Source organism: Rhodamnia argentea, chromosome 11 (genome assembly GCF_020921035.1).
Source record: "Rhodamnia argentea isolate NSW1041297 chromosome 11, ASM2092103v1, whole genome shotgun sequence".
Lineage (NCBI taxonomy): Eukaryota > Viridiplantae > Streptophyta > Magnoliopsida > Myrtales > Myrtaceae > Rhodamnia > Rhodamnia argentea.
Window position 1 is genome coordinate 4944438 of NC_063160.1, and position 71213 is coordinate 5015650.

At 38.5% G+C, this 71213-nt stretch overlaps 5 protein-coding genes across 11 annotated transcripts; 3 read left to right on the forward strand and 2 right to left on the reverse strand.

The window, feature by feature from the left end:
* The first annotated feature begins 696 nt into the window (after positions 1-696).
* On the forward strand, positions 697-1813 carry LOC115739341 (protein BRICK 1). The gene is made up of 2 exons (XM_030672371.2): positions 697-963; positions 1447-1813. Exons 1-2 carry the CDS (start codon positions 831-833, stop codon positions 1569-1571), a joined length of 258 nt encoding a protein of 85 aa, XP_030528231.1. The 5' UTR covers positions 697-830; the 3' UTR covers positions 1572-1813.
* Positions 1814-3704: 1891 nt separating this feature from the next.
* On the reverse strand, positions 3705-10830 carry LOC115739336 (nodulation receptor kinase-like). Its single transcript, XM_030672368.2, has 15 exons — positions 10491-10830; positions 9396-9912; positions 8123-8586; positions 7880-8030; positions 7633-7704; positions 7460-7528; positions 7280-7351; positions 7096-7167; positions 6827-6999; positions 6373-6599; positions 6116-6242; positions 5976-6044; positions 5160-5349; positions 4783-4915; positions 3705-4377 (listed from the first exon to the last, which is right to left on the reverse strand). The coding sequence occupies exons 1-15, from the start codon at positions 10582-10584 to the stop codon at positions 4030-4032; spliced, it is 2778 nt and encodes a 925-aa protein (XP_030528228.1). The 5' UTR covers positions 10585-10830; the 3' UTR covers positions 3705-4029.
* Positions 10831-20719: 9889 nt separating this feature from the next.
* Positions 20720-27939, forward strand: LOC115739435 (uncharacterized protein At4g37920). 5 transcript variants are annotated; one of them, XR_007196962.1, is made up of 7 exons: positions 20720-20975; positions 21089-21369; positions 21473-21638; positions 21827-22071; positions 22797-22984; positions 23207-23288; positions 27332-27939. XR_007196962.1 is itself a non-coding variant. In XM_030672528.2 (7 exons), exons 1-6 carry the CDS (start codon positions 20807-20809, stop codon positions 23285-23287), a joined length of 1263 nt encoding a protein of 420 aa, XP_030528388.1. In that variant the 5' UTR covers positions 20720-20806; the 3' UTR covers position 23288; positions 27332-27939. The 5 variants fall into 5 exon arrangements, 3 of the variants coding, with proteins under 3 accessions (XP_030528388.1, XP_030528390.1, XP_030528389.1); XR_007196963.1 differs by having other exon boundaries at positions 27341-27939; XM_030672528.2 differs by having other exon boundaries at positions 23074-23288.
* Positions 27940-35072: 7133 nt separating this feature from the next.
* Positions 35073-42811, forward strand: LOC115739367 (glycine-rich domain-containing protein 1). Of its 3 annotated transcripts, none has more exons than XM_030672405.2 (9): positions 35073-35195; positions 35800-35975; positions 36824-36941; positions 37042-37296; positions 37652-38110; positions 38643-39181; positions 40214-40412; positions 41589-41744; positions 41823-42811. In XM_030672405.2, the coding sequence occupies exons 2-9, from the start codon at positions 35806-35808 to the stop codon at positions 42399-42401; spliced, it is 2475 nt and encodes an 824-aa protein (XP_030528265.1). In that variant the 5' UTR covers positions 35073-35195; positions 35800-35805; the 3' UTR covers positions 42402-42811. The 3 variants fall into 3 exon arrangements, with proteins under 3 accessions (XP_030528265.1, XP_030528264.1, XP_048128109.1); XM_030672404.2 differs by having other exon boundaries at positions 35079-35176; XM_048272152.1 differs by lacking the exon at positions 35073-35195 and having other exon boundaries at positions 41823-42424; positions 42515-42811.
* A 1614-nt stretch (positions 42812-44425) lies between these two features.
* On the reverse strand, positions 44426-48336 carry LOC115739375. Its single transcript, XM_048272153.1, has 7 exons — positions 48225-48336; positions 47501-47744; positions 46684-47019; positions 46558-46592; positions 46127-46189; positions 44959-45091; positions 44426-44794 (listed from the first exon to the last, which is right to left on the reverse strand). Exons 2-7 carry the CDS (start codon positions 47613-47615, stop codon positions 44778-44780), a joined length of 699 nt encoding a protein of 232 aa, XP_048128110.1. The 5' UTR covers positions 47616-47744; positions 48225-48336; the 3' UTR covers positions 44426-44777.
* Positions 48337-71213: the final 22877 nt, after the last annotated feature.

The following is a 71213-nucleotide window of genomic DNA, read 5'->3' on the forward strand; positions in this document are numbered from 1 at the left end:
TGTGTCTTAAATAGGTTACCCAACTATTTTAAGTGAGTCATAATAAACAAGTCATTTTGTTAATCTTATTTAAATTCTTTTTTTTTTTTTTTTTTTTTTTTTTGGGCCAAATCCAACGAGGGCCGGGAAGGCGACCTCCACGACCATCATCAACGACCGGGGAGGGCTTCACGACCCTCTTCGGATTTCCAAGAAAAAAAGGAAAAGAAAATGAAAAAAAATCAAATTTTTTATTTTCTTGTTCTATCTTGTTTAATTTTTTAAATTTATAAGAAATAAGTTTTCCTATATTAGATTAAATATAGAAATGTTTTAGTAATATAGGTAGAGATAAGCAAAATGAGACCAGAACTCGCTTGAAACCCAATTTATGACCCGACTTATACCGATTTGACATATCTAGCGAGAACATCTGTATTGGAAAAGGGGTTGGAGAATAGAAATCAGTAGCGCGATTAACATTTCGGATGAGTGAACAAATGGGGTGTGACACTAGAATACCATAATGGAGTTTTTTTTTTTTTTTTTTTGGGTCAGATCCATAATGGAGTTTATTCCATGAACAATTTTGCCAAAAGTGACTTTTTGGTTTTTATTGTTTAATTTTTGGGTATTGTTCTAGTCAAGAAAAAAAAAATATAAAACTGAATAAACTTTTTTTCAACTGTCTTTTCTGCTAAAGCCCGAATCAGCTTCGTGAGTCGTAAAACCGAAGGGAAAAACATCCTTCAGTCGTGAAACCGAAGAAACTTCACTCAATCTCAGTCGATCTCTCCCGTCCTCCGAATCTCCAGTCTCTCCTCCGACATCCGATTGCGCTTGCTGAAGCAATGGCGAGAGCGGGAGGCATAACGAACGCGGTGAACGTGGGCATCGCAGTGCAGGCGGACTGGGAGAACCGCGAGTTCATCTCCCACATCTCCCTCAACGTCCGTCGCCTCTTTGATTTCCTCGTCCAATTCGGTGCGATTCGAGTTCTCAATCTCAATCGCGATGTCTTTCCTTGCTTAAATTTCGCACCTTTTGTTTTTTGTTTTTTTTTTCCTGGGTTCATATTGGTTCTAGATTCGGCCCTGTTTGTAAAGATCTGATCTGGGAGGATGATTGATTTTCGCTCGATACTCGGCTTCATGGTCTGGGGGTGAATTAAGAGACCGGGATAATGTTTAAACAGATTTAGATTGGTTGCGCTTTGATGAGATTGATTCTATGAGCTGACACCAAAGGAATGCAGTAACTTTTCTGCTTTGTTGATGTCTAAATTGTTGTTAATTGGAGCTCATGATAGAGGTGCGTTGATTTGGGTTCGCCTTCTTTCCTTGTCATTTAACAAGAAAGAATGGGGTTGGCTGATTATGTGGATGTGTTTTTTTTTTTTTTTTTCAAGATATTAAGCCGTTGGAATTTGTATATTTTCCTCTAATGTGGTTATACATCCACCAACAGAAGCTACGACCAAGAGTAAGTTGGCGTCGTTGAATGAGAAGCTCGATCTCTTGGAGCGTCGTCTTGAGCTGCTCGAAGTCCAAGTGGGTACTGCATCAGCGAATCCAGCCCTTTTTAACACTTGAAACGCGTATCTGTTGGCGTCTTGTAAGCTCTCTATTATCTGCAAATTCATGGGTCTTGTGTCCCATTCTGAAGAGTAGTGGACCCGGCTTGGTGCTTTTAGGTTGATATACGAGTTGATGGGTGTAAAAAGTTCTTACTGGGGATTGTAGCTTATTGGTAGGAAGCAATCTTGGAGGACTACTGGAAAAAAAGTTGTAATATTCTGGCTTATTAAACAGCTCTCTGATATGTTACTTTGTGAGTCTAGCTTCTCTCTGTCTGAACAGTATTCATCATTTTTTTCCTTCATAGCAATTCACTTGTAGGCAATCGTGTGTTTCCAAAAGTGTCTCGTGCAATATCCCTTGTGTTCTCTGATTTTTTTCTCCCTTTTTTTGTCAAGGAATTCTATTATATCTGAATATCAGTCACTGTATTAGATCAGTTCTTGAAATTTAGACTACGAAACTGATTACTCTCTAAGTGGTCATTTCTCTCGAATAATGCATGATCAGTTTTGGCTTCTACCAATAGGTGACAGAACAGACTTAATGTAAAGTTCTCACTGCCAAAAAGTGCTTACTAGCCTTTAATTATAGCCTTTTGTGATGGAATTACGCTGAACCATCTCATACTCATACGAGGTTGTCAATTAATTGCCATGATGAAATCTTAAGAGACTTGCAAGCAGAATGATGATACTCTTAAACAGGTATGATTTTCGAACATCTCGAGTTGAAAGCTTTTTAGGGTTTGGTACAACATCGTTCAAAGGAGCAACTACTGTCTCCAAAGTGCAAATTAAATGAGGAATCTGTGTGATTTTTTTTCTATATCCTGGGCAATGGATAAATCACTTCTGCAAGCAATCTCAGAACTGTTGTTTTGTCTCCCTTGGGTTTAAGTGATGCCATAACAGTTGTACTCTCCCCAAACTTAATCCCCCATCCCCCCCCCCTCTCCTTCTTCCCCTTCCCCCGTCTTCATGCACGGACTACATTGACACTTCTAATTTTTTTCTTTTGAATTTCAGCTCTCATTTGTTTCTTGTAATTGCAACTTTTGATCACTTTCCAGAATTTGCTGTTGTCTTCTACCTTGACCTTCAGATCAAGGAATTTGCAAGCAGTTTTTGGATGTTAGATTGTCTGTTGTATCTATTGTATCTACTTCAGAATTTGGAGCTCTACCTTCATGATTCAGCCATAAGCTGGCTATAACCATGTTGGACTTGATGGCGAAGTGCATTTTAAACTGTATTGGCTTGCACATCTGTGCTATCCAAAATTGATATGTTTTCCATTCAAGATTTGCAATGGTTCTCTCTATATCTTCTGCTGATTGGTTAACATGTACCATTGGATTTGGTACATTAGTTTATAGTAGAGTGCCAGAAAATGCAACAATCTAATGCAGATCCGATCGTGTGAACCATGGTCAATGGGCTGCCATGGCTTCTTTCTGGAAATGGTCAATATGTTTGTGGTACTGTTGCCAATGGTTTGTGAATCCCTGGCCAATTTTTCTCTGTTAGTGAGGGGAAGGGGAGACAAAAATGTACTAGCTACGTGTAGGTTCATTTGACAGTTAACATGACACGCAATGATGAGCACATACTGAATGAAAAGTTGCTCTCCACGTAAATTACAGTTTTCAATTGTAGGATAGTCGACTCTAGTACACTGAATTTTGCAAAATCTGGAGAGTTGTTTCTGCAGTTCCATTGCTGTTAAAAATGGCTGGATTTTCATTGACTGCTTAGATTCAATTCGGCATTTGAAAGAACCCTTGGAACTTGACGACAATGTGCTGGTAATTTATGAGTCGTTATGGTTTGTAAATAGCAGCATCAACCAGTTGAATTTGTCAAACATTTGAATTTTATTGCAGATTGTAGGAGAAAAGGTTTCAGAATCACATCCTGGTATAGTATGTGACTAATGTAGGACATCCAGATAAGGAATATGATGCATTAGATCTTTATCTCTCTTATTACGATGAAGAGTGTAATTACTGATCTCCCGAAAATTTTTACTGATAGGTCTAAAAGACTAAGCATCGGTCTTCTTTCCTTAACAATCACTTGAAATTTAAGTTGGAACCCATCGAATCGCATGAACTCAAGCGAACATGAATCGCTTGCGCGATGGCAGATCTATTATCATCATTAAAGACAAAGGCTTACAATACATTCGTCCAAGATAGGTCGTTTCAGTTATGTTCAGTCATCTTATTGGCGGATAATGGGGAATTGTGTCTGAAGTACGATTACAGGAAAAATTCTTCATTGCTATACCAAAATACTGACAAGGAATGGAGTTGATCCATTACAAAGTACTTGACGTGAACTTTCTTAGACTTTAAGAGGGTTGGTTGGATATTTTCCCCTGCACATGAACATGGAGAGACATACCCTTCAGTTTTCATCTGCTCCTCTTCTACATTGTTGCGAATAAATTCTAAGCAGTTACAAAATTTCTATCTAGGTTCTGGAGGAGCCAAGGGTTGTGAACCAAGAGGCGACGGTTCCGCCGCTTGCTCCTGGGTGGGGGACAGAACAGCCTTTTTCTCAATGATGATTGAGAACCGGTTGGATCCACCGAAGCTGTCGATGGACTTCAAATATTCGGAGGCATTGTTCTCTATGATCAGAGCGTCCTCGAGCTCCCGCACGATGTCAGCCATGCTCGGCCGGTAAGCTGAGAAGGGCTCTATGCAGGCCAGCGCCACTTCCACCACTCGCCACATTGCCTCTGCGTGGTACATTCCCTTTATGTTGGGATCTACAATTTCATCAATCTTTTGTTCCCTTATGTAGGGTTTGGCCTGCATGACAATGTGGATTTCTTAGCATGTTCTTATTGAGGTACAAGCAACATTGATATAGAGTCGGGAGATATTAATATTTAAACCGACGATGTAAAATGTGTTTGGAAGTAATAAGATTAATTTGACGATATTGTGGCCATTGGATTCATAGTAAAGACGCGTCGGATCCCATTAGAACTTCAACATTTAAACCTTAACCAACAGAATAATCAAGTTGAACATTAGTTCTACTTTTGTCGGCTCCACTATTTTAGTTGATTCGTTGTTCCACAAATAAAAGATTTGGTGCAACTACTGCGCATACTTTGAGGTGATAGCAGAGGTAAAAGAGATTTTTCAAGCTAAAAAGTAGATGAAGTATTTCAGTTTCTAGCAACTAAGATTGTAGGTGAAAAGGCATACCCATTCAACCAAGCTCCATTCGTTGCGCGGCCTGTGTATGTTTAGAGGCTCTCGACCGCTTATGATTTCGAGTAGAACCACCCCAAAGCTGAAGACATCACTTTTTGCTGATAAATGCTGGGTAGAGTAGTACCTGAATCATCCAAGCAACAACATGCTTGATACTGTCTATCAATTTCTGTATAGACATTACCCCTTGATGCCTAAAATGCATAAACGATGCGCTACTTATCCGTGCTTGACACTTCTTGTTCAGACCGTCAAGATCACACTAGGACATTCCACAAAGATATTCGACCATGACTAGTCCTAACTCTTCTTGTTCATGGAAAACTAATGTACCCTAACCAAACAATGAAATGACAGACAGAGCTTACTCTGGATCTAGGTATCCCGCTGTCCCCCTCACTTCAAGAGAAGCACCGCTATCCCCTTCTTGCGGCGCGTACTTGGAGAAGCCGAAATCTGCTACCTTGGCATTCATGCTTTGATCCAGGAGTATGTTGCTCGATTTGACATCCCTGTGGATGACGCAACGCCCAGAGAAATTGTGGAGATGCGTCAGACCTGAGATGGGAAAAGAAACAAGGGAAAAACTGTTTTAGGCGATGGCTGTGAACAGATTCACAAATAAAGTACCTTAACATGTTCGTTTTCTAGGAAACTCTTCCATTTTTTAAGCATTCAGTTTTACAGACTGAACTGCAACTGTCAAGATGAGTGATGCAAAGAAGGTCCTGCATCATGAAGATATACCTTGCTTAATCCTACGAGTCTTTTGTAGTGTCCACATAGCCTTAGGATTATTTAAGTGTCTGTAGAACCTTAATCATAGTTATTCCTTCTGTAGCTTCTTAAGTACATAGACATTGCAGCAATGGTATCAAATATTGACTGTGTTTCCGGCAATACCTAGATTGCCTTTGGAAGCTGAAGATGAGATTGTCTGAACATTTGGTGGCAACCAAGCTGTAGAATTGGTATAAACCTTAATTTTTCCCTAGGGAGATCTTTTTTAAGTTAGAACTGCTGTATCCTTTGCAACGTCTAAGCAGATCTAGGACCAATCGCAAGTATAAAAGCTTGTTATGCTAGAAGTATAAGCTCATGTTCTTTATTCTGATGACCAAACACAAGACCAACACAAGAGAAGAAAGATCTTAACAAGAAGACAGTCCTCCCGATTTTCTCACCCCTTGCAGATCCAAGAGCAATAGAAAGTCGGGTTGGCCAATCCAAAATCTTTCTCTTCGAGGCCTCACCTGTCCAAAAGACCCGACTAGTTAGTTATGCATATGAGTCAACAGTTCGAAAGAGTTTCGAAGAGAATTACCATAAAGGCGATCTTGCAGAGAGCCATTGGACATGAAAGGATAGACGAGCATTTGCTGGTCGCTCTCGCAACAAAAACCGAGCAGAGGGACCAGATTTTCATGTCTAATCGCTGAAAGAAGGTTTAGCTGCAATAAAAAAATTTTAGTGGAGTTCGATTTGTATGCAAACAATGTCAAAATGGTAATCATGATTCCAATATACAGGAGGCTGCGATCAGTCCTACAGTGTTTGGATGGACAAAGCACCGACAATTACCTCATTTTCGAACTCGCGAGTTCCTTGAGTTGAGGTGGCTGATCTAACCTTTACTGCGACTTCTTGACCATCTGGCAGAGTACCACCGTACACAGATCCGAAGCCTCCTTCGCCTATAAGAGTCTTATATTTCTGGGTAGTGGCCTCTATGCACTGCAAAGTAAATGTCTGAATGGATATGGATTTCAACACAAAATCTTCTTTGCTTGGTATTGATGACACAGCATCTGCAATTTCATTTAAACCTTGTTCAGAAACCAATCAACTTGACATGAAGAACTGATCCAAAAACACTGAATTGACATGTTTGTCGAGCCCAACACGTTAGTTAATCAACTAGTCCAGAACGTCTAATCCACATGACTGCTAGATTGAATGAATCAATTTCTTTCCTCCTTCCAAAACTAAGTATTCAAATGCATGAGTACAAGGGGAAATCAGAAAGGCAACTCACTTTTCTTTACTGTATATCCCTTGATATCATATCTCTTGAACGCACACTTTCTTCTGTAAAGGCAAAAAATGAGGATCCCCAAAGCTATAGTAAGGACAGATCCACATGCAACTGTGATGATGACAAGTCCCTTTTTCGAATTAGGCGATTCCAGGTCTGTGCATCGTCCATGACTGTACAAACATGCCAACAATAGGAACCGTTTCATCCTTTTGTCTGCAATATCAATACTTTCAAGTGCCGGTTCTTAAAGTGAAGAATAGCCATACTCTGTGGTGAGATTCGAGTTTTTGAAGCTAGCTGGAGGAGCATTGGTAAAATGTGGATTGCAGCCAAAATATCTGGAAGAACAGAGTTGCCAGGTAATGTGTTGAGTGCAATATGATCTCCATAAGACAGAATATTATCAAACAAGAAACAGATCGCAAATGGAAAATGAACAAAAGGACTCACAATGTTGTCAAATATGGCAGCGAAAACAGGGATCCTGGAATTGGACTCAGAAGGTCATTTCCACGTACGTCTCTGATGGATAATTTTCACCGACAAGTTAACGACGGGCACACAAATGTTCACGAGTAAATCACTTATTGAGGAAGAGGAAAACAATGTTAAGCCTAAGAGAGAACTTACAGTGATCTCAACAAGGAGGATGTCGGAAATGATGGAATTTTTCCAGAAAAAAGATTGTAGCTAAGATTCCTACAATGAATCAGAACTGCAAATGTTATACTCCTGGACAAAGATGTCAAAGCAATCATGGCAAAACACAAGAAGCAGAAAGAATTGAGGGACTTGATACTTACACTTCAGTCAAGTACACTAGCTTGGCAATGCCTGAAGGAATAAAGCCAGTGAGCTTGCTCGAAGAAAGATCCCTGAAATCACCACATATTACAGTTTGAGAGTAAGTGAAAGGAGAGGTTACAAACAGAAATATATGAGGCGACTAATTGCGAACAACTTGGAATATTTAAGGCAACTAAATAATATCAAACAGATCTTCAAGCATGTTAGGGAGACATCTTTTGATGATGCCAAAAGCAGACCTACATCTTGGTGACAACCGAGGAGCCGTTACTGTAGTCACAAACCAGGCCTTGCCAATAAATCGGAAGGCATGGGTCGCCCCACCAAGTCGCCAACACCTCGCTCTTGCTATTACTCTGCAAAAGCTCGTGCCTCATATCCAACATCGCATCCACTGAAGAGACCAAGCCAAACCAATGAATAGAAATATCATTGTTAGAGTCATATATAACCTAGAGTAGAGTACTGACTCTGCTTTTTACTTACCATCTCCTTGCAGACTTTCTTGGACCCATGAGTGCACTTGAAGTATCTCATAGGCATTGCAAATGGGTCCAAAGACAACAGACTCATTCGAGACCTTAGCCAATGTCAAGTTTAAAGACCCACTTGCCGTCGCATTCAGGGCAACTTCCCGGTAGATAGACCCTTGACCCTGTATGTCAAACCCACTCCATGTCTTCTCGCTGTTGACGTATATGTCGAACACTCTTTCCCCAACCCCAATGCTGCTGTTGAGCTCCAGAAAGTAGAGGAAGATTGTGTAGTTGTATTGTATTATGTCAAGGCCACCGCTGAAAAGAACCATCCTGTCTGAACTGGTCACTGCTGTCTGAAGGACTTTGATGGGTGCTCTTGTATGGTTGTGGAATTCTGTGGTGGCATTGATGATTCCACCAATGGGTTCTGCTTCTGGTTTCCAGATTCTGTCACTTGGGTCATCAGGATACCTGAAATTCGAACAGAAGAAGAAAAGTGGTGCATTTGAACACCGGCCCACACGAGAAAGATTTAAAAAAGACAAAAAAAAATGTGAATTGGGATTTGCTATGAACAAAAGCTGATTACTGAAAAATATTCTCCACCCTCGACTAAATTACAGTTGCTCAGACTTGGGAAATAAATATTTATCCACCGGTAGACTATTTCTCACATCATCACCAGGAATATCTTACTAGATGCTAACGTAGTTTGTCATGTAAAAGGTCTCGATTGATGACCATGACATGGAGAAATCTTGTTGACCATAGTATATAGTGAGGTAATCAAACATAGACGCTCCTAATTTCACTCCTACTATGGTGTTGTCTGCTCTCAATCCAGGAAAGTGATCATTTTGGACTAGTAATTGTGATGACACTTTCGCAGACCATCATATTTTACTTGCTAGAGTGTTTATAACGTCGCGCAACATTTGCCAAGTGACAGATTCGGTGTCATGTGTACCAAAAAGTAGGAATTCCTACCAAATTTTGTACCTTGAGATTGGGCATACTAGCAAACTGACGTTAAAGCCGGTATAAGGACTGCGTTAAACAAATTAAAAGTTCGGGGGTCACTATATACATTGAGCCAAAGTTCAATGACCATTTGTGTCATTATCTCTGTTCAAAATTAGTGTCTTCACATGCAAATTTCGCTAACATGCTCTCATGCCCCTTAACTTTAGTCTACAATAAATTTCAATAAGACCCTCGTTCTTGGATAAATCAATGGAGATCTACTTCATGCCGAATTTGAATGAATGAATAAAAAATACCTGATGTCTCCTCCTGTACCCCCCAAGTTCACCCTCCTAATCACCTTGAGGACAGTACCTGAATCTCCATTCAGGTAATCTGAATCATTGTTCAAAGGCCTCAGCTCAAGCTGTGAAATGTATGGATCACCTTCCTCCTTCAACAAGCAGAAGTCCACGTAGCCTTTCTGCACTCGGAAAATCCCCTCCACCGCCAACTTGCTCACCAAGCTCACAAGAGCGATCGGGGTGACCCCGATTAGGACGCCGAACAGAGACGGCGCCAATGAGTCGCCATAGGAGAAATCAGCCCTTACAAGGTAATCCTGGCCAGGCACGAGCGTCCTCAAGTGGTAGCACACCTTCCCTGGGACTACTATGTCGAAGGTTCGGATGTAATTTCCCTTGCTGTTCTTCACTGGCCTAAGTATTTCCTGGCATGTTTGCCTGTCCGGGAAAAATTCATCGTCGGTTGTCCAAACAATCCCATTCGAGTCCGTCAAGTTTGATTTCTCGCAGCATCTTAAGCTCACGAAACCTGCATCAAGTGTGCAAGCATTCTCACACACTTCATTTTGTGCAAATTTTCCAAAACTGAACTACACGAATTGTGGACATTTCTGTTCGGTTAAAGTTGTTTGGAATTGGAAATTAAACAAGCAGATCTATGTCCGATTGAAATTATTTGTATCGTCCTTGTTTTCTAAGTAATATCTTGCAGCAAGTGACTTCAACTCTTTACAGGTTGGAGCCGGTTGGCACCGGTTGGAGCCAATAATCAGATCCCTAATGGTAACTGATTAAATTAAACCAAAATTTGAGCAGACAAATTTCTTCACAGAAACTTCCCTGCGATCCGCCAGTTTACGGTACGATCGACCTCGATTTGCGCACTTGTAATGTAGTATTAACTTAATGATATTTCACATGACATTTGACTGCAATCAACATTGTCTGAACTGAACCACATAAACAAGAGTCCATTTATTCTAGAACAGAAACATTGGCATTCCCCATGTGGATGAATACTTTTTGTTGCAGTGATTACTCATAAAATCGAAAATTGTACAAGAAAATAAACATAACAAAGATGAAGGGAAACTTAGGTTAACTCGCCTTTTTGGGCAGAACTTGATTGAACAATTGCAAGGAAGCAAAAGGCAACAAAATTGACCAAACCCAGAGGCCAAATGGTCAACCTCTCCATCATCCTTTTATGCTAAGCATGATCCACCACTCTATTGGAACATCCGAAGATCAGCTCACTTTTCACAACTTTTGCATATCAAGCTCCACATGATCCACCAACTCCACCAGGATCCAAATTCATGCACTTGCCCTTAGTAGTTCCTAAAGAGATAGGTCCAATTCACAAACTTTTCAGAATTCCAGAACCGAAAGGGAGAAAAAAACAGATCGATCGGGTCACCAGAAAGATTGTTCAGACATGGTCAGTGACCTCTAAATGGCGCAGCCGCCTCACCGGACGAAAATGGCACCGACTATTGCCGGAGTATGGAGAGAGGAAGAGCTTCGGTGAAAAGGGTTTGACATCAAAATGTGGGAATTGCAGGAGCGGAGGGAGGAAGACGAGAGAGAGAGAATTATAATAATCAGATTGAACCAAATTAATTATCGTATACTAAGGTTTAAATAATCGTGTTAATTTAAGTGACCAATCTTTGTGTGTTGTTGGAGTAGAAGGAGGGGAGTAATGTGGATATTTTAAAGGGTTGGGAGGGAAATGATAGAGCGGACCAACCTCTCGTCTTCGTCCCTCTCTTTGTCTGTTACCTTGGATGCAACATCATGGAAAGATACCAGAATTTTCTTTCTTTCTTTCTTGTTGAAGAATTTTGTAGTAGTTAAGACCGTGTCAGATGTTTGGAGTCTTTCCTATGAAACGCCTGACCTTGACCTTCAACTTTCAAGCCTTTGTTAGTATTCTATACCCATGATGCTCTCTCTATTCCTTTTGGCACGTTAGGGTTTGGAAAATGGTGCCTCCTGAAAAAAAAAATACAGATACAATAATTACTATATTTCTCGTATATCAATCAACTCTATATTTTGAATTTCACATGTTTTTTATGAGAATTTTGTATGAATTTGTTAGGGGTGTTCATCGGATTTCACATATATAAAGTTGTCAAAAGCTGAAATAAGCTCAAAATACACCATTTTAATTAAAGTTATGTCAACAAAAGAATTTAGTATTTTTGTCTTATTAGAGCAATACAAGAACCCTATTTCTATCTTCACTTTTTTTTTTTATACTGATTCATCACGCGGCTCTCTTTCCTAAATGTAAGAGAAAATAATAATTAAATCTTATGCCACATTATAAATTTTGGTTTCGTCACTTAATTAAGGCAATGTGTTATAAAGTTGTACGGTACATCAGGTGCACAACAGAAGTCAAGCGAAGTATTCTCTTTTTCGTGAGGTGCTATTAGATGCATCATATGCTTGTGCATGCAAAACCTCGATTAAAAAAAATGTTGAAGCATTGATAAAATGAACTTTTGACTGGCTTTAGTGTCCTAACAAAGCTCTCGTCTACTCCGCCGTGAAGGGGCAGCGTTTTCACCTTGAGAACATTGTCAGTTCAACCACCCTCTCTCTCTCTCTCTCTCTCTCTCTCTCTCTCTCTCTCTCTCTCTCTCTCTCTCTCATATCATGACCTTTCGCACCCCCCTATTTAAGACCAATTTTGTTATTACACTTATTAACGTGTAATTTCTATGTATAGTGGGTTATTTTAGTAATTATGTTTTATATGTATCCTTATTGTAATTAGTCGCTTCTATAAATATAATTATACAACCCTAGTTGGGGTTGAGCTACCATAAACACTTCGTCTTTATTTTCTCTCTAACTCTAAATATCAGCATGGTATCAATGCGGGAAGTCCTAAGATCAAATCTTTGCAAACCCTTATTTATCTTCCCAATGAAATATTTTGACAAAAGACCGGACTAAGCATGAAGAGGAGTAAATGAATAATTAAAATATTAAACCACGCATTCATCTAACGACTTAAACTTTTAGAACAGTTGATAATGATCCCACAAAATCTCATATGGCATTAGAGCGGGATCTCATATGGTATTAGAGCAGGTAGCTCGGTGATCTACACGTTCGCTACGTTCCTACCGCAAATCCGGTGGCGGACTTTTTCACCAAAGTGTTACCTAGTCTGCGTCATGTGCTATTGAGATCCAATCCCTAAGTTGTTACACCTATTTCGGATTGACGGGGAGTATTAACATGAATGTTCTATGTATAGTGGGGTATTTTTGTAATAATGCTTTATCCGTACCTTTACTATAATTAGTACTTCTATAAATACATATTCTATAACCCTAGTTGAGGCTGAACCAACATAGACACTTTGTCGTTATTTTTTCTCCGACTCTAAATATCAACACTACCTAGTATATAACTCATTAGCTTAATTTCTTGAATAAATCAATTTAATCAACCGCTCAATATTTGAAGATAAATTTGTCACGTCCAAACAGGTAGCCAAGATGAGGTGATTTATCTTTTCAAGTGAAAATTATAACTAACCCCTTCTCTTAAATTTGACTCTACACGCAAATGAACTAGCAATTTTAACAACGGGAATCAAAGAGTTTAGGGGAAAAAATTGTGAGAGATACAGATATAGGTTCGGCTTTAGGGTGTCTACTCTCTCCTCCAACCCTAGCTGTCCAAACAAGCTTAAAGGCACAAGTTCAGTCGAGCCCAAATGTCCTCTTGTTGCAAGTGTACAACCTGCTGCTAGGCAAAACCCAACTCCTTCTAAAATAATCTCGTTAGACTAAGGTTCCAATTATTTCGCAAAAAAATGAATGATTTGAAAAATATCTTTTAAAAAATACTCGCTCCTATCACTTGAAGTAATTAAGCCATGAAAAATATGTTTATTATCGATGATAATTTATATCTAAATAATTTCATGGACGATGAAAATATTTTGCGTTCATTTATTTTATAAGTGATTCAAGTGATTTTTTTTGCAGTTCAAGTCATTTGTTTTTCATGAGACAAGCACACCCTAAGTAATAATTGGACCCTCCAATAGCTAGTCTTACATCTTTTGCACACACAACACGGTAGAGTCGCTCTCCTCAGCTCAAACTATAAGCCACACATCTAAGTATTTACAGATAATACCTCGCACACTTTTATCTCTCACGTAGAAAAATATCTTCACTCTAAACACACCTCTCGTGTGTTTACAAATGAGTTTGACGCTTTCGCTAACTCTTAGGGTCGACGCTCGATTGATTACAATGCAGCAGCGAAGAGATAGATCTCCTATTTCAAGCACTCATCGACTCACACTGTTATGCTCATCATTTGTTCTTCTTATCGGCCTCCAAATGCGAACCTTAAGGTTGAATAGCATAGTTGTTATGCCCATGCGTCTATTGGTAAAAATGTCGTGGAAATTCCATTCGAAAAACACGTGTGGTCTACAATGTGATCAGTCAGACAAATCTTTTGTATATGGTAGGTTTTGAACATATCTATACATTTAAGGTGTGCTTGTTTGAGTGAAAGCGCTTTCCGGATATTCGTTTTCTCAACTTTCATCTGTTTAATTCGCCAAAATGACAAGTCAACCGAAAATATTTTCCGATCAACGAAAATATTCATTCATAAAATCAGGAAAGTGGATTCTCTCATCCGAGGAGGAGAAAATACTTTCCAAAATTGCTCCTCTTGAGCTTTTTTATTTTAATAGTTTAATACTTAATTGTATATGCTTTTCTTTTTTCCTTTTTCTTTTATTTTCTTTCCCTCGACTGGTTGTCGGGCCTCGGCTACGACCCCGACCGACCATAGGCGCAGGCAAGAGATGTTCGACCTCCCTCACTAGCCCACACCTGTAGCGAGGTCGAGCTCGCCTGTCTCAAGCGAGGGCGAGCCTTGCCATGGTCCGGCGACCGGCGATGTAGAAGAAAAATAGAAAGTTAATAAAAAAATAATTAGAAATTCTATTTTTTTTCTTTTTGAAAAATTTTCAAATAAGGTCCTAAAGTACCATCATTTTCTCAAATAGGAGATTAAAGTGGATCTTGTTTCAAAAAAAGGTTAAAGTCCTATCATTGTTTCAAAGAATGACCCGATCAAGGGTATTTTATCATTTTTATATTTTATGATTTTTTTTCTTTTCTTTTTTCCTTTTTCGTTCCATTTGTTTCACCGGTGGCCATCTTAGGTGATGGCCGGCGATGGTTGGCCACTAGCAAAGGCTAATCAAGGTTGCCCTTGGTTGTCAAGGGTCGACCTCGCCTTTGGGGGTCAAGGCCGCACAAAGCCATCATGAGCCTCACCCAAGCGACGGCCGGCCACATCTAGACGAGGTGAGGCCGGCCCTCGCCAAATATGGGCGAGGGTCACCTTGTCCGCTGCTAGCAAGGTTTCCGGTTTTCTGCGAGCCCTCGTCGTTCCCAACAAAGAAAAACAAAAATAACAAAAATGAAAAGAAAAAAAAGGAAAAAATTTTAAAAAAAGCAAATAATGAAAATTTGAAACAAGGTTCACTTCGAGCCCTTATTTAAGAAAATGATGGCATTTCAGGCCCTTGTTATGAATTTTTTTCATTTTTTTAACTGAGATAAAGTTATGAAATTGAAATCATTTTCCAAAAGAGATCTAAATGCTAGAAAACATTTTCGGTCGCATATCATCAAACAAAAGGAAAATTAACCATTTTTGGGGAAAAGGATTTCCTAGAAAGTATTTTTCTTAGCATGAAGTTTTTCGTGAAACAAACGCAACCCTAGTGAAATTCATTAAATACTCAAATAAGTTTGGTTATCATCAAAGTCATACTAAAGATGATTTTCAACCAAATTTAAGGACGTGGGTATTTCGGGAATTTTAATAGGACATCTTGTTTGCCCTAGCTGGCTCGAGTGTTTTAGTATGTAGTAGAGATGATGGACAAAATGGAAAAGATTGCAAAATATGAGAGCTATTGGGTCAACCGATACTTATACTTTGGGGCTCCTTGTAATCTTCGTTCTATAGTAGACAAATGGATGGCGCTATTTTCACCTCCTCATGATTAAATTCACTCATTTTCCACCAAAAAGAAAGTCGTATAAAGAGCGAAACCCTCATTTTGTGTTGCTGAGACATGCGCCTAAGGAGAAATCACCCTCAATCATTCTATTACAATTTAAAGCAGTAGTCCTAAATTTATTTTAGTTTTGTTGTTTGTAGGCACTATGTTTTCATTTTACTATTAGAGTTTACTTTTGTAGGAATTAGTTTTGTCAAATGGAAGAATTTAAAAAAATAATAATTTTTTCGACATTGCCAAGCAAATAAATAGAACAATTATCATGTACTAAATAGAAAAAATTTTATATACGCTTTTTTATCAAAGAATCACTTGCTTATAAACTTTCACTTTTGTTGTGCATATCACCATAAAACATTTTCTTATCAATTGTCTTTTGTGTGTGTGTGTCTATATATATACTGGGATGATATGATGAAACAAAACTGAAACTTTGCACTCTTCAATATAAAACTTTAAAAGACACAACTTAATTAAATCAAAATATTGCAAAAAAAGAAATTTCTTAAAAGAAATGCCAGTGAGATATCATAATTTTGGATGGACAAAAATTAACATCATCCGATAAATGTTTACAAAAAAATAGCAATATTCGTCATTATGAATCACTTTTTCACATCGATTTTTGTTATTGTATTTCTTGATATTTCTATAATGTCCTACATGCTTTGTGTAAAAATATTTCGACACTAATAACGAAAAGAGACAAATTCTTTGATGTAGTAATTAAGGGACTTTATATATATATATATATATATATATATATATATATCCTTGAAAATTTCTCTTTTTGAAAAAAATTATTTCTATAGAAGTAAAATCTGAAAATGAAAAACAAAAAACATATTGTCTGTTTGTGTGTGGATACCCACGATATAAAAAAGTAAAGCAGGTGAAATAGAAATAAATAAATAAAAGAAGGAATGGGGCCATCACTACAAATTGCAATTAAGTAATTAGGGTCATTTTTTTAATTAAAGAATGGGGTGGATTAGTCATATAGGGGATGGAAATAGCGTCGCCTCCGACAAATTTATGGAGCATTAAAATTAGGTAAATAATAAAAGATTCCCTCTTCTGCAAACCCAATAAGGAAAAGTTAGAAAGCTGATGATTGGGTAGATATTTTTGCTTTGTTCATTCACAATCATTGATGTTTGGACTTTTTTAGATGGACATTTTATATTATGAAATTTTATTCATACGAGCGATATGAATATGGACTTTTTTGTTTGGGCGAAGAAAAGTTTAATGCTGATGATTTATTGTAAATACATTTTTCTTAAGCTAAACGATATTTCTCGATGTAGACATGAAAGAGATGGAGTGCACCGATTAAAGCCGCCCTTGCTTCATTTCCTCAATTTTGGATTGTCATACGCATGACATGGACGCGCACGACCAAATTATAATCAATCTAAGATAAGAGGCTCAAATTATAACCAAATTATCGAATATTCCTCGCTTGCAAAAGAGTGGTTGGAATATTCGAGGGGTCAACGAATTCTTAAATTCAAAATAGGCTCGACCAAACAAAAAATTGAAAATAGGAATATATATATGACCCCACAAATGTATTGTCAATACATGCAAGCATATTTTATATTTGAAAGGAAAATCACGTATATGCCCTTATTCTTGTGTGGAAAGAGGACCATTCATTTCTAATGCATATCTCCATATAATATCATAGGATAAACTGATTTAGCTAATGTATCCGATTGAAAGTTCGAAATTTTCTCTGCTCTAGCTCATGTATCCCGAACTATAGGATCAACTAAATTTGGCACGAAACCTATGAGCTCTTTGATTTCCCGAAAATGAGTCATTTTAAAAAAAAAAAAATTCAAGAGTGTGGCGCATTTAAATTATTTTCCTGATGAGGATACTATGCATTAAAAATGGGAAAATTTGTCAAAAAAGTCTTAAACCTTTCACATTTTTGCCAATTCGGTCCTAAATCTTGTAAGTTTGCAATTTAGTTCAAAACCTTCTCACTTTGTGCCAATTCAATCCTATTCACCGGAAATCACCGAAGTGGATACCGGTCGTCCTATGTGGCACCTCCATCACCGATGTGGATTATTTTTAATAATTTTTATAAGAAAAAATATAAACTTTTTGTTTTTATTTTTCCGTTTTTTCCTTTGTTGGCTTCAAGGCTGGTGACCCCGGTCGAATTAGAGCCGGCAGGGGTCATCGACCCCCGAGCAAGGAGTGGCAGGGGTTGCCGACCACTAGGCGAGAGCCGACGGGGACCCGTAACCCCCGTAGGACCCAAGGCAAGGGCTGCGAATCCCTTGTGGCCGGAGCCAAAAGGTCGTGACCCACGCCCTCGCCTACCCTCGCCGTGGCCGGATCTGGTCCGGTATGGGTCACCATGGCTATATCCGGTCTAGTAGGGGTCACCATGGCCGGATCCGGCCATGGCGAGGGCCGCGACACCCTTACCGTGGCTAGTGAGGGCGAGGGATCCGCGGCCCTCACCCAGGGTCCCGTGGGTGTTATTGGCCCATGGCGAGAGTTGCCCGCCCCTCCAAGGGCCAATGACACCCATCCGTCCTTTACCAGGGGTCGGCGACCCTTGCCGACCCTAATCAAAGGAGGTCGCGGACCTTAAAGTTGGCAAACCCAAAAAAAAAATAATATTAAAAAAATTTGCCGGCGATACCATGTAGGACAACCGGTATCCATGTCAATGATTTTCCAGTAAATAGGACTAAATCAGCATGAAGTGCAAAGGTTTAGGACTAAATCGATAAACTTAAAATGTTTATGACTAAATTAAATAAATGTGAAAGGTTTAGGACATTTTTGACAATTTTCCCATTAAAAATGACCAAAATTTTAGAATCATTTAAATTGTGTCCTTTACAAGTGAGAAAAGGTATAACAATGGCTTTATCAAATCTACTAATTTTCGTAAAGTGATCAATATCTAGAGGTGATCGGTTTTAGATTAAGTAGGTTCTAAATCTGAAACCCGGAACCTACCCTATTAGAACCGAGTCCTAGTATTTGGAACATGGAATCTACACTATTTTCCAATATGATTCCAGGGATTATTAGAGAACCTGTTTTTCTTTTGTTCCTTTTTTTAGATTTATTGTTTATAGTAAGATAATATGAGCAACAAAACAGTTCAAGTAAAAGATGAATGATAGCGAGCGAACAAAGATAAGTTAGGAACGAGCAAGGGTTGTGAGATTCAAATGAGGAGTGCTAACCCCGAGAGAGAGAGAGAGAGAGAGAGAGAGAGAGAGAGAGTAGGATTTTTAGACTTTATGAAACCGATTCCAAATTTGGTCTAGTTCCCAAGTGATTCTTGACTCGTAATTGGGGATAGGACAGGTTCCAACGAAATCTGGAATTGGATCGGTTCTCAAGGCAGTCTGGTCTTAATCGCACATAGAGCCGATCTGGCTACATAGCCCTATCGTTATCTCATTATTTAGCTTTGCTCCCCGCAACTATTTTGTTTCATATAGCTCTAGGAGCATCAAACTGTCTAGTTATACATAAAATATCATGCATCATTAAATCTGTTGATTTTTGTCGAAGATATAATCTTGCCTCATTAATGATGGCGTCACATTATTTTTGTTCAATTTCCTTAATTTTCTTTTTTACTTCATTCATTAAATTTCCATTCGTTCATACATCTTTAGCTTCATCCTAGCTAATTTATTAGTTGGCGGCTAGATTCCCCCATCTCCCCTCGAGTTGCCGTAGTTTTCTGATGTTTGCGAGAAATCTCTTTGACATTGTCATTTGGTTTCTGCTGATATGAATGCATAAAGACTTTCTTTTGGCCAAAGAAAAGAATCCCAACCTTTTGATTTCTTATCCATGTTGTTTTTAAATTTTTTTCCCCTATTATTGACAGCAAAATGGTCTGAATAGGCATTTTATTCAAATAATACATTCATCTATACTACCTAAAAAAAAAAAGGGGGACCTCCTATTTTCAATATCATTGATTATTTATTGTATACATAGGATCTATCTTTGATCCGCCGGTGGTGTATGAAATCAAGCACCATCGGATCTTATTCTGGACAGTAAGTATCGATTTACTTAATCATAGTCTACCCATTCATTTCATAAATATTTTACTGGACCTATTTAAAAAATTTTCTGAAAACATGTTTTTATGAAACCACATTGAACTTTTTTATTTTCTTTAATTATTTTCACTTAGACTTTTGCATGGAAGATCATGTTTTTTTTCCCCTTTCCATTTTATAAATGAATCTTGGGCACATGAATGGACAAAGGCTACTTAGGCAGCACCAATACTTTCCGAAGGCCTCAATGTCATGTCGTGTCGTGTCGTGTCGTATTCGACAATTTTCGACATGCGACCAACACGTGATCAACGCTCCGGACATGCAAGCCTAGCATCCCGATACACAATTTCGACACGCACGGAGATCAATTTTAAGCATTTTCAATAAATATAAATTTATTAAAAAAATATATAATTAAGTCATATACCCAATCACCCCAAAATTAATAAACCAAACAAACCCAAAAAAAATCTAATTGTAAATCCCTAACAAAAGAAGAATAGGAAGAAACTCAATGCTTATATTTTTATACATACATGATAATTTGTCGTGCATGTATATATAAAAATATACATTTAATATAAAATGTGTCCCAACGTATCAGAAATCTCAATTTTTTTTAGAAATAATGAGTCGACGTGTCGTATCTCTTATCGCGTATCGTGTGTCGCATGTCGTTGTTGGTGTTTGTGCTACTTAGAAGGCTACTTGAATGAACAAGTCATTTTTTATGAGATAAGAGTAGCAGGAATGCCATAATTTTTTTTTTTTTACTCATTTAAGTACCACGTGTGAGTAAAATGGATCATTTGAGCGCAATTTCCAGCATATCATCCTACGTGGGTTCTTTATTTAATTTTCCATTTAATTTTTATTCTTTTTTTTTCGTTTCTTTTTTTTTTTTTTCCCGTTTCGACGAGTAGCAGGCGACCCTCGTGCCATCTCTAATTATGGCACTCTTGTTGTTCTTATACCAATTTGAGTTTATTGAAAATGGATCGTTGATAAAAAGATGAGGTCTTGTGGGCAACACAATGGGCCGTTACGGTCGGGCTAGGTTCAGCAATTAAGTCACGGTGGAAGCAAGAGTCCGAACCCGATTTCCTTTACCGGATCCTCTCCACTCAAACCCGCTCCGGACACTGACGTTGCGAAAGAAAACATCGTTTCTTCTTCTTCTTCTTCCTCCTCCTCCTCCTCTCTTTCCCGCTGTCTCTATTCTCAGTTCACAGTCCCCACTCTGCACTTTGAACCGAAAAATGAGCGGTCTTGTCGGACTCATCCAATCCACAATCTCCGCCTCTGCAATCAACTCCGCCGTACATCTTCCCTTCCCTAGTAGTCCGTTAATTTCCTCTTCACCTTCTTCTCTCCTCTGCACTCTTCCCTCTCATCTCAACCCGCTCCACGGCCGCAAGCCCATCTCAAGTTAGTACCACAGTCCATTCTCAAGGGCGGCTTCTTTTTTGCGCATTTCTTTCTGGGCACTCTTGTTTTTGCGTCGATCTGCATCGGGTGAGTGAAAAGATGCTCTCTTGCAGGTCCTCGAGCGAGCAATTCTGCGACGGCACGAGTGGAAGAAGACCGGGTGGACGTGGAAGTCGCGGAGGGTTACACGGTCACCCAGTTCTGCGACAGGATCATCGACGTGTTCTTGAACGAGAAGCCCCGAGTGAAGGAGTGGAGGAAGTTCTTGGTGTTCCGAGAGGAGTGGAATAAGTACAGGGACGGCTTCCACAGTCGCTGCCGCTCACGGGCTGATAGCGAGGACGACTTGAATTTGAAGCAAAGGTATATCGCTCTTTCGAGGAAGGTCAAGAAGGTATAAAACCTTTCGATGCTCTTCTTTTTGTGGTTGAAGTGGTTCTTGTTTGAGGTTTGATTGGGGTAGTTTTGATCGTTTGATGTATGATTGACTGTTGTAGATTGATGAGGAGATGGAGAGGCACAGTGAGTTGCTTAGGGAGGTTCAGGACAGCCCGACGGATATCGGCACAGTGGTTGCACGGCGGCGCAAGGGCTTCACAGGAGAGTTCTTCAGTTATCTCACTACACTTTCAGAAACGTATGATAGCTTGGAAGATCGGGATGGTAATCAATACGAATTTGCCGCTATTTTAACTTGCATTTTGCTATTTAAGAAGATAGGGTCTGAAATAACTGGTTTAGGAACTTGATTTCTCATGGTCATACCTCTGTTTTGATGTGAATGTAGCTAATGAAAACCTTGAAACTCCTCTCACTAGCATATGGCAAAATGTCTCGTTTTGCTTGCGCAGCATTGGCAAGGCTGGGCGCTAGATGCTTGTCTGCAGTCAGTGCTTATGACAACACTTTGGAGACTGTGGAAAATTTAGACAGTGCTCAATCCAAATTCGATGAGATACTCAATTCTCCTTCGATAGAGGTGGCATGTGAAAAGATTAAAAGCCTTGCCAAGGCAAAGGAGCTCGACTCCTCATTAATCCTGTTGATAAATAGTGCATGGGCTTCAGCGAAGGAATCCAAAACCTTGAAAGACGAGGTATTGGAGGCAACTGTCTCGTTTGAACCATCTCTACGCGTATCATTCAGCCCATATATTTTACTTGCATCATCTGTAGATTTCTGGGTTCAAGGCTGATAAAAGTGTGCCTGCCTCTTATTGTTTGAATGCTGATAATATATATTACAAACAGAAATATCCACTTTAATTAAACTTTTATCAGCAACAGATGCATCAATACTTGTAGAGGATATATGGGTAGATGAATGCGTGGTTAAGCGGAGAGCCTAGGAAAGCAACAGCAGTTTACGTATAGGATATTCACTGGAAATCCATGATCGACTCATTTAGCAGTGTTTCTTCATCCCATTAAAAAGTTAACTATCATTTTATACTTTGATTTATAAGCTTCTTATGGCTCTATGCCCACCATTAAAAAGTTAACTATCATTTTATACTTTGATTAATAAGCTTCCTATGGCTCTATGCCTATCAGGGCATCCTAGTCACAAGTTTCATATAGGTTTGAAGGGGTTCTTTTTTCACAATTTCATAATTATGATTTTAGACACAAGTGCCATTATGTTGGATTAGATGTTGATGTAGAATGACATCGTTTTGTTGATAGGAAATTTCACTCTACGTCTTTGACTGGGGCCAATATGTCGTAAATCGATGAATTACCTTACTTGTCTATCGCTGTACTTTTTATGCCTTGTGTTCTTTCAGTATCACCTTTGCTTATTTTCTCTACATAAACGCAGGTCAAAGATATCATGTGTCGAATATATAAAGCCACAAAAAGCAGTCTAAGGAGTATTGCTCCTAAAGAGATAAAATTACTCAAGTATCTGCTGAATATTACAGACCCTGAAGAGCGGTTTTCAGCACTGGCAACAGCTTTTTCTCCAGGTGATGAAAGAGAAGCCAAGGACCCAAGTGCTTTATACACGTAAGCAAGCAGGTCCTTCAAATGAGAGTATCATCTACAAGCTTGTTTGTTACGATTTTAATTTTTCTCTGCTTGGATCTCCTGAGCAGCACCCCAAAGGAGCTTCATAAGTGGATTAAAATCATGCTTGATGCGTACCATCTTAACAAAGAGGATACTGACATTAGGGAAGCAAAGCAATTGACTGAACCTGTCGTTATTCAAAGGCTTTTCATCTTGAAGGACACAATTGAAGAGGAGTACTTAGAGAAAGACGAATCTCAGACAGATAAGAAGGATGATGATGACAAAGTGGACTTATGAGGTAAGCATGTTATCTCATGTAATTTGCTGTTGGTCTGAAGAGTAGTGGTTATGGCTGAGGCATAGACTCTGAAATATGCTGCCCAAGGCAGTGTATTAGCTTCTAAAACTTCCAAGATTTGAGTCGGCACTTACAAGTGTTCAGCACTTCAGTTAAGTGTGAAAATTCATTTTTAGTTTTTTAATTTTATAGAATGGATCCGATTGGTATAGCTGGTTGCTGCAACCAAAATATGGCAATCTAAATGCCAATCCATTGTGGATTTGACCTGGTCCAACCCCGCAATGAGATTGATGGTAAACATGTTTGCAGCGAACTCATTCATTTAAGTATCGCACTAATAGGTAGAACCAGGTAGATATTTGTGGTGAGTGACCAAACTAGTAGGCGCCTTAGGATGATGGTTATTTTTTTTGCTTTTCTATGTTTTCCCATCAGCATGGCACTGTCTAGTGTCTACATAATATGGGCTGAAATATTGTCTGTTAAAGAAGCTAGCCCCATGTCTGTTTGGTATTGTCATCACTGTTTTGTAGCTTATTGTGCTGTGATGTATTGTGACACGTATTTGGTAAGGTAGGTTATAGATGCAACACCTTGACGGTTGCGTTTGGAAAGACTTTTGGGGAAAGCCTTTGGGAAAATGCAAATACCTTTGGGCTAAAGAGATTTGGTGAAATGCAAATATTGTTTGGTAAACTGAATTTGAAAAGTGCATTGAGATGTAACTTTAGGAAAAATGTTGTTTGATAAATTTACATTTAGAAAGTCCTTTGGCATGCCAATTTAATTTTTTCAACTTCAATTCGTTCAAAATTAGGAAAAAAATAATGATGGCAACTTTTATATTTTCGCGTTGAGAGTAACTTAAAAGGCACATATTAACAAAATTTATAAGTTACAAAAGTCAAAATATGGCTATTTGCATGCAATGATATCAAAAGATCATTATAATGAATATGATCACATGAATCACGAAGGTAGAAATAAGTTTAGGAACTTCCTTAACTATTAATTCAACCCATAAATTATAATCAACCGAATATCCATACTTTTGACCAAAAAAAAAAAAGAGTACCCATGGTAAAGTGTAATTTCTTGCCATCGGATTTACCTCCTCATGCTCAACTCTTTTTCATGCAAAGAAGTTTAGGAACAGAAACAAGAACTTGATTAAAAAAAAAAAAAAACATGGCTCCATTAAGATTGCATTCATTGACGGATGAAATTAACTCCCAACATATTAACAAATGAACTTTCCTCCAAACACCAGAGGACACAACCATGTTTATAGAAAAAAAGATCAAAACTTTCACATCTTCAAAGAAAACTTCCTCCATCTCTCTATCTCTCTATTGCAAGAACCCACGACCGGCGAAGACAAACGGCGACAAATTCATGGAAGCTATCAAGACCAGAGACCCACATCTTCGGTAGTCCAACATGCCTTTTCCTTTGATGAACTTGACTTCCTCTAGTATCGAAAAGATAAAACTGTCGGTACCATCCCAGCGCAGACAAGAGGATCTAGTAAGAGACAGCAAGACATTCACAAGTCATTTGACAATAAAGAAAAGAAATCAAGACATTCCAAGATAGTTTAATCTTTCCAACTTAAAACAGTGGCACGCTCAATAAGATGCAAGCTCTTGAAACAAGAACACAAGCTATCTTGACTTTCCCGTGATTATAAGTGGGGCACATCCGTTCCTCATTTGCACCCAAATAATCAACAAGACAAGCTATTTTGACCATACTACATTATTAACTTGTTAGAGCACGACCACAAGCCTACATTAACTTGGCAAACTAATCAAGTGAGCATGACCATTCTTTTCATGTTAGATCGGACCAAACCACTCATTTCCCCAAAGGTTGTCTAGAAAAAATCATTCGCCCAGCAAATTACCACCAAATTGACAAGTGACCAGCAATCGACCAACACGAAGTTGTCCAAAAACCTCAAAGTGACAGAAAAACAAGCCTTATGGTGTTTGGAGAAGCCTTATATTGGAAGCCCGAATGTAAGCCTACTAAACTGAATTAAGAAAACTCAACATAGTCTCAAGCACCGAGGAAATTGTTCATTGCATGAGTGCTATGTTTCATTGCATCAGCATTGCATAAGCTACATAGCAACCCCATTAACATGACAGCAATGGCACAAAAGGATAAAAAGCGGAATAGGAAGAAAATTTAGTCGGTGTCCATTGTGAGCAATCAGCCACCATACATTTGCATCGCACAATTTGAGAACTTCATCTTATCATGTTTAGTACATCTTGTACACATGGAAATTGATTTGGTTCAATGAATAACCATGCTTTGAGTAATCTGCATAATTGGTGTCCATAAACCCCGCCACGCCACTAAGCATCGTAGACTCTCTCCTTGATAGCGAGTTTATTGTTTACTTTTTCTTGTTCTTTATTGTTTACCTTTCCTTGATATCCGGAAGTGAAAAAATTCAAGGTAACTTCTTTGTCTGTACAAAAATTTAAGTGTATCTACCATATGATCCATGACCCAAGAACAAGCAAAAAGCAAGAAATAATAGCATGAATAAAGGTTTGGAACTTTCTCTTTTCTCAAACTTCTGCATTCTACGGGGACCGCGAATATGATCAATCGATATGGGAAGACTCCTTCAAATGGCCGAGCCATCTTATCATCTTTAATCGCAAATGAACACCCAATTCTTGGTGTTACAAAGACACGAGCCACATACATAGCCTATTGATTGACTAGTCATAGCAAAACGGAAAATTCCAAGGTTGGTAGATTTACCTAATCGCTAAATTTGTCTGATATGAATGGCCAACTTGAACAAATAATTCATCTCAGCTCACATACCTAAGCACTATCAGCATAAATGCCAACTAGCCACAAAATACACTATGCATCCGCACCACGTAAGACACGAGCACGCGAGATTCAAGCTCGAGAGGCGAGCTTCGGGATTCCAAAGAAAATCCAGGCAAAAACAAATCTAATAAAGGCCTAAAAGTGAAGTATTTCACCGATTGCATCAGAAAATTGAAGGAATCTACATCGAACGCTAAGGGGAAGCAACGGCGACGTGAGAGAAGATGAACTCACCGTGCGATTGCATCGAAACGATGATCGCGGGGGCCAACGCAGTGGATCGGGAGAATGAGTGGATGGAGACCGGCCTTTACTGAGCCACCATCATCGAAGGTAATCACACGAAAGGAAAGAACCGAGAATCCAGATTTAGGGTTTCTGGGTGTGTCTTCGTCTTTGCGATGGTCCTCTGGGAAGAGACCGTGAAACAATCCAGCTTCGTGGGTTTTTTTTTCCTATTTAAGGGCTAATTTTGGAATGACAATAAATATTGAGGACTATTAAGGAAAGATATATAAAAAAAAAAGGATATTGTGCATTCTCGGCAACATGCCGAGAATGCTAGAAAGCCCAAGGTAGCCTTGGGCTTTCAGCCTTTTGAAAGCTACTTTTCATTAAAGATATTTTAAAAAATGTTTCCCAAACACCTGCACTTTAGCCCAAGGAGCTTTGGGTGTCCAAAGCCCCTTCGGAAAGCCATTCCCAAACGCACCCGAAGTTGGGTGGGAAGAATTCCTAGAAGCCACTGTGTCATCCTGTTACTGTGAGTTGTTTGTCAAGTTTGTTCCGTACTTAATGGTCGTTAAGTATCAAATACCATGGGACGTCTGAATTTTTTAACAGACTGGATTTCAGATGCAATTGGACAATTTTAGAATGTGGGATCAGACTGAAAACCCCTTCAATTATCCCTTCTTTGGCAGTTCTGTCAATACTTGAGAGTCTCGGGAAGCAGTATGAGGGAAAAATGATGAAAGGAATTACATCCTTTTGACAGTAAAAGCATATTTTCAGCTAGATTGACCTATTTTAATATCCCTTTGACGTATTGAATGCCTCAAACTCTGTTTCCTCACCAACTTGTGGCTCCACACGTCGTTTAAGTTTCGATGTGGAACCAGTTAATCATTCCCATATGTTTTAATCAGCTATATCTGACTATTCGCCTTGTTTGGCAACCTGAGCAGCTTAATTGTTTGCAGATGGAGGTGTCTGTTAAGTTCACTTGTTCTGGTTGGTCCATATCGAAGAATGGTGTAGCGGGAACTCATCCTGATGCATCATTTGAATCTCATGTGTGTTGCTTTCTTGGAGGAAAGAGGAGGCCGCAATAGTTAGTGAGGTTGACGTTGAGATTCACTTGTGAGAAGTGATGTGATGCTACTTGCAATATTTAGCTCATGCCAGTTCCAATATGTGAAACACCCTAACAGAGGAGCTTCCGAGGTTCCTCGGAAGCAAACATGAGATGGAGTCGCATTGGGTATTAGGATGTATGTTGTATGAGGTTCTTTGATATCCAAGTTCCGACAGATCGGCATTGTTCCAACAATGTCTTATGTTGGCACGAGGTCGAACATATGGATGTCCCGTTTGCCTTTCAGGAGTTAGTCCCTGTGAGGTTCTGTTGGTACCATGTCGGCTCTGTAGTCAATGGAACAACCTTTGTTCCCATAAATTTGTCGACGTCCTTCGCCCGTCGGCGGTGGATGTATTTACACACTAATGAGGTCTGGTTTGATCAATTGGAATGGAATAACGGGGGTGGCCCTTCCTTGAAAGTAGATGCACTTGAGGATGATTATGAGCTTGGCCATTGGGCCCATAACGTGAATCACGGCAGCTGTACTAATTTTCCCTGTATAAGGCCAAGAAAGTGAATTCAACCGCATCATGAAGTCTATCGGGATTAGAGGCATCAAATGGGTGGATCGGGTCGGGTCTAGGTCGGGTCGAATATGGTCCGACCCATATTGACCCGTCTAACCCGTTTTGACCATATTCAATAACCCATACCCGACTTGACCCATAGCCGACCCATAGCCGACCCTACCCATTTTGACCCATATTACTAAATCGTACTAATATTCTAATAAAATCTTTATATCATATTCAATCTATTTTAAGCTTTTCACACGTATATGTTACTAGACAAAAACTTCATATCAAATAAAAAAGAAAATTAAATAATAAATATTTAGTAAATAAAATAAAAATAATATTACTAAAATACTTTTATGCAATAAAAAATCAAGTGAAAATTTTTCCTATTTTTTAATTTTTTAATATTTTGTAATCAATTGAAATTTTTTCCTTTTTTAAAATTTTTCTATTTTTTCGAATTTTTTTATTTTTTAAAATATTTTCAATCAAGTGAAATTTTTTACCTTTTTAATTTTTTCTAATTTCCCTTCTTCTCCACCTTCCATCCCACACGTTATCATCATCGTTGTTGGGAAAGAAAAAGCGAGATTCGGTCTTAGATCTCCTCCAGGCTCCAGCCTTCCTTTTTGATTCTCCCTTCGGATCATCGGACTCTGAACGATCTTCGCGGCTTTCACCACTGGATTCTCCCTCACGATCGCCTCACGGCTGGCCACCTTGTAATCGTAGTTGTAGTTGTGCCGATCGAAGTACCGGTGCTCCGAGCACAAGAGTTCTCTACACCGGCATCGGAATCCGGTGAGGCCTACCTTCCTCCAACATTCGGAGCACCGATTCACTTCTTGCCTAGGGTTTGACTCGGTCGAGGGAGGCGAAGCGGCCGTCTCTCTTCTGCTCGTCCTCGTCGCAACTTGTGAATCTTCTCGGCGGAGAACTTGCGATCCAAGGTGCCGGCGGCAAAGGAGGAGGAGGAGGATGAGGAAGTGGTGGGGGTGGAGGAGGTATCGGCGGTGGAGAACGACGGCGATCGGCGGCCGTGGGTGATGGGGTGTAGCGACACACGGCGGCCGGCAACAGGAGCACGGCGGCGATTGGCAAAGGGATGGAGGAGTATAGCGGTGATCGAGCGGCGCAAGCGGATGGTCGGCGGACGGAGGCCGAATTCGGTGGGGGTCGACCGCACCGACGGAGGGTCGGCTTATGAAAATATAAAAATAATAACTAAGCATTTTAAGGAGGCTGGCCCATTTGCAGCTTGTGGGTAGAGCTATCGATAATGGGTCCGAAAGAAATGGGTTTCACGTGTGACCCATTTTTGACCCATTTAATTTCACTTCTACCTTTTCAACCCATTTTTTAGTGGGTCTCTAAAAGCTAATGACCCATATAAGACTCATTTTATACAAACTATGGGTCGGATATGGGTTTATGACCCATATTGACAGCTCTAATCGGGATCATTCACACTCTGCATCCCCTCTTCATTTCAACCTCGTCGGGCTATTTGAGCTCATGATTATCTTCATTCAAACCGTGTATAATCTCCAAGATTGAGCCAATTGCTTGGCCGCCGTATGATCAAGAGCGAAAGTACCTCGGTCAATATGCTTTTTCTATCGTTGATGATGTTTCTCAATTGAACATTCATAAGTAGACAAGTCACGTACACCAAAGAGATAAATGCGTTGAAAGTTTTAAAATTTGTCAAGAAAGCGTAATCGAATCCTAAAACTTTTAAAAAGTACATTTAAGTGCTAGAGTTTATTAGAAAGTGCAATCAAATCTTAAAACTTTTAAAAAGCACAATCAAATTCTTTCATTAATGATTGTCCCTTTTTGAAAATTTTAAGATTTCATTGTAGTTTAATGATAAAGTTTAAGACTCGGCCGCACTTTTATGACAAGTTTTAAGATTTAATTGTACTTTTAGAAAGTTTTAAGATTTAATTACACTTTCGCGATAAATTCTTAGACTTTCGAAACACTTATCAGGATATCAAATGAATTCGTAAGTACATGTGAATCCATAACATTTTACTCATAAAAAAAAAAAAGAATAATAGAACCTTTGACTTTCACGTACATGCAGAAATCCAATCTTATCTATGCACAAAACACGAACGCCTTTGTACTGCACGTCCTCAACTGTACTTTTTTTCTTTTTGGTCGAATCAACTGTACTTTTTTTATTTGGTCGGAAATCAATCGACTGTACTTTGAACTATTGCTTCTTGTGGTAGTTCTAGCCGGTATTCATAATAATTCAAAATATTTTCTGGTGACCTAACTTGAAAAAGTTTTATTGATAAAGAGTCCAACCTAGATAGACTTACTCTTCTCGAGGCATGAAGCTGGATTCATTCCACAACCCAATCAATCTATTGCTGCTCCTGAAATTGCACTCAAATTTGGCGCGAATGATTTCTTTGAAGTTTTGGGTCATTTCTCTTCCTTCTCTGCCCAATTTATGAGTCGAGCGGTGGTGCGATCTTCGTGTTTCAAGCAGTCTTAGCCCTGTACATGGCGACCGGGCTGGTATAGACACAACTTCGGATATGAACCAACATAAATCCGAATCATTAAAGCAAAGTGATTTTAAATGGGTCGAAATGGGGAAAAGTGTCAAAAAGGTCATAAATCTATTGCATTTGTGCCAATTCAGTTATAAATATTTTATTGGTGGGAATTTAGTCCTAAACCTTTCGTATTTATGTCAATTCAGTTCTAAACCTTCCGTATTTTTGCCAATTAATTTAAACCGGTCAATTTTGATCGAAAATCATTGACATGGAGGTCGGTTGTCCTACGTGGTATGGCGGTGCTGACGTGATATTTTTAATATTATTTAAGTATTTTTAATAATTTTTTGGTTTTTTTCTTCTTTCTTTTCTTGCATTTTTTTTTTTTTGGGACTAGGGCCAATAGGAGTCGCCACCAACCCTTGCCGGCCCCAAATGAGGGTCGGCGACCCTCACCCGATGCCGGTGACTCTTGCTTGCCCCCAATCCAAAAAAACATGCAAGAAAAGAAAATTCAAGAAAACAAGAAAAAATATTTAAAAAAATAAAAAGTACTAACATATTTAAATAATTTTAAAAAAATGCCACATCAACACTAGCCAAGGACAACCGACATTCACGTCGGTGATTTCCGGCCAAAATTGGCTGGATTGACTCGATTGGCTCAAATTCAAAAGGTTTAGGACCGAATTGGCACAAATAGAAAAAGTTTAGGACTAAATTAACATCAACAAAGGTTCAAGACTGAATTGGTATCCATGCAAATGATTTAGTATTGAAGTGACACTAATAAAAGATTTAAGATTAAATTGGCATCAATATAATAAGTTTATGACTATTTTGATACTTTTTCCGGTCGAAATTTGATCAACCCATATCCGACGCTATTCAAATTCGGCTGACCCTATCTTTTCTTCGAAAATTGTAATTCGTACCTTAGTGTGCCAAAACTTTAGGCCCATAAACGCGTTCTCCAAGTTAACAAAACAAGAAATTTCATGTATTGACCGACCGCAAAACTATTTGGCTCATCACATCATAATGTCAGAGAAATTTGATTCGACACTATACGAAAGAATATATTAAAACAATACTAAAGGTAATCATTACCTTTAATCTCATTAAAGAGTACATCATGGGAAGCACACACCTACCAAATACAATATTATTTAACCAAAAAAGAAAAGCACGGTAAAAGCACTTCATAAGTTCATATAACTCCGACTGACAACATCACGTGGTCCAAATTTTAACTTCTAACGAAGGAGGTACACCTCCTGAAAATTAGACAAATAGTATTTTTCTTTATGATATTACATATAAATTGGCTAACAAGATTGGATATTTCGTAATTATAACTATTCCAAACTTCCAATTATCTATGTCGACCCGACCTATTTGTGAATTGTTTGAGCAATGAGTAATGTTAGAGACACTAAAATCCCTCTAATATGACTCAGAGTCTATTTAATTTGAATAAAAGATGACAAGAAAACAATCGATTGCACGAAAATTCTCCAAATAAGATATTTATCTCAAATTAAACATAATAATTTACGTCAATAAATAATGATTGTTATGTTTCAAACCCCTTTTTTCTTTTCCAAGGAAAATGAATAAAAGATACACATGTTGACATTATCATTTTTAAAGATCCAACTGAACATATAAAAACATGCCATCAAATTTTGTCAGATTTTTTCTTAAGCAAATGGAATCACTACGTTGGACATTGATCAATGCCATAACAATACCAGAAATACCAAAATTATGTACAATACTCACTTTAATGCCAAACATTTTTGCCAGCTCACTTAAGTACTACATTGGAAAAAAAGATCACTTAAGTGCCAAATCGGATAAATTCTAGCCAAATTGATTACGTAGCATTTGTTATTTAGATTTTAATATGATGTGACATATTCTTTTAAAAATTTGGTCCACGTGGGCTTTTAAAATTAAACATAAGCTAAAAACTCATTTTTTTGGTAATGCAAACTTAAGACAAATTTTATTTAAATTAAATAGAAAAATAAACAAAAATTAAAGAGAGAAAGGGGGGGTAGGGGTTGGAGAACCAGGCGGTGAGGGCTTGCACAACCTTCGCCGCCGCCGCATCACCATCATCGGTGAGGGTAGGGGATGCCCGGCGGGGGTCGCCAATTCTCGGCCAATCGCCGACGAACCCTACCGACCGCAGGCAAGGGCCTGCAAGCCGTGGCCCAGGTTTTGCGGAGGGCCGACTATCATCGCTCCATCTTGGGGAGGGCCTCAACCCCCGTCAACCATCCCCCACCTTCACCAGCCATTGTTAGCAATGGTGGGGTGACGACAACAAGGGCTATGCAAACCCTCGTCAACTGGTAGTTAAGCATTCCTTTTTTTTATTTAGTTTTTTTTTTCATATTTCATTTAAATCTTTCATTTCGAATTTTTAGCTTTTTTATTTTTAATCTGATTAAGTTTGTCCTTTTGTTTTGAAATATTTCTTTCTAAACTTTTAGCTTTTTTTATGGCTTACTGGACCTCTAGCGAGCCTTATCGGATTTCCAGTCAAGCAGATAGAAGTTAACACTTAAGTTATCGTTCTTTAAAAGGTGGCACTTAAGTGATACAAAAAAAAATTGGCATTAAAGTGAGTAATGTACACAAATTTTGGCACTTATGGTATCATTTTGCCATTTATCAATAGTGGGGAGATCACATTAAATGAATTAAAAGTTCATGAATGATCTTGCACATTGAATTAAAGTTTCTTGGGAAAATTTCAAATAAAGGCTTAAAGTGTCATTATTTTCTCAAATAAGAGCTTGAAGTGGACTTTATTTCAAATAAAAGCATAAAGTGCCATCTTTGTTTCAAAGAAAAGCCTCACCAACTTGACCAAAAGCATTTTCGTCCTTTTTTTGTTGTGTTTTTTTTTTTAAAATTTTCCTTTTTTCTCCCTTTGATTTTTTTTTCATGCCTTTTCGCTGGTTTCAAGCGATGGCCGATCACTGGCGAGAGTTAGATGTGGCCGTTAAGCCGAGATAGCCTCGCTTTGCCCACGCAAGTCACCCTGCTTATAGCTGTCGAGGCGAGGCCACCCTCTACAACCACAAGGAACGACCGTGCCTTCTACAAAGTACCAAAAAGCAGAGATCGACGAGCTCCAATCAGTCGACGACGCCATCACTACTCCTTTCCAGCTCCGTCGAAGCTTGCCACTACCGTCTGCTATCGAAATACACTCTTCCTCACTCGCCAGAGGACGAAACCAACACGTGCATTTTCCTCTTTGGATTTTCCCCCTCGAATGATCTCTCAAGCGCCTTCTTCTCCTTCATCATGTGTTCATCAACTTCTTTACATCTCTGAAGCTTCGTCATAAATCGACTCACAGGGACGCACTTATTTTAAAATTAATTCTCTCGATTTTCTTTTCCTCTAGGAACATAACAAAGGAAAGATGAAGAGACTGAGGAAAAAACAGAATAGAAAAAGAAGAAAGGGAGAGAAAGAACTCGGGTGTTTACTGACGCACTGACCCTCATCTGTGTGGCCAGCCGCTCGGCCCGCCGCCTTCTGAGGACCTCCGGTCGATACCTTCCTTCCCGAGACTCATTTCCGTATCTCGACATTTCCAGTGAGTTTATCTTTCGATCCTCGTCCCTCGTGACTATCGAGGGCAATCTTGTCTCGACAGCCATAGGCTAGGTGACTTGCCTATGCTGGGCGAGGTCGGCCTCATCTAGACCACCACGCCCGGCTCTCGCCGGTGGCCGGCCATCACTTAAGACTAGCCACTAGCGAAAAGGTATGGAAAAAAAAAAGAAAAGCAAAGGAAGAAAGAAAGAAAAAAAAAAAAGCAAGAGAAACAAAAAAGAATAATGGAAAATTAATCAAAAAGCAAATGACCAAAATGCCTTTCGTCAAACGCTTTTTTTAAATAAAGTATGCCCTTATTTGGAAAATTTTTCAAATTTAATGATCATTTGTGTCAATTGCTCTAATACATATAGCATAAGTGGTACCGATTTAGGTTTTTAGTATATTTTTCTATCCAGCAAAATGGTAAATTTTCATTGCCTTACAAGGATGTTGTCTAATTTAAGTATTTCTACTACAAATTCAATCAAATTCAACTAACTTGTCCCCGTCAAGGCATTCGACATTGCTTGCGTGAACACCCACTATGTATAGAGAATGGAGAGATAAAAATAAAAATAATAAATCGAGAAAATTAACGTCATCATCGTGATCACCCCCACGATAGGTATTCATGTGTTTAAAATTTAAGTCATGTAGCGAAAGCTGAATTTGATCGGATTTTGTATCGTGGGACTTGGAATATATAATTTTGCGCAAGTAAAAAGATTTGATTAGAAAAATTAAAAGTATATAACCTCGATTAGATAAGTAAATAAAACATTTTAAAAACAAAAAATAAAAAAACAAGGAAAAGAGCCTGTGTCTGATGACGGCGAGGTCGTTATTGTACTGCACAACGGAAACGTACGTCGTCGGGCGGCCTCCTGTCTCAATCACGGCGGAGTTGTTCATCCATTTTTCTTGCACGCATCGTCAATCATCACGAAGAAGACCGCGGGGTTTTCCCGATTTCTCGATCTTAATCGCGCGGTAAGCAATCTTTCCGCGGGTAGGCTGCTCACCTACTTCAACTGGCTCGAACTAGAAAGCGATTCTTGATGTCGTTCGTCCCTGCTTTGTGTTGCGAACGATCGGTGTTCCCATTTGAACTAATTTGAAGCTTGACATTTTGGAAGAGAACGACTCTTGAGCTTCTTGAATTTTTCCAGCGTTTTCTCGAGGATTGATCTGCTGGTGAAGTGCGTTGATTTCCGATTTGGTAATTTGGAGTTGGACTCGCGGATTTTTCCGTGGTCAACTGCTCTGCATTTTCTTGTATTCTGTTGAATTTTCTTTACGCGTTCCATCGTTTATTGGGCGGAGGGTTGCTTCCTTCTTTCGCTCCAATTTTTGACCGGTCAAACGAGGAAATTTCACTTTAATTTGGACGTTTTTGTCTATTTTGGAGCGGATCATCCATTAAAGGAAACTGATTTGCCGTGCTGAAGTGGGATAGCAAGCGTGTAGATTGATATAATTCATTAGTTTCTGAAATTTTTTTTTTCCCTTACCGCTGATTGTCTTGTCTGGAGGTAAAATTTCGATAATATATCATGTTTTGGTTATCAACTTCAGACAATACGATCAAAGCTTGCTGAGCGATTCGCTTTCAGGTGAGAATGGATATGCAGATCGAATTGGAGCGTGAATCGGAGTGGGCTGAAGCACAAAAGATTGAAATAAGTGTGGACCTGGTGGCCGCGGCCAAACAGCAGCTCAACTTCCTCGCGGCCGTCGATCGGAACCGTGTCCTCTATGACGGTCCTGCTCTTCAAAGAGCCATATATAGGTAAAAGTTTGGTGCAGCGAGATTTACAACCCTTCCATTTTTGTTAAATCTCTTTGTTGCTTACAATCCGTGTATAACTTTTGCCTTTGTGTTTGCTCCAATCACTATAATCTTTTGTTTTGTTGATAAGAAAATTTCAATTGACTTGATTCTGAACTTTTCTAGTGTTGTCTTATTTGGTTAGTGCTGGTGGCATGTTACGTGCCATTCGATAGGTAGACAATAGAACCGTTTCTTCAGAAGGGAGGTACATACTGATTTCTCTTTGTCAAACCTTCAATTCAAAGGGTAAAGTCATTTGAATTTCCTTGTAAATTGTGATTGCCTCGGGTGATATGCATCAACGTGTGAGTGAATGTAAGAGTGAGATAGGGAGGGGGGAGAGAATTACAATGAACCTTTGACCACCTGCATCCTCTGCAAAGCCTCGATGTTAGTGAAAGATGTTCTTCTCAAGTATGTGTGAAACCAAGGGAGTTTGTTCTGTGTGTGTGTGTATGTCTGACTATCTGAGCTATTGTAAGATCTCACCAAGTGGTTATTACTTTGTCATACTCTAGATTCTTGGACCGTCATGAAGAGCGTAGGGGAGGACTTGCACTAAACATATGCTCACTGAGACTTGTATGAATGAAGAGAAACTTTAGCAGCCTAATATTCTTTGCCAAAATTAATATAGGCTTTCCTTGTCGTCGATTCATTCTGCAATTTTCCTCTATTTTGGGGATTTGATGCACATTTGGAGTTTTGAGAACGGTGTCTCGTGGTTTTTGGACGATAATAGAACTGAATATTATCTCACTGTTTTCTGTACGACCAAGTTCTGAAACGTAACATGTGAACTACAGATACAATGCATTTTGGCTTCCTTTGCTTGCCAAACACTCGGAGTCCCATCTTGTCGAAGGCCCGCTGGTTGTTCCTCTTGATTGTGAATGGATATGGCATTGTCACAGGCTCAATCCGGTAGGATCTTGGTCTTCTTGTCCATATAGATCGTGTAATTCATCAAATTTTCAGTGGACCTTCCTTGTTTTCTTATGGGATTTGTTTTTTTTTTTCTCAGATCCAATACAAATCTGACTGCGAGGATCTGTATGGTAGGATCCTTGACAACTCTAATGTTGTATCTTCTACTCAAGGCGCCTGCTCAAGGCAGACTGAAGAAATTTGGAGAAAATTATATCCGGAAGAGCACTACGAATTAGACTTTGCTGCAGCTTTTGAAGAAGATATTTCTGAGAAGATGCTAGGGCTTGAAAAAAGCACTGCATATGATCTGGTGTCAGCAGTTAAAAGACAGAGTCCTTTTTTCTACCAGGTAATTCAATGATCAGAAGACACTCTTCAACTCAACATCTTCACATCATGTATATATGTCAGTATTGGTAGGTACGGTGATGGTTCCCAGATGCTTTTCCACATGTTTGTTAATAATTTTTCCATTGATGATTCCGTAACTACAGTGGGTGCTGTATCATATCAGCCGAAAACTTGATTCGTAAGGTTTCCTAGTAGTCATTACCACTAGTATTTGCCTGATCCAGCAGTGTTCTTATCTTTTTTAATTGAATAAGGAACTGATTGGAAAGGTTACTTGCATTAAGGCAAGTTTGGAATTTGAAGATTTTATTGTGCTGATTTGAAAGGTTATCTTCCTTGGTACTTGTTCGCAGGTTTCTATGCCCCATATGAGCCATGCTCTCTTCCTTGTAGAAGCCTTGGCCAGATATAAAGGGTTTCTTCATCTTATACGAAGAAACAAGGAGAAATCCATGAGACGCTTCTGTGTTCCCACTTATGACATCGACCTCATGTGGCACTCTCACCAGTTGCATCCCGTTTCTTATTGTGAAGACCTCATTAGAGTACATGGCAAAGTATTGGAGCATGATGACATGGACTCAGACAGATCTGAAGGGCAGAAGTTGGATGTTGGATTTTCTGGAACTACAAATCAGTGGGAAGAGACATTTGGTAAAAGGTATTGGAGGGCTGGGGCCATGTACAGAGGAGCCACCCCAAGTCCAGTCACTCATGTACCTTTCTCACCCAAGAGTAAAAAGATCAAGGACTTGTTATCATCAGATGGATACCAGAACATAGTTCACGTTCCGGACGTGAAGTTTGTAGAGGTAGTTGCTGCTAAGCTTCATGCTGCTCTTTGTGCACATTTTCCCTCTTTTTGGTCTCATTGATGTGTTAATGTGCCTCTTTCCATGACATGATTGCTGTTCAAATTTCTTAGCACTTTAGCAGCATGAATATGCAGGATAATGCAGGTCTAGTTCAACATTTTTCCTTGTGATCTGAACGTAATCTGCCTAAAAGGGACTCGAATAGTGAAAATTTAGTGTTCATAGCTCCAAGACATCTTAGATAGAGTAACTTCAAATCTCCCCTTCTTCTTGGATTTTCCAAGTAAATAGATAAGAGTTTTTTCTTTGCTCTGGCTCTAGCAATTATTATTATTATTTTTTTTTTTGGTCGAACTCTAGTAATTAGTTTGGCTGGTCAGAATTGGGGCTGTAAAATTATGAAAGAATTCAATTCATGCATGTAAGAATCTTCTGTTACTTCTGGGAAATTTAGATATTAGTGGATGTAAAATATAGTTCTTATGTATCTTCTCACTGTCTTAGTCTTTGCTTTTATTTTAATCTGCAGGTACTCTTGGAGTTCGTTGGAGTTAGAGGCTTGCCAGAGGGCCACAAGGGGAGGCTTTCTGTCTTATTTAGTAAATCACAGCCAGACTTGTTTTTCAATGCTAAGCAAAGACTAAGTATTTGGTCAGAATCTGGAGAGAAAATGGTCGCTTCATTCAATTGTGAACCCAAAGGAGAGCTGCTCTTCGAACTTGTATCATATTGTCCTTCCACCTTACCCATTAAAAGAACACCTAGAGTTTTGGGCTCTGTCTCACTCTCTCTACAGGAGTATTTGGTTCCAGTTTCAAAACTTTCTGATGAAAAATGGTTGGAGTTGGTGCCTTCCTCTGGCTATGCAAGCTCAGAATCAATGTGCTTGCGTGTTGGCTTTTCTTTTACAGTTCCAAACCCTGCATTGTATGTGCTTCACATGGTTCGTTCTCGGCCATTCATTAAAAGTTCTTGCCTTTTCCCCCTACCTGGAAGGGTTCAACATGCCAAAAGCTGGACAAGTGTAATGAATGATGATGGTACTGAGGTTATTACTCTCCAAATGAGGTAAAGTTGTTTACATCTGTATGCTATAAATATGGCTTCTTAAAACTAACTCACTCATGGTCTTGCTATACAACTCATTGGAAGTAAATAATTTGTGGACAAAATAGTCATTAACTTAGGGGTGCTAGTGTCATGTTTTCTCATTATGTTCTAGACATTTATGCTATTTTACTTGGCCTCACAAGGAAGTCAGAATTTGGCAATCCTTAGAGCATCTAATTTTACAAGTAGAACTTACTGGTTTTATATTTGCTGTGTACAAAAATCTACTTATCTTGATCTGATGTCTTTTATGGTTCTATTGTCCAAGTTAAAAGTCAAAGTCGGTCTGTTTTCTCCCCTCTATTTTGTGGTCCTATTTAGAAAAACATTTACAATTGTTTTAGTTTCAAATGATGCCATGCCTTTTCCTGTTAAAGGGACAAACAATGTACTGCACAACACCGTGGGAAACTACAATTTTGCCCCCATTTACCTCTCTTGCCCAAGTTTGAATCAATGCACCCTGGAATCAACCAAATTGCTTCTATTCATCTCAATTCCATCACAGCCAAGATAGCTCGATATGCTCTTATGGTTGATAGGGTGAAATGCATGTGAAGGTACTAGACTTATATCTTTTCTGTGATTTTTTAGCAGATTAGGGTGAATAGAAGCGATTTTGGTCAATCAATGGGAAAAATTGGCTTAAATTTGTGCAGGAAATAAACTTGGCTTCTTCCCTTTTTTATCATTCACTTGTGTTGAAATTTGTTGTACTTCCATTTATTTCTATTTACTGCTACTTGTATTTGGAATAAACTGAAGTCGTGTAATTATTCAAAGGGGCCATAGTGTGAAAATAATTTGTCATTCTACACTGCATTCCCCCTGGCCACCCACTCCTTCATCGCTGTTGGGAGTGTCAAGGTATTGGACGTTAAATTTCTAACATAACAAATTATGCTGATTTAGGCATCTCTTGAATCTCCACAGGCATATAGCCCTGAAGTTTAATTTATCTGATAAATCCTAAAATTGATTGAATGTCAGGAGCTCGAAGAAAGAAAAGATGAAAGACAACTTCACCCCTAGGAAGGAGGTGATTGGGATTACAGCAAGTGGTGAAACCCGTACTCTGGCTGAGTTCATGGAGAATGGATGGTCCTTGCTAGGTTCTCGTTGGTCCCTTCAGTTTCAGAAATCTTCCCGTGAAAATAGCCATCTCTGCATGCTGATAGGTGATAGAGTGGTATGCCTCCCTCTCTCAAACATTCAACAAACTGTTTGGCTCTTCTTTAGTATTTCTTCGAAAGAAATGAATCTGTGTATCCTACAGTTGGCAAAATCACGTCAGATTGTGATTTTTAAAACTTGCATGCGCATCTCTGTTCTTCAAACATGAATGTGGGTGTGATGAGGGGAGCAAATGCATATCATGACATCTGACTTATCTATATCTCAAGATGGGGCGCACATGGACTCCATTTCTCTATAAAACATGAACTCTGGAACTTAGTTATTCGAAAAATGCTTATATTTTGACTTTTAGAAAGCAAAATATTCACAAGGGTTTCAGTACGTCTCTTCAAATTTTCTGATAAATTTCCTTCAGTACTTTTCTCTAGTGGTGATTTAGATCAAAGTGGTTCTGCAGTAAGACACTTAATTGCAATTACTTGAGTTTGGGATGAAATGTCCATGCCCAGAAGCCAATTCCAGATAGACACAGGTACATTACCTAAACAGAGAGTTACCCTAACATAGATGAGTTAGACCATATGCCTGTCACCACTCAACTAAGCTTGAATAAGCATGTATGCCATTGTTGAGACACGAAATTGGCAACAGACAGCCCAATTTTGTTTACCGCATGTGCTCAGTAGTAGCACCAACCCTGCACAGCAATCATGTCGGTGCTATTAATGTTCTTCTCAACTGTAAATGATCTCCAAGTCTGTTCCAATCCAAAATCTGTTCTGTGAAATAGGTCTTGCCAGTTAACAGGAAAAAATGGGGAAGGTAGCCTCTGAGAATACAAACAGTACGTGATTACCAGTCCAATATATTCAGAGTTCTGCAGCTAGGAAAACCATGACCTGAATTTCCTCTGGAGATGAAATGGGACCTTAGGAAACTTTGAATTAGTTAGCTTTTCTGTCATCTGAAGCTTTATTAAACATGAGCAATTTGAACTTCTATATAACAACAGGTTTTGAGAGTTTAAAGAGTTTTATTGCAGTGCTTGTTAGGAATCCTGGTTCAAAAGATGGTTAAGTTGAAACCATAATGGAAGATGTTATTTTAATTTTTCTCAACTAAAGACTACCCAGGAGAATTGCAGGATTGAAGAGTAAGGACCACTTTGCAAACTAATATAAGTCAATGGGTTGTAATTTTCTCATTAGCTAGTCTTTTTCCGTGGCAGGTGAACATTTTTCCTGGCAGAAAACTTTGCTATGAACCAAAACATCATGAGACGCAAAAGAAGGAAAGAGATTTTGTGACTGCAGTTGAATTCTCTGCTGACAGCCCATATGGAGAAGCAGTAGCACTGATCAACTTGAAATCGGGAATGGTAAAGGTATAATGCATTCCCCAAAACTGCTTTATTCCAGCATAGCGCTGTTATCCCTGTTGACACTTTCTATTTGTTGAATAGATTAAGGAAGAACCACTTTTGTTAACTATGGTGGTTCTAGCTTTTGTGCTTTCTGATATAATGGAAAATAAAGGATTTGAGGGGGTAGCTGCTATGGAGGACAATGTGGAAGCAGACAATTCGATTAAGAAAGAAAGCAGGTTCCCGGCTGTAGACAAAGAGAGTGTCACGGCCTTACCAGTTGAAAGTCAAATCGAGCTGAATGGTGATGCAGTCAAAGGGATCGAAGAAGTTCCATCAAATTCTCTTTCAACTGCCAGTGGCTGTGGTAGTGGGTGCGGAAGCGGATGTGGAAATATGGTGAAGAGTGATGGTTGTGGCAGTGGCGGCGGGAGAGGGTTCGGCAACATGGTAAAGAGCAGTGGATGCGGTGGCTGTGGTGCTGGCTGTGGCAGTGGCTGTGGTGGAGGCTGTGGCGGAGGCTGTGGAAGCATGGTAAAGAGCACTGGTTGTGGTGGTTGTGGTGGTGGCTGCGGGGATGGGTGTGGAAACATGGTGAAGAGCAGTGGTTGTGGTGGGTGCGGCGGTGGATGTGGTGGTTGCGGTGGTGGTGCAATGGTTGCAGGGTCCAGGCGGTAGACCTAGTCAAGAGCTGCTCCGAGGTGCGTGCTGTGTTGATTTTGCATTCCGGTTCTTTTTCTGCAACTATTGTCCATGCAAGGGTAATGCTTACTAGTCCTTCCTGTTTTCAGGCACATCCAGAGTGAAGTATTCCTACAAGCAGATGAGGTCATTCTGGGTCAACATTTCTGAATTACGTCAACGGAAGTTACCATTATCATGAATAAGCCAATCAAAGGTGTGAAGTTTCTTTACAGAAGCAGAATCAAGGCGTCAATTGATCCCTGCTCTGGCTGTCGAGAAATTCCATAATGTTCTTCAGTTTGCAAGATATATTGTATATATACACTGTTTATGTTGTGGACTGTATCCATGAGAGGTGTTTATTGTTCCTTAAGTGAATCAAGCTTTGTTAGCTTTTGTGCCAAGTACGATACAAATGGAAACTGTTGATGGATGCATGATTTGGGAAATGGATGACAGGCTCTCCTACTAAAGGTAGAGTTGCGGGCAGCTGATTTTTGTCCTGATGTTTTCTTATATATCTGTTCACCCCTGGTAGTTTAAGGAAACTGTACTTTTAGTCCCTGTATCTTTACAAGAAAACTCATTTTGGTCCTTGTGTTAGGAAGTTTTGCAAAAACGTAAAAACGTTTTTCTGCTTTTAAAAGAAAAAAGATGTTCACATTAAAATACCATTTCGACGGATACAAATGGAATCAATTATTTCAAAAACAAATATCAAAATTTTCTACTATCTTGTAAGTAGAAAAAAAATTGTTTTTCATAATCAGAAAATTGATTCCGACTATCTCTATTTTGCATATTAATAGAGCGAAAACTCTGCTATATAAGAATTAGGGAAAAAATTTCACTTGATCCCACTAAATTATTACTCTCTTACACAGTAACCCTGAACTGTAGATCCTTTCACTTTACCTGCACGAACTCTCACATTCTTACCCATTAAACTCCCCAAGCTTTAGAGTCTTTCGGTTTACTTTCACGAATTTTCATTCTCTGGCATCTTAAACCCTAAAGTTTATATCATTATACTTTCTTCCCCCACACTTACAAATTATTCCATCGGTGTCCACTGTCAAGTTTATCCGTGAAATGTGTAGTGCACTTCCTTTTCTCGGCCTGCGATAAACTAGACCTACATTTAAAGGAGCGGGCGCTCTTGCCTACTCTCATTTGTCTAAAACTTGAAGTTAGTTCAACATTTTTAAGTTATGATAAATGATTTTGTTCCAAAAAGTAACTTTTGGCCCGTTAAATTTCTCAAAAAAGAAGAAGATACAATTAAGTGAAATGGTAAATATTTCATTTCCAACTACCCCGACAGATTGACGAAGTTTTAAAAAGAATGTTACGGTCATGGACAACGTAATTGCTACATTCAAACAATACAGGCATAACATCAATTGCTATTGTATTTTTCAGCATAAGAACACTTTTTTTTTTGGTCGGAACATAAGAATACTTTATTTATTACTAAAATTATCATTGATTGAACTTCTTCTGTTCCCCTCCCCCTACACCCCCCCTCCCCGGGACAGATTGACATCTTCGTCCATACGAAAGAACTTAATTTGTTGCAGCTAGTTTCAGCTTGAGGATCATACATTGCACATATTAACAAAAATTAATTGACAATGTGCCAACAATCGAACTTATGTGCACATTCTAGAATTGAGATTTATAGTTTTTGGTTTAATGTGTAAAGGGGGAGAGCTCTAGATTGTAAAGTGTGAAGATTTGTTGGGGTTTAACATGTAAGAGAATGATAGTCAAGGGGGGTAAAGTGAAATTTCCCCTTAGAACTATCTTCCTCTTTGCCAGCAAAAGTAATGAGAGCTTTTTTAGGCTGTAATTTTTCTTTTGAGAGTGGACTTCACAAAACAAGAAGTCCACCTTCAATGATCATTTTGCAAGACCGGGTTATTAAACACGTGAAGAGACTTGAGAAGCAACATGTTGAGGAAAGATCAAGCATTTCCATAGCCACAGGGAAAATTCTCAGCGTAATGTTTGAATGCTTCAGGCTTGAAAAAGATTGTTGAGATTGGCAATCAAAAGTAATGGACCTCCGAACTCCAAGTTCACTATGCAGCAGAAACATTTGATGGTGCATGTAACAGAAGAAGCTCAATAATCTACTTGACCCATTGAAATGGAAAACAAGAATATACATCCCCAGATACAAGACAGTGCAGTTATGCAGCACCTATTTTCGATTTTAGGGAGAAAAGCAGCAGCAATTCAATTTTCAAAAGAAGCTCAGATTCGCTTTTCATGGCAAAAGCTTCTATATTATAGCAGTGGCAATTAGACTGAATTGACATTTTGCTGCCGCTCTTAAGGCATGATTACTGACAGATTTGGAACAAGTCAGTCTTCATCAGATTCTGCATTTGATGAAAGGAAAATGAGTCAGAGAGAGTGGATAATTCCCGCTCTAAGAAAGCAATATCCCTCCATCTGCAGCTAGTACATTTGACCCCTCTGATTAAACTCATTCTATGTCTTAACATCTTAATGAAAAACAGTTCTAAAACGGATTCAATCATACCGTTTATCACTTCCATGTTCTCTTCTTTGTAGAGACCGAGAGGAGAACCACGAACAGATAGAAGCATCTCCCCAGGCTTAGGCAACCTTAAGGTTTTAGGTGTCATCCCTATGGAGAGCCTTTGGCTACTCAGCTGCAGAGGGCAAGCAACGAGGTGAAAGAGAATTATATACCATATGAAGCAGAAGAATTCCAACTACAAAGTAGCGGAGGGCACTAATTAATCAATGACTGTATTAGTGATGAACGAAGCACTCATGTAATTCTTTATATTTGATTACTTTAAATGTCACTGTTTAACTGAATAATTCGGCGAAAAAACCATTTAGAAAAGCACATGTAAAGGTACACCTTCTTACAAGTGTTGGCCGAACATAGAAACTTGGTGCATCTTTTACTGACCCGTTTTACATGGGCAATTATGTCACCCCAGTCATATAAAATGCCTAGCAAAGCTCTGATACATAATTCACATCCTGCAGCAACCTCATAAGTCCCAATAAGTTCCACAGTTTGTATCACACCTCCTAAGAAACATCGTTTATATGCTTTACTTCAAAAAATGATGCAGAGTGCCCATCTGATTTTTACATCAAAACTTTTTTAGCAGAAAACTTTACGTTCAAATGAAAATAAATTTGAGGTTACAACTTGAACTGGAAAAGGCTCACTGGCATCGGATACAAATGATAGCATCTAAATAGCAGCAAATTGACATAGATTATACATGAAACTTAAAACACATGATATCTTCTATCATAATTGGTTGACGATATGAATTTTTAATGTGACAAGATAAGGTGGGTTGTTCATAATGTTTGTGGGTCAGAACATAACACTTGAAGGTTAGGCTGGCAGTCATTTGTGTTCTAAATAATTTACGACTTATACTTTTAACTCCTTCCAATTTGGTTCAATGCAAGCTTATTTGGCAATCACAACAACTTCATCTTGAATGAAGAAAGATTTTGGATCATGTTTTCTCAACCATCTTCATGGTGAAACAATAGATATGTCTAAGTTATCGAGACGATGACCTCAGAGCCTTAAACTTGTTATTCGTCAAAATCATTCAAATAGCCAAAATTGGAGAAGAGAGAAGTGTGTGGTAGGTGGGGGGAAGGGGTGCCGTGGTTTGTGGGTGCCAAAGAGTTATACAGAAACTAACCGTAGGGGTTCTAAGAGTATCCGGCAGCCCAAGCATCTGAGAGTCTGGTGGCTCATCCAAAACCTATAATAATTTTTTAAAATAACATGAAACTCATGAGTGAAGTTAGCAGCAAAGTCAGGTTAGGTACAAGATTCTATAAACGCCCTACCGTCATTCAATGAACTGATATTTGTAAAAGGGTAGAATTCACAATTTTCATCTCTAGCGAGATGAGATTACTATACCAGGAACAGTCTCTAACTAAAACAAGAACAATGAAGGAACAATTATTGCAGACAGGTTTGAGTATCTATTGGTTGTCTATCAAAAAAGGAGAAGACAGCAGCTGTAAGAAGCAAAAGATTCTTAAGCGTGCCTCAAACCCGACCATCTAATAGGGCTAAAAGCTAGAGGATCAAAACTTTGAAAGAACATACAAAGTCCCTCACTTGCAAATTTTCAGAATTAAGAAGGCCTGCTTTCCCTGCAACAATCAAGTAGATCCACTGAGTATAGGAGTCGGATTTTGAATATCTTCCCCATGTTATGTATGCGTCAAGAACAAAATGTACCACCTTTGCCAGAAAACTCAAAGCCACCAAAGTATGGAAGTGCATCAGAGTCTCCAGGATGAGTTATGGACATTCCGTGGAGAAGTGAAGCACGTAAAGTTTTTCCATGAGTGTTGTGCAGACATAAATTTCCATCTTTATTCCCCCAGTGGACTTCGAACTGCCCATCTTCTCTGTCCAGATCAAATGACAGATGTGGAAGATTTTCAGTGAAAAACTGTAGCACGGGACTTCCCATCCGTTCCTCAGTCATACAAGAGCGCAGTAGACGTAACTCAGTCAGCAAATGCTCAATCTGTACATCACGAATAGCTCTGATAGCTGCAACTCTTTTTTCCACTGCGGGCATTCATGAGATAGGTGGGAAAAAAATAAGGAAAGACCCAAGAATATAATTACATAACCTTAAAATATTTGAAGACAACCCATCTCAACTTCTCGTGGAAAAACCATTTAGACAAGGAAAAACCGCCAGGATACGTGCTTAAACAGTTTAGGCAAAGCGAAACTGATATAAGCTACTACCTACTCCAGTTCCAAGTTACCCCTAAATATTAGCGAAAAACTCGGTTGTCTTTTACCTCTGTATACAATTGATCAATGAACTTTGGACTAAGAATCCTTAAGCCAACACTTAACATATACTATTGGCAACTTATCTGACCAAGTCGTCAAAAGCTCAAGAACCTATAACATCATAGAAGGATGATGACCATTCAAATTGAAGGCCTAGAAAAACTGCATGTGGATTAACTGCATACAACAGCGAAAATGATCATAATAGATAAAGGCGATGCAGCCGAAGATATGAACCATGCACCTTCTGGGTCCTTCAAAGCATCGTCTCGGGCTTCATCTAATGGCCTTCCCTCATCATCTCCACCAGGTGGCGAAGCAGGTTGTCTAACAATTCTCTTGGCTCTTTTTCTTGGCATTTAGAGATTTTAGTTTGAGTCACGCACACGTGTACTGGAGAACTGGACTAGCCGCTAGCAAAACGGACTTGTGTGTAGCCGTTCAATATAGCACTCTATAGGAACATCACCACTGAATGGTGCCAGAGCCTGAAGAAACATAGCCATTTACAATGTGAGTTGACATTAACAAAAATCGCTCTCAAAATCGTCTCATATGGTCACTTTTATCACACTTAAGAGCCAATAAACAAGTAATGATCGGCGAAGCTGTCTGATTCATGGTGGGATGACCGGCAACAACCATAGGGACGGTATCTATCGTAAAAGCCAGAATCTTTTTTATCCTTGAGAGATTTTGTCGAATTGAACCCCCAACTTCCCACGATTTCTATCCAAAATCACGACAGCCTCTCTCTCTCTCACTCTCTGCTCGTTAACTCCAAATGACATTTTTCTTTCGACCCAATTTTTTTTTTTTTTTTGTCTCTCTATCATTCAGGAAAGACAAGAAAATTTCAGGATAGCAAACATTCTCTAAAATCAGCTTCGAAAGGGAATCTCTCCGATTTCACGGTCCATTCCGAGAGAAACTTTAAGCCACGGAACTATTTGGAGAAGTGAACTCACGCGTGGAGACGTTCGCCGGTCACGAGTCGGAGGATGTGGCTCAGGCCAAGCTTCGCAACCGCAGCCCCCATCCCGTCATCAGGCGGTGCAGACGCTCTGCCTGTGACACAGTTTTCCTCCGGAGATAGGAGGAGGAGAAGCAGGGCGCTTGCAAATTCCAGGCGTTGCCAAATTCTCCGATTTGCTCGGGAAATGGGGAAGAGTGAGTTTGAGCAAGTAGGAAATCGTGCAGTTTTTGTTCAAGGGTAAAATCGTCATTTCGCGTAAATAATTTTGAATTTTCTTGTTATATTCACTTTCCCTCCTTTTCTTTTCCTTCTGTATACAAAAAGAAACAAAACCAAAAGGGGGAAAAGAAGCAGAGAGAGAGAGAGAGATGTGGGACAATTTAGGTCAAGAAAATTTTAAAATAAGAGCTTAGAATGGGGACATTTTCTTAAGAAAGGGATTAGAGCCGATCTTGTCTTGAAATGATCAATTTAATATTATTAAGTGCCGGATAACCTTATCGACCGGCCAAATTTTCACCAGCTTATTCTAGTGGCAAAATCGGGGCAAATTTTGTTTGAAAATTTCTGTTTTGACCCAAGTTGGAAAAAATAAGGTTTGCTCCTTGTAGTGACTATTAAAGAGTGCTGAGGAGAATCGCTGCCACCCATTTCTTTTATCTAAATCAAATAAAGGCTTCCGAGGATCAGAGACTCGTAATTCCATGTGCAAAATAAGTTAATGTGGCCTTTAAATTTCTTGATTCGTGCAATTTGGTCCTCTCTAAGTTTTTGTTTTGTGCAATGAGATTTTCTCTAACTTTCTCTCATACTGTCAAATTATGATTTTTTTTCTTTTTTTTTTCCCATTTGTTTTCTACTCATTTGATAGCAAATTAACATCGCAGGTCTTCGACCCAAAAAAAAAATCACGTGTGATTTCTATCTCATCGGTAATGCCACGTCGTTGACTAATTTAACTGTTTGGTTAGAATGGTTGATTGAGGGATTTGATTAAACAAGTCTAGAGAGTTAGTGGCTTAGATTGCATAAAAATAAAAAAATAAAAACACAACAGAGCAAAACTTAAAAGGCTGCGTTTGGTCGTCGGGATTTCGGGTCGGGATAGGATTGGATAAGATAAGATAAGAAATCTAGGGATTTGGCCATATCCTATTCACTGTTTGGTGAATCATGGATTTAAAGTCGGATATTCTCATATCCTATTCTATCCTACATTTGGTAGAAACCGTATATCAATGTAAAGGACATATATGCCCCTACGTGATGCTTGTGAAATAGTCTGATCTTATTACTATGAAAATAACGTTCTCATACACAAAAAAACTTGAAAATATACACATTTTATTAGATTTTCAAACCTCTTTGCAAAAATAAAATAAAATGAAAATAGAAACAAACGAGACAAGAAAGTTTTCATCATTCTAAAAGTTAGCTTTTATATGACGGGTAAAAGAAATCCTATCCGACCTTATCCTACCCCCTCCCCTCGGATTTTTTTATTCGGGTTATATTCCCTTTATATCCGACATTATACTATCCAGGACACCTACCAAACACGGGAAAGGATAAAACATATCCTATCCCGAGTTTTATACGGACAACCAAGCGCAACCAAAGACCGAATTGCACAAGTAGAAAAAGACCGGACAGAATAAAACCGGGGAATCAAATCGCACAAATGTTGAAACTTAAAAGGACTAAATTTGTACTTAACCCAAAGAAAAGAACTTTCCAAGTTGAATGTTGAAATGAAAGTCATTCTAAAGGCACAGGAAATCTGAATTAACAAATTTTGATGGTTTTCTTGGTTATGATCCCTGTGAAGGACATGATTGCTTGTGACCCTCGGGCAAATCGATGATCTCCCAAACAACATTATGTTTTATAGACTACATCTTGTCTTTCATCGCATCCAACCACAGATCTAATTGAGGACAAGAAATATCATCTATACAAGTCACTAGACCAACCACACAACCGATATCATAGTCATGCTCTCCCGGATAGACTATACGGTGCGGTAATATATCCGATCGTTTCTCCCGATAGATCTTTTTAGTGGAGCTACTTCAAACTCATCATGTACTTTGTTGAGCTTGAGGAACTTTATCAAGAATTGTCCCAATAACAGGATCAAGAACCCCAATAGGCTCAATCTGTGGTGTGAGAGGCTCCACAATCATCTGTATAGGAAGAGGAAATGACACAATAGTTCCCACTATACTATTATCCTCAATAGTTTGTGAGCAACAACCCTCTTCGACTACATCAAATTTCGGAAGCTCCATTGTTTGTGATTCCACAATTGTTATGCCTCCATTGAATTATAAAATCGATACCCGTTCGAATGGTATGGGAAACATACAAAGAAACACCAAGTGGTTATGGAGTCCAACTTACTTAATATTATATTACATAATTTCACTTCTTCAAGACAACATTAAACCTTAAGATGGTTCAAACAAGGTTTATGTCCAGTCCATAACTCAAAAGGAGTCGATGGAACAACTTTGATAGGAATGCAATTTAGAATGTAAAGGGCCGCATTCAAAGTTTCACCGCACGAAACACTAGGTAAGTTGGTTGTATAATTATACTTCTCGACATATACATAAGAGTGCGATTGCACCTTTCAGCCATCCTATGTTGTTCGGGACTCTCTAGTATAGTAAACTGAGTTACTATTCTAGAATCCTCTAAGTATTTGGCAAACAACCATTTAAGTTGTCCAGCATCGTCATGCCCGCTAACATACTCACCACCTCGATCAAATTTGATAACTTTTATGATTTTTCCTAGTTATTTCTCGACTTTAGCCTGAAAAATCTTTAACTTATTAAGAGACTTAGACTTTTTATTAATCAACTACAAATAACCATATCATGTATAGTCATCAATGAATCTGATGAAATAAAAAAAAAAATTACACAAGGTTGCCGTATGGGCCCACTAATATCAATATGAATGACCTCCAACGAGTCAGAACTACAAACTACATCTTTCTTCATTATTTTAGTCATTTTACCCCTATAATAGTCTATGGAAGTCCCTAGGTCACTTTTAAGAGTAGGCAAGATATCGGCCTTTATCAAACTTTCGACTCTTTTCCTAGAAACTTGACCAAGTCGTTTATGCAACAACGCATAAAATTGTTCCTTACGTAGAGGTTTTTTGGAAACAACATTTTCAGAAAGATAAGCAACGTATATATAATTGGGAATTAAATACAATCTGTTTAATTTATTGGACTTATTACAGCACCCAACCTTATATGAATTAAAAAAATATGAAATATGAAAACATCATTATTGTTTATTTCAAAAGAGTAGCTGCACATGTCCAAATATGATGCGGAAGGAAGGTACATAAAGTGTGATCCTTGACATTAAATTAAAATTAGAATCTCAAATTAAAATGACATCTCCCACGAATACACTGTTGACTTCATTGTTGTTTCTCACGATGAACTTTTTCATCCCGATATACCCACCCATCGGTGGCCGCGATGGTTTAAGCCCAGTTCCTTTCACGAGAGGTCCTGGATTCGAAACTCGTAGACGTCGGTGATTTAAGTGGGAGGTCGTGGCGGTGGGATGCTACGCTAGCTCCTCCCGAGGAATAGTCGTGCTCCACCGCTAGTTTGAGCCATAGCTCGCCAGCCGCGCAGACACGTTGGTTATAAAAAAAAAAAAAAACTTTTCATCCCGATTTGACTTTCTCCGATTTATAAATCCCTATATAATGAACGCAACATGGTTAGTTGCACCGCTAACTAGCCACCAAGAATTTGACGGGGCTTTTGATAGATTGGATTCTTTATGAAGCATTTCACAAATCAATATATATATATATATATATATATATATATATATTGCAATATCTCATAAACCATACTTAAGTGCTTCGTACTTCTCTCACAAAATGGTTTCAAACATAATGCATTTCGCAAGATATGTCTTACATCATTTTGAAACTTTTCATAAACCAAATTTAGAAATCAGTATGTATAACCTTTTGTACCTTTTCTCGTAAAAGGTTTTTCAAATCATTTATAACGCATTTCACAAACCAGTTCGAAATGTAATACATATATGTAAACTATCATGACATCTTTCATAGCACGTCTATCAAGCCATTCTCAAATAACCAAGGAGCAGTAAATGCCCGATTTATATTTTTATGCAATAAAATGCTACATCATAACTTATAACATATCTAATTCGTATTGCTTTCGAAATATGAGTTTACAAACTTAAAGAAGAGATAACACCACTCACCTAGAAATGCCCAAAACCAACAATATGCATCTTAATGAGCTGTCAATCTTGTAATCCTAACAATTAAATGAGAATCATCATCAAAACCAAGCAAAATACTACAAACACTACGGATCAACTAAACTAAACAACCCTCTCCTTACCAAAAAAAAAACTAAACTAAACTTAAACGCTAACAAAACAACTTCTACACATCAACAAATCACACATCCAAACTATTTATTCAAGCTATTTGAAAGTGAAACTCAAATGTGAAACTCTCAAATTCTCGCTCCGATCAAACCGTTGCTCCAAATTGACTCCCGCCAAACCCAACAGCTCAACAACGTCACTATTTACCATTTTCACGAAAACCCAAAGCTCAACACCTCATAAATCATACTACACTACATTAGTTTCACTAAACCTCGATTTTCAAGCCCTAATTCAAAAACTACTTTGATTGGACGAATTAGGGGTGCAAGCACTTACCGAACGTTGTGAATCGAAGTTGAATCGACTTGGCGAGGTGTCCGAGTCAAGTCCTCTCTTCTCTCTTCCTTCTTTCTTTTTCTTTCTTTACCCTTGTTCTTTCCCTTTCTGCTCTTGTACGAGCTCTTGGTTCGTTTATAAAACAAGTGTCACCGTTATGCCTTTTCTTTTGTTTTGTTGAATCTAAATTTTATTTCTTAAGGTGGGTCCCACTACCACTTTGACCCGGTAAAAAAGGCAGCTCTTATAGACCCTATTTCAGAGCATGGAGCATCCGTCGGATGCGCACCACCACTTGAAATGCTCATTTCGACAAGATGAGTCAAATATACATGACCGAAAATGGTTTTCATCGTACAAAAAAAATTTCGAAAACGGGCAAAAAACCGAAAGTTCCGGACCTAGACTATGGAAAGCTCTTATATTACATGTAAGCTATTGAAACGACACTTTAGGATTACCATAGCTGGAATCTAGAAACACTGTGATGGTTTAAAGAGATTTGTGGACCTGATTTGAAATCCATCGTTCTTGATTTGGAATAACGATGATCCGAAGCTCAAGTACTTCTACTCTATTGCTCTCTGTATCCCTAACTCAATGAGACAGCCCCTCGCTACGCGAATTCATATACGCTCCTTATGTGAGGTTGTTTATGAGTTCGTAGGGTATAGAAGAGACTTGAGCTCTATTTATAGAGTTTTAGTCGGCCCTCTCATCACCGATCGGGCTCAATTCGGCTCACACGGTCCGGGAATATTAAACTAATTAAGAATTCTTACATCTTACCTTATTAGACCAATCTGCAAAACGAATTTGTCTATCCTTATAAGCCCATCTCAAGAAAACTCTTATAGATTTTGGATGATGTCAATGTGAAGGCTATCAACCGGATTATCGATAAAGAATTTGTCTATCCTTCCTTGCTGATCAAGGTTTAATTACCAATTCACAAGATTAGTTGTTGATTTCAAATCATATCGATTAGAGGCTATTCTAAGTCATTTCCTTAGCTAATTGGTGATCTCCCTATATGGTTATTTTTTGGTCAAGACTAGTGGACGAATTTAAGACCAAGTATTATAAGTCTTAAGTGTGATGTAGGTTCCAAGAATCGAAGTTCTAGTCTCTATGTGTGTTAAATGTATATTGTATTTCCTAGGACATTAATTGCTTTTTAGTTCTCATGTCCCTTATATTTTGGGTAGTTCTCATGTCTCGAATACTTTGTCTATTTCCTATGTCTTAGTTCCTTTATTAATAAAGGAGAGTCCTGAAATGTGATGTAGAGTTCAAGACTATATGATAACTCTTCTATGTAAGTCAATATTGATACGTTTCTTTTCCCAACGTCGTTGGTGGTGAATCAAATGATCTTTATCCTTGGCCGATTGAGTAATCCTTTAAGCTTTGGTGGTGAGACGCCATTGTTTCACTTCTTTATCCTAGCTACTGGCCCGTGCCTTTACGGTTGAGTAATCCCTTAAGCAAGATGTTTTCTACTGAAACCTCAACAAAGGGAACATCCTACTTTTAGGGTAAAGCAAGCCCGAGAATACTACGAAGAAGAAAAATGAGAACGAAAAGTCTACGGAGTTTGTCAAGGAGCTCCACAAGAAAACTGACGGTGAATGAAAGAAATAATTTAAGTGTCATGTCTTTGGGCATTTGCTAGCTAGCTAATTATCCTAACCGAAGGGTTATGACCCTTCAAGAGATTGAGAAGATCGAATTGGAACTTCAAGAGGATGATCCCGACCAAAATGGTTTCGAATCTATAGAACAAGAGGAGATTGTAGAATATGTTGATGATTGCTGGTAATCGGATATCCACATAGGGTTTGCACACTATAATTTCAAAAGAAATGGATGAGCAAAGGGAGAATATCATTCACACCTGTTGCACTATTAACAAGAATGTTTGTATGATGATTATCGATGAGGGGAGCTGCACCAACATTGCGTCTACAACCTTAATCGACAAGCTGAATCTACCAACATCTAATCATCCTCAACCGTGCAAGCTTCAATGGCCCAGCAAGGGAAGTGATCTTAAGGTAACCAAACGAGCTCTCATATCATTTTCAAGTGGGAAGAACAAGATCAGTTTATGTGATATTATTCCCATGGATGCATGACACCTGTTATCGTGGTGGCCTTGACAATATGATAGAAAAGTTGTACATGATAATAGTAAAAACACATACTCTTTTCACAAGGAACAAAAATGGATTAACCTTGCACCTTTGAATCCATCCATGACAGTTAAAAATCAACCTAGAAGGGAAATACAAGTAAGGAAAACTTTTTCTTAGGTGAAACACGGGGTGAGAGGGACATACGCAAGCATAAGACTATTTTTTCATTGCTTCTGGTTGAAATAAGAATAAAGAGACAGAGAGACCATTGAAATAAAAATTCTTTGAGATAATTATAGAAGGAAATCTAAGATTTACATCGACCCAACACTTGAACATCAAACTTTCACTTCGTGCATTTAAGTTTTAAAACCTGTCCCGTCCCCTACGTCAATTATTTTATTAGATCACTAGTCACTAGTGGACGTGAAATTTTGAGGTGGCTTTTTTATTTATTATTTTGTTCACACGCCAATCAAGCAATTAAAATCTAACATGGTGTCGGGTAAAGTATAAAAAAAGTTCTAAACCTATTGTATTAGTATCAATTCAATCATAAACCATTCAATTGGACCAATTTAGTACTAAACATTTTTGCATTAGTACCAATTTAGTCAATCGAGCTAATTTAGGCTGAAAATCGCTGGCATGGACGTCGGTTGTCATACGTAGCATCGGTTGGCGCCGACGAGAACATTTTTATAATTTTTTAATAATATTTTTGAATTTTTTTTTCTTTCCCTTTCTTTTTTTTTTCCGATGCAATGAGCCTCGCCCTTGCCTAGTTGAGGGTTGGCCTCCTCGATGCGAGGCCGACCCTCGCCCAATCGTGGCTCACCTGATCCTCTCTTGTGGTCGGCCTAGGCGAGGCTAGCCCTTGCCGGCCACCCGCAAAAAGAAAAGGGTAAGGAAAAGATTCACCATTTTTCCACTCCCTCTTTGGCTACCACACTTCTTGAATCAGTATTTTGACAACAATATCCCTTGAGGGTCTAACCTTTTAGCAGATTATACCCATTTAACTGATCATTAAATTTTCCACCAAAAAAAAGTAGATTATTAAATTTAAACTGGCCCCATTTTGTGTTTAATTTTTTTCTTTTTCCTTTTTCTTCCCTATCTCTCTTCTTTCTCTTTGCGTGTTCCTTGTTTTCTTCCTCGCTACCTTTTTCACATACGTCCTCCATTGCTCCATTGGCTGCATTGTTTGCTCACTTCTCCATCTTGCCACTCTTCGTGTTTCGATCCGCCGTCATCGAGACCTTCTCAACCATCGTTTACTCCACCACGAAGGGACACAAGATTGGCGAGGTGTAGCTCGATCCCATCGTGTGGCTGAACGATTTTGAAGATGAAGGTCCAACCAACGATGATGAACTTAAGGAACTTGAGAGAGAGAGAGAGAGAGAGAGAGAGAGAGAGAGAGAGAGAGAGAGAGAGAGAAGTCGCTGACCCGACGATGCTCTCAAGGTGAAAATATTACCCCTTCACGGTGAAGTAGATGATAGTCGAGAAGGTCTCGATGATGACAAGTCAAGGCGGTGAGGTGGAGAAGTGAACGAACGTGCAGTCAATGGAGCCTTTGGGATCGGAGGCATGGTGGAGGACGTGTGCGACAAACACCCAAAGAGAGAAGAGCGAGATAGGGAAGAAAAAGAAAAAAAAGAAAACGTGAACACAAAATGGGACCGACGTTTGAATTTAATAATCTATTAAATAGATATGATATGCTAAAATGTGAGACCTACAAGGGATATTGTTGTCAAAACACTAATTAAAGGAGTGTGGTAGCCAAAAAAGGAGCAGAAAAAGCGCGATCCAAGAAACAAAAAAAAATTACAAAAAAATAAAAAAAAAATCCGTCTCATTACCGCTAATGTTATGTAGGATGGTCGATGTCCACCTTAGCGATTTCTGGGCTAAATTGGCCTGATGAACTAAACTGTTATCAATGCAAAAAAATTTAGGACTAAATTAAACCAATTGAAAGGTTTAAGACTCAATTGATACCAATGCAATAGGTTTATGATTTTTTTATTACTTTTTCCCACAGCGTCATTTAACAAAAGCAACGTCTTGTGCCACGTGTGTGAAAAATGCAAAAAATAGCAAAAAATGCCACATAGAATTACATCCGTGGAAATTTTAGGAAGCTAACGGAATAACTTACGTGGGAACACTGACAATATTTAGGACTTAAATGTAGAAATAAAAAATTTTAGGACTCAAGTGCCGGATCGACGAAAGTTTTAGAACTCCTTTTAGAGTTGTTTTAAAATCGTGTTGACTTTTCCGTGATTTTCGTCCTTTCTCAATTAACAAAATTTTCCAATATTAATCTACATTTATGTTAAATATATCTGTGGATGAGAGACTATTTGAATTAGCATTAGATTTTTAGTCAGTTTGAATTACATAACAATCTTTTGTAGATCATGTTTGTTGATCTAGGCTCTATAAAAATCCCACACCAGCAAACTGTGTTCATCACACCCCTCCTTCATTCCCCACCGAAAAAAGAAACAAAGGAAAAATGGAGAAGACGAGAGTGAAGAGCTTCTTGATGACTGCATCTCTGGTTGTCTTGCTTGTTTGTTGCTTGAGCTGTGAGGTCTGCAGTGCAAGAGAAGGCATCAGTAAGATGCAAACCACAAAGGGCTCAGCTGATCCTCAATGACTGTGGGGAGGATATGGCCCTTGGACATTCCCCCGCCCCGGTCTGCCGCCTTTCTGGTTGCCCCGCCTGCCCCCTTTCCCGTTCCCCCGACACTGGCCTCCATTCCACGGGTTCCCATGGCCGGCACCGCCACCGAAACTGGCGCCTAAACCCTCGCCAGCACCAGCTTCTCCAGCAAAAGGGGCGGACTCCACCAACACCACCCCTAGTCAAGGAATCAGCACGGCGCCAAGGTCCAAGTCTGCACCGAAACCGGCACCAACATCAAAACCTGCTTCGGCAATGCCAAAACCGACCAATTGAGGATCACATGAGTTCTTGGATTTGGTAGTTTGGTGCACGGAGGCAATGTCTAGTACAAAGGGTGTTTGTGGAGTCTATCACTTAGATGGATTCATGACCCATAGAATATGAATAAAGGAATTGCTTCTAGTTACATTTCTAGTCTTCCATCTCAACATGCCACTCTCATAATCATGAGGATAAATTGCTACTTCTTATGAGTAGCCCCTTCATTTATGCATGCGTACGCGTGTACGCGATTGATTTCATTCATCAAGTTGACGGCTTAAGTACACCCCAAGTGCCATAAGTTGTGTACGGCGCTCACTTTAGTGCCAAAACTTTCAAATCGATCACTTTAGTGCTAAGTTTTTGTAACTTCTATCACTTAAGTGCCAACTTCTTTTAAAAACGATCACTTTAGTGCTAGAGCTAACGTGGCTTGCCAAAAATTCGACACTTGGTATTTTTTATTATATTTGAGATGACGTGGCTCGGTAAATTTGACACTAAAGTGATCGTTTTTAAAAGAAGTTGGCACTTAAGTGATCGAAGTTACAAAAACTTAGCACTAAAGTGATCGTTTTGAAAGTTTTGGCACTCAAGTGATCGAAGTTACAAAAACTTAGCACTAAAGTGATCGATTTGAAAGTTTTGGCACTAAAGTGAGCGCCGTACACAACTTATGGCACTTGGGGTGTACTTAAGCCTCAAGTTGACATTTCTCTTCATGACTATACCAATTGCATAGAGGACAAACAATCTGCCAAATAAAGAAAACTAAGCAATGATGCTTCCGAAAAATAGTTTATTCGTGCTTTAGGAGACTTCTAAGAATTAAGAAATCTAAGCAATGATCCTTCCGACATATAAATGCTCATACAAGGATCCTCAAAGCGGAAGACCAAAAGAAAATTCCATGGATACATTAACATCCTTTTTTAGCGTTAAAGGAAACCTATCAAAGTGGGATAGGAAAACATATCGGGTTATACCTATTAAAATTATAGATATAAAAAAAGAAAATTGAAGGAAATTTTATCGTGCTTAAAGCAAGGATGGATTGAGATGGAGATGTTGTTGCTTGCAGAGAGGAAGAAGAGGAGAGAAAGCGCCTCAAGCCTTATTTGCATGCGAATAGAAAACGAAATTCGCATGCTCTTTAGAAAAAACAGTTAAAGATGGAATAAATGGATCTGTTGAGATTTTTTATGGGAATTGCAAATGTGGAGGTAAGATTTTGTGGGACTAGCGCCAACTTATAAGAGAATATGTAATAAAGGAGGCACATATGGGCTTAAAAAATTCGAACCCGAGACCTTCCGCTCTGATTGAGATTTTGTGGGGCCATTATAACTGTTTGAACAGTTTTTCTCGTCTCGATATGTCATACAAGACCTAGCCTCGGAGTGAATAATTTTCGAGAAGGGGTTTATTATCTCATACGTATATGCAACCATTCGACTTTTCCAACGGTCAATGGACATAATATTGACATCTAGAATCAACTATTTGGATACCCATCATAGTAAATTTTGAATTTGATCACCAATATTGAGATAAAAAGAGACGGGGCAAATATGTGACGTATCTTGTTGTGCAAAACAAACACATTCTTCATTTCTTTTAATTAATAAGCCGGTGAAACTTTTTATTTGTTGAATTGTGATGTTTGTGGGTTGGATCAAATAGGGCCTCTCTCTCAGATGCACATTATTTTTTAGTTATCGTGGATGGTTATAGTCGGGGAGTTTGGTTGTATTTTATGAAGGAAAAATCAGTGATGTACAAAATCTTCGTTAGTTTTTATCATATGACAAACCCAATTTGGTTTAGTCAAAATGGTTCATAGTGATAATGGTCGTGAATTAGGATTTTTTTTTTTTTTTCAAAAAGTGGAGTCATGCATCATACCTCATGCAATTACACACCACAACAACATGGGCGGGTTGAAAAATAACACTTAACACATTCTCAATGTATTGTTTTCAAGTGAACTTACCAATTCGGTTTTGGGGGAGAATGCATATGGGCAGGTGCTTATTTAATCAATAATACATATTTGCCTGTTTGTGGTGCACTGTGCTATGCTCACAAACCATCAAAGGGCAAAGATAAATTACAAGAAAAGGAAACAAAATGTGCATGAAGAATTATCGATATGGAAAGTGAAGAATTATTGGTATGTTGCGATGTTTCTGATTCGAAAATTGAAGAATTGGTATGTCATGATGTTTTTATGTGTGAAGATAATTTTCCCGTTTGCTCAGCAACCTGCACATGAGGATCAAACCTCTCTTCCTCTTTTGACACCAACTCGTGACTTAGGGACTTTGGTCGGCGGAATCAACATCAAGAGAGGAAGAAAGAATGCTAAGCCAAGTTGATGAAGAGAATAGGTAAACATTAATGCATGATTGTGAAAGTCCAATCCAAGTTGAAGAGCAGGCAAGCGAGCAGCCCAATGACCAAAATTTCAGTCCCACCTCATCCGGAACAAGAGAAAGGACAGACGGCGCATCTTTGAGATTATGCATGCCATACGGTCCATATAGAAATACCAACTCCTCATCCCACTTCCTTGATAAATCTAGGAATTCCAATTGAGAATATAATTTGTAATGAACGGTTTATTGAGGGCCACATCGCTTTTTTAGCTAACGTTAGATTTTGATATTGAGCCTAGATATCCTTTTGTGGAGAGATACGATGGCAAAAGAAATTCATGCATTCGAAGGTACTGGGACTTGTACTCTGGCAACTTTGCCAGAGCGTTAAAAAACCCATAATGTGCCAGTGGATTTACAAAATCAATCTTCGAGCCGATGACACTATAACATCGAAAAAGCTCATCTTATCGCAAAGGGATTTACTTAGGGCGTGGACTTCCATAAAACATTTTCTCCGATGGTTAAACTAGTCATTGCACAGAATCTTCTTGCAGTTGGATTGGCTCATAATAGGAAGTTGCATCAGATAGACATCAACAACGCATTGCTACACATGAAATTTATATGAAACTTCCACCATGTTTCACATCAACGGGCTCGATTCGTGTAAATCGCCTACAAAAGTCCTTATATTGTCTTTGACAGGCATCTCAAAACAGGTTTTAAAATTTCTCTAATGTATTGAGGGAGTATGGTTCCGATCAATCTTTTGCAAATTATTCGTTCTCTTATTCTCATGATAGTCCTTTTCGAGCCGTGTTAGTATATGTTGACAATCTCATCTTGGCAAGAAATAATTCAAGGTAGTGCGCATCGCTTATACGGTACCTTGATGAGCATTTTCATATCTCCCTATACTTGGTTTTGAATTAAGCTACTCTATCCACATACTTACCCAATTTATGCAGTTACCGAAGGAGCAGGAAGGGAAACCGGTTACAAGAGTTCTTCAATATCTTAAGAGAAACCCCAGACAAGGGATTATGTTATGAGTCCCAACTTCACTTCGCATTACCTAATCAGTGGGCGATCAGTTACCAGTTATTTTGTCATGCTTGATGGTTGTACAGTCTCTTAGAAAATTAAGAAGCACACCACATATTCTGTAGCATCCCAAGCCCACTACCGTACTAAGTACGCGCTCTTCTTTATTCTGATTGATATATATATATATATATATATATATATAGCACATGTAGAAGACTAATATATAAATCTATACATGCCATCATACAAGTGCATTCAAAGATAGGCACGCGCTTGCAAGGTATGGCCTTAACGGGGTTTATCTACACTTGTACCTGATAACAGCAAGTACACTCATTCGTACATAACAGGATCTCTTGAACTTATATATAATTGTACTTCATTGATTGTCAGTCATTTGCAAAACGACCTTGACAAACAACTGGGAGGATCAAAAAGGCATTTTCTCTCCAAACTAATGGCAGCAACGCGCTCCATCGCCACCACCAGTGCATGTCCGCTACACGTCACTACCATCCTCATTGGCTAGTTAATCTGAAAATAGTTAAATTCAACGAGAGCAAGCTAAAAGCTCCGTGAGTAAAATGTCTGAAATGCCAACTATCAGAAATGTCAATCACTGGATACATGCTAGATATCACATTCGGCATCTCCATATACGAACTATCAGCTCATCCGACCTAGCCATATTAACGTCATTGACAAACATAGCCAGAAATAACAAGCCAGAGATCAAATAATCAACTAACAAATGAAACAAACGAAAGGCTACTCAAGCAATAGCGATGACATGCAAACCATTTACAAGTCCATCGCGCGCTAATACCACCGAAATTAACCGGACTTGTCCTTTCTTGGCCTTCACTGTTTATCGCTCAATTTCAACGATCCGTCCTCCACACTCACAAACCCGACACCAAGAGAATCTTTTCTAGCTAAAATGTTTGACATGTAAACAAGTTTAGGGCCGTTCGCGCCCAGAGTTCCACCTCAGGTCCTACGCGCCCGAACCATCGATATGTCGCCTTTTGCGATGATCCAACCACCAATCCAGTTCACCCAAGCCTCAAGGATATATATTCTACTAGAATCTAAGACATGCAAGCAGGATCAACAATTGGCAATTAAAGAAATAGAAAAATTTTACTCGCCTTGTAACCGAACTCGGAAACACTTGCAATCCATGCCCCCGCTAGCTCCGGCGCACCCATCTTCCTTCACACAGCGAGAGTGCAAGATGAGTGAGAGAGAGAGAGAGAGAGAGCGGGCGAGATTTCAGTTGGCAAGGGAGAGGGGATGAGGGAGTCATGACCAAAGAGAAAAAGAGAGGAAGAGAGGAGCTTCTTGAGGTTTTCACCAAAAATGAGAGAAGAGTGAGAAATTCAAGCTTATATAATTAGTCGGAGGTTTCTTACATGAGTGACACTTGTCATTCATGCACGCTCTTGCTTGAACACTTGTCCATCGTGCACTCTTCCATGTGTCTCGACCCACCAAGGTATCAAAACTAATTACCGAGCACTCTGTCATTTTGTCAATAATTCTCCGCGCCATTTATTAATGTCCCACAATCATAATTTCTAAACAACCACTGCCAAAATAATTCCCATTTTGTCCATTAAACAGGTTGGCGGAACTCGGGTCATCACAAATTCTCGGTCCTTTGCTGAGTTAAATATCCTGCTATCGCAATTACCATTAGCGGATTGATTCAATTGAATACTTTACTTGCTTCTCTCTGGCTATTGCATGATAAGTCGATGGTCTTTATTGTGACAACCAAGCTGTCTTACACATCGAGGCCCTTAGAATCGAGCAAGTATCAGCAAGACGTCAACTGGCATACATTTTTATCAAGACATTTGGTCAAGATCAGCTTACATTTCTCGTCAGCAAGGGGGTGAATGATAATTATTCTCGTCGGAAATAGATTTATGGCTAGAAATAGTTTTTTTCTATTTCCGTTTCTGGATGAGTTTCTAAGCAAAAAAATATGTTTGATAATGATATAAAATTTCTACTCCTAGAATAGAAATTTATTTGTTAACTGTTGAAAATTTCTACTTTTAGAAAATGCGTCGGTCGGGGGAGGGGGGGCGGCAGTTGGGGACGAGCGGCGACAAAGGACAGTGGGGGATGAGTAGCGGCAAACGGCGATGGTGGCGAGCAACCGGAGACGGCAATCAGCGACGGTTGGGGTCTACGACCGGTGACCGTGACCGGCGGCAGGCGTGAGGGGGGGCAGGTGGTGGTCGGCGACAGTGGGTATTTAAGAAAAAGTAAGATTTCTATTTCTGTTTCTCGGAGAAGTAGAAAATTATTGTTTCTCATTTCTCCTTCAAATCTGTTTCTGGGACAACTTTTTGTTTCAGAAATAGAAAAATAGAATTACGTTACCAAACAAGTTTTTATTACAAACTTATTTCGGAAATAGGTTTGGAATAGAAATTCTATTTCTGGTTGGTTTTCATGCACCCCAAAGTTGCCCATGCACTAGAGTATAATGGAAGATTTGTCGAAGTTTTTCTTTTGTTAGTATTTGCTTTATCTCTGTTAACATTAAGGATTTACTTTTTGTTTGCTAGTTAGCATAATATATATTTTTTATAATTAGCAAGATATTTAATAGAGTTTTCTTTTCTTTCCTGTTATGCAACACCTTGTATAAATATTTGAATTGTATGCTGACCTAGGAAGCACGGACACTCTTCGAGAGGCTCCATATCGGTGTCGAACCCGTGTCAGACTTTCGAGATGTGGTCAACTCTATTGGACATGTAGCAACATGCAAGTTGGGAATCCCAACACGCTATTTTGATACAACGGGTCAATTTTGAAAATTTTTAATGTTTTAAGGGTAAAATTGGAAATCTATCAAAACACAAAAGCCTCCGCCTAATCACCCCAATGGTGGAATGTGGATTGATTTTTTTTCTCCAAGTTTTATGGATTATTAGAATGGAATGTAGTTGAATTTGTCAATTTGAAACAATGAACGATACTAGCAAATATTGGATTAATATTTTTAATGTAAATTCATGCTAGGCTCTTTTTTTATTATTTATTTTTTGTGAATTTGAATCAAATTAACTTGATTAAAATATTCATAAAATGATATTCTTCATTTATATATAAAAATACATTTAATATACAACGTGTCCCAACATCCTAGAATTCTCTATTTTTGAGAAACTATGTGTCGGCATATCGTATTGTGCCATGTCATGTCGCTTGTCGATATCGATACTTGTGACGACCCAGGAACTACATCCCGTTGTTCTTCCCCTTATATAATTTATTTATTATTTGTTGCCAACCTTTATTCTTTATTTGCGAAAACGTTAGTAGATAACCTAATTTAATGGACATAGAAACTTCCAAAATATTTATAGACATACTTAATTTTACACATTTGCCTTAAGTATATTTTACAATATACACTAACCTCCCTTACTATGTACAATCAAAATTTAGAAGATTATCCTTGACTATGACTATCATGCCCCTCCATACTCTTACTAAACTATTAGGACCTCTTCGTCATTCTGACTCGGGCACTCTCCTATGGCGTAACTCTGCCTCATTAACGTAATGGTCCATCGAAAATGCGCAGAGGACTCATGAGCATTCTTTCACCTACTTTTCGACGCTAGTTTCTACATTCATGACTTCTTGTCGGGAATATTCCATGTGAGTTGGCAATCCAAACAGCGGGGCATGAGACGAATCCATCTTAGTTTCCTGAAAAATAAAAGGATGAGCGAACAACCCAGTAAATAAAATTTCTAGGCATAAGACAAGATTATCAGCCTAGTACTCAACTCGGTGGTGTAAATGCACTATACACAAAGCTATTTTGTAATCCATTACCAAAAGGATGCCCTGCATTGTTAGTGATGCAAATTTCACATAAGCACATAAATGCAATGATATTCTTTCTTTTCACTTTTGGGCTTTCTTTTCCTGAGCCTCACATTACTCATGGCAACGTTGTATGACATTTTTCATAATATCAAGCATAAACTCAATAAATGCAACATATATTCTTTCTTTTAACTTTTGGGTTTTCTTTTCCCAAGCCTCACATTATCCATGACAACCTTGTACAATATTTTTCATAGTGTCAAGCATAAACTCAATAAATACAACAGACATTCTTTCTTTTTACTATTGGGCTTTCTTTTTCCAAGCCTCTCATCGAGACTTCCAATATCGGGCAACGTCGACACCGCACGTGTACGACGGCACATTCCCTTCATCTCATCATTAAGTAAATGATGTCTATGCCATCACCTCAAGTAATACTTTTAATGAATGATAGCAAGTACATCTGTTGTCGTGAGCAACGGTCAGAAAAATATGTCGTTACCTCAACCCCTTACACCGTTGCTTTCTCACTAACGGTGGCGATCATTGTCTTTTAATGGCAATCACATACTTGCATACACATGATCCATTTATTATCTTTGATTATGATTATCATAACATTCACACATTTTAGGAAAAATCATATACCACATATAATAAATACTTATACACACGAGAATAACTTGTACTCTCAATCTCTCTTTACAAAGTTTATACACACATTCTAGTACACATTTCATCTCATTTATAAGGAATAATCATGCATCCACTTCGATAAGCATTAAACTAACATTCATATTTCAAAACTAGTAAATCCCCTACTCCTCCCTCGTACATTTAACCAAATAACTTGACATTAGTGCATCAACACATATAACCATGCGTAATCACACGTTAATGCAACGCTTCATCAAGTAATAAACTGATATTACAGTGTTAGAACTAAAAATCCTATTTATCTTTTGCCGGATTATCGTATTTCACTACGATTAACGAACGAAACCCAAACTAAGACACAAAAAGAGACGACGGAATGACGGTGGTGGTGAGGCAAGCAGGTGTGAATGACGGATGGCATGAGGTGGCACGGTGGTAGCGTGACGGTTGTGCCATGGAAGAGAGAGAGTGAGAGAGAAAAAGAGAGCACGTGAGGGAGATGAAGTAGGCATGAGGAGGGGAAGGGAGTACATCCGAGAGAGGGAGTAAAAGGAAGAGAGAATTGGTGGTTATGGGAATTCAAGAAACCTTACCCCTATTTATAGTAGTTTTCTAACTTTTTCCTTAAATTTCTTCATTAACGACTTGCTCATTAAGTTTTTCCTATCAATGTGAATGCATTCATAACATCTTGACTTTTCCAACTTCTTTCCCAAGTTTCATTAATGAACTTGCTTGTTAAGTTTTTCCTACCAATGTGAATGCATTTATAGTTTTTTGACTTTATTATTAAAAGTGACATTGATTTTATCCTATCAATAAATGCTTGAAGATGACATTTATCTTATCCTTATCCCATGCTTTGAAAATGACATTTCTGTTTGTCCTTTACCTCTTGACTTCGTTTTGACTCATCAAAAATGATATTGATTCTATCTTGAATTGGCAATTCTCTTAATGTGAATTCATTTACGGTTTCTTTGACTTTACTAATTTACTAGCGTAAATTCATTTATAACTAATGAGAACTCATATATATTTTCTTTGACTTTACTAAGGAAAGCGACATGGATCTTATCTTATTATTTAATACTTAAAAAGGACATTCTTATTATCTTATAATTAATTACATGAAAGCGACATCATTCTTATCCTATCATTTAATGCTTAAAAATGATATTATTCCTATCCTTTAGAAAGACTTAATTGGCTTTGCATTGACTTCATTCTTATCCTTTAGAAAATTGACATGGCGTTGGCTTGATTCTTATTTTTCAGAAAATTGACTTGCCGTTGACTCAATTGACTTAACATTGGCTCTCCTATTATATTTGATTTATAAATATCAATTCAAGAATTATTTCTTCATATTATATTTTCTAATACAATTTTTTTCGAAAACTTCCTAAATAAGTTAAGTAATTGCTTCCCTAAGAAATTTCGAAATAACTTTTTCAAAAAATTACGAAATAGCCTCTTCTAAAAGTTTCTTAAAGAACATGTCAAGAAGATTTGTTTTACTCTTATTATTTCTCGTGTGGGAAAAATTCGGGATGCGACAACTCTTCCCCCTTAAGAAATTTCATCCTCGAAATTTGAGCATACTTGGCTCCTTAATCGATGTGGACACTTGTGTTTCATTACTTCTTGTTCTTCTAAACTGCTTCACCATGCTTCCATTGCGCCACTCGATAGATAATTTTTTTTCTGCCTATACTTTCCTTGACCTCGTAATCAAATATTATAAGAATAAGATCACTTCGTGTTTACTTTTATCTCAACCGTCATTATCATACTTACGACCTTTTAGAACTTTTGTAACTTCCTCTACTATCATTATTCGTAATAACTATTCTATCCAATTAGCGGATTGCAGATTACCAATATAACTTTCTAAAATTCTCGCAATGTTGTTTTTAGTCAATTTAATTTCAAACCTTGAAATCATTTCGGACACTTGAAACGATGCAATTCTACTTTCGAAAATCATTTAAGAGTTTCAAATTCGAACTTCAAAATTATTTGATCATTGGATAGATGCAACTTCACCTTTGAAAATAATTTTGGAATTTCAATCCTAACCTTAAAATCATCTTAAAACTTAAAAACGGTTTATCTTCACTTTTGAAAACATTTTGAAGTTCCCAATTCAAACTTTGAAATCATTTTAAACCTTTGAAATGATGCAGCTTCGCTTTCGAAAATAATCTTGGAGTTCAAATTCGAACATTGAAATAATTTTGAACTTTTGAAACGATACAATTCCATTTCCGAAAATCATTTGTTCACAAAGCACAAAATGATTTAGCTCAAAAAATACCAATTGCATAAGTAGTTCAATTCAAAACTAAATCGTCTTTAACTTTGAAAACATTTTGAATTTCGAAAACTGTTTAGTTCGAAATTTTCATATTTTGAGAGTTGTTCCAACTTTTCAAAGGAAAATCCTAATTTGAAAACATATCGGTTGCTAAAAACACTTGGCTCATAAAACATTTTCGATGTCAAAAGCAGTTTAGCTCGGAAGTATAAAATACCTTAACCTTTGAAAAACAGCTTAATTCAAAAGCATAAGTTACCTCAAGCTTGAAATTATCATAATTAAAGGACTGAAAACACTTTAGGGTTTGAAACCAATTTTGCTCAAAGCTGAAAATGTCTCAACTTTTGAAAATATATAGTTCAGATCATAAAAATATTTCGGCCTTGAAAATAGTTCTAACCTTCTCTAAAATCAATTTCAACTTTGTAAAGGATTCAGATTTTGAATACAATTCGGACGTAGCACAAGACCTATACTCACCTGTTTCAATGTATGACTTCGTTCATTCCGCCCTTATCGTTATCCTAGAAGTCCGCCAAGAGCCACTCTTTGTACAGGCCTTCTCGCTCCATTGATCACTCTCCACTCTCGTCGAATCTAGTCATTGTAGGTTCACCATCCTTCGCCCCGTTCTTCCGCAATCACACACTTACAAAGGGAGTCCCGCTCGACAAGTTCCGTACCAATTCTTACGGTTATTAGGTATCCCGTTTAGCTTGTCCCATACCAAACTTTACAGGTTATCAAGTCCGATATAAATATATAATAATGGCACGTGCAATGCATGTACGTTTTCAAAACTCGGATGTTTTAATGCAATAAACAAATGCAATGCATGTATAACCTCATAGCTCGGACTTTGTGCAATTCGACGTCCAAAACATCAGTTCTTGATTCAACCTCATAGAACCATTAGTCAACCATAAATTCTAACTTGTAAGGGTCGATCATTACCAATCCACATAGATCTTTCTTGATCATGGGAAAAGTACACTAGAAGTGCCATAACTTTTGTACAGCGTTCACTTGAGTGCCATAATTTTCAAAACATTCACTTAAGTGTCATAACTTTTAAAAATCGTTCACTTGAGTACCATGTTGACGTGGACACTGGAAAAGCTGAAGTGGCATGCCGGAAAGCTAACGTGGCTCTTTGGAAAGATGACGTGGCACGCGTGGAAAAGTTCTTGTAGCACTCAAGTGAATAATTTTACTCCGACGTAGCACTCAAGTGAACAATTTTTGAAAGTTATGGCACTTAAGTGAACGTTTTGAAAGTTATAGCTCTCAAGTGAACGCCGTACACAAGTTATGACACTTCTAGTGTACTTTTCCCTCTAATCATCCATACACCTCTACAAGTTCATGCCTATAGTAGTGACTACCACTAGCTTCCTTGCAAACATCACAAAGTCATCCGAAGCCTATTGATGAAGGTCGACATCTAAACCGCAACATGCCAACACGAATTCATCCCTCTAATCCTCGATTGTCACTCACTTCATCGTAAGTCCAACATCCACTGTCCGTGGTACTAAATTAACCACCAGCCAACTCAAGTACCAATTAATTTCCAAATCGTCGGCCCTTATCTTAAACTTAACATTATAAAACCATTAGGCGACCATCAAAACCTGTGATCAATTGCCTTGAATCTATATTACTCTTTCTTGATCGCTGTTTACTCAAGTTTCAAGATCATCCAATACCAATTCTCATCATATCATTTATATCACATTGTCTTTCCAACCTATCGTACAAGATCAATGTCGAAACCTTAATGCATGGCCACAAATTCAAGCCTATGACTTATATACATCACTCACTTCATTGCAATCATTTCCTATGTATTTGGGGCCTATCAATGAAAACCATCATTTAAACCTCAACCCGCCAATATGAATTCAGTCCTATCATCCTTAATTACCCTTGACAAGGTGATCGACCACAATCAAGCGTACTAAAGTAACCACCGATCTCCAACCATTCAAGCCTAAAAGTGAAGCATCGCCACAATTCACATACTGAATATTTCATCTAGATTGCTATCTCCAGTAACCACATGTGATTCCAACTTCAAAAGTCATCCAATTTGTCCTTATATATGACATTCGTCACCCGAGCTCAATATCATGAGTTACTAAATCTTTCACACCACAATAATCACCATTGATTAGCATAAACATTCTTCTTAATCTCGAGCAAAAATATTATTATTATTATTATTATACTTTCTTTTACAATAGCTTTCCCATGGATCGAACCCCGATTGCTTTCGGACCACTTCATTCCCTCGAGGCAAGGGGAAACGTTATCTTTGTCCTTATATTAACTATCGCAAGGGCAAATAGATATTTATTCTTTATAATACCGTGACTAATGCTTTATGCGTAATTTGAATCAATCAATCAACACAAATCAACAATCATTGACTCATGTAAACAAATGCAAACAACCTACAGATATTCGCCCGCTTAGTATTGCCGTCCCCACATGTATTTTCCCGGAGCTTTCCTCATATTCTGACACATTGTTTTATGACCCTAGACTAGATGCTGAACCTTCCAAACTAAAAGGTCTTCTTATCACTCCAACCTAAAATCTCCTTATCATTCCAATCAAAACCTAGGCTCTCCATTTTAAAAGACCTCCTTATCACTCCAATTCAAAACCTTTGTTCTGATACCACTCAAACGGGAATATAACAACTCAGGAATTATATCTAGTTATTCTTCCTCTTATCTAATTTATTTATTATTTTATGATACAGCATTTATTATTTATTTGAGGAAACGTTAGTAACTAATCTAATTTAACAAATATAGCAACTTCCAAGATATTTATAAACA

Excerpts from the sequence above, each read along its gene's own strand:
- LOC115739375 (XM_048272153.1), bottom strand. The coding sequence starts at position 47,615 with ATGCCAAGAAAAAGAGCCAAGAGAATTGTTAGACAACCTGCTTCGCCA. Across the intron at positions 47,020-47,500 it reads TGCTTTGAAGGACCCAGAAG|TGGAAAAAAGAGTTGCAGCT; the intron begins GTGCATGGTTCA and ends GAATGCCCGCAG. Across the intron at positions 45,092-46,126 it reads ATACTCTTAGAACCCCTACG|CTGAGTAGCCAAAGGCTCTC; the intron begins GTTAGTTTCTGT and ends TGCCCTCTGCAG.
- LOC115739367 (XM_030672405.2), top strand. The coding sequence starts at position 35,806 with ATGGATATGCAGATCGAATTGGAGCGTGAATCGGAGTGGGCTGAAGCA. Across the intron at positions 35,976-36,823 it reads CTTCAAAGAGCCATATATAG|ATACAATGCATTTTGGCTTC; the intron begins GTAAAAGTTTGG and ends TGTGAACTACAG. Across the intron at positions 39,182-40,213 it reads GTTATTACTCTCCAAATGAG|GAGCTCGAAGAAAGAAAAGA; the intron begins GTAAAGTTGTTT and ends ATTGAATGTCAG.
- LOC115739435 (XM_030672528.2), top strand. The coding sequence starts at position 20,807 with ATGAGCGGTCTTGTCGGACTCATCCAATCCACAATCTCCGCCTCTGCA. Across the intron at positions 22,072-22,796 it reads CCAAAACCTTGAAAGACGAG|GTCAAAGATATCATGTGTCG; the intron begins GTATTGGAGGCA and ends ACATAAACGCAG. Across the intron at positions 22,985-23,073 it reads GACCCAAGTGCTTTATACAC|CACCCCAAAGGAGCTTCATA; the intron begins GTAAGCAAGCAG and ends TCTCCTGAGCAG.
- LOC115739341 (XM_030672371.2), top strand. The coding sequence starts at position 831 with ATGGCGAGAGCGGGAGGCATAACGAACGCGGTGAACGTGGGCATCGCA. Across the intron at positions 964-1,446 it reads TGATTTCCTCGTCCAATTCG|AAGCTACGACCAAGAGTAAG; the intron begins GTGCGATTCGAG and ends ATCCACCAACAG.
- LOC115739336 (XM_030672368.2), bottom strand. The coding sequence starts at position 10,584 with ATGATGGAGAGGTTGACCATTTGGCCTCTGGGTTTGGTCAATTTTGTT. Across the intron at positions 9,913-10,490 it reads ATCAAGTTCTGCCCAAAAAG|GTTTCGTGAGCTTAAGATGC; the intron begins GCGAGTTAACCT and ends CACTTGATGCAG. Across the intron at positions 7,000-7,095 it reads AACTCGAATCTCACCACAGA|TCATGGACGATGCACAGACC; the intron begins GTATGGCTATTC and ends ATGTTTGTACAG.